The sequence below is a fragment of the Lutra lutra genome, chromosome 5 (assembly GCF_902655055.1).
Source record: "Lutra lutra chromosome 5, mLutLut1.2, whole genome shotgun sequence".
Lineage (NCBI taxonomy): Eukaryota > Metazoa > Chordata > Mammalia > Carnivora > Mustelidae > Lutra > Lutra lutra.
In genome coordinates this window covers 75,222,977-75,283,924 of record NC_062282.1, presented here as the reverse complement: position 1 = coordinate 75,283,924, position 60,948 = coordinate 75,222,977, and the positions used below count along the sequence as shown (strand labels likewise).

The window sequence follows — 60,948 nt, the reverse complement described above, 5'->3', positions numbered from 1 at the left end:
AAAGGAACTAAAGCCACCCACTGGCTGCACTTTGTAAAAGCAATAAATAATGGCACAGAAAACAAAATGAACCGCATTCTCTTCTCCTCAAAAAATGCATTTCTTCTTCTCTTAAGAGCAGAAAGGGCAAAGTAGAAAGTCAAACCAAACTAACATTTTAAATAGAAGACTGACATGGCTCCATATACTTTCAAAAGGCACCAGAAAAATAGCTTTCTCCCATAGGTACATTAGGTAATTTTTTTTTTTTAATAATGTCTCTGTTCTCATGCCATAACAAAGTGTCCATCTGACTGCTCTCTAGAAAATGAGGTTAAAAGTTCTTTACCCAAAGCCCTCCAGCATGACTGACTGAATGGGTATTTTAGAGTGTTCCTGTTTTTCCTCTCTTGAGGACTGTTCTGAGAGACTAGCATCCACAAAAGTACCAAAAAAAAAAAAAAAAAAAAAAAAAGGAAAAGAACCAGCACACATGTTAACAGAGAGAACAGTCTGCAGTCTTTCATATGTGACTATTTTAAAGTCAACTATCTCCACAACCACTGCTTATTCATTCAAGCACCAGACCAGGAGCCTCAACTCAGAGCCAGACTGAAGAGGCTCTTCTGGCTACAGTACACAGGTCCTTTCCTTGCTCAGGGCAACTGACGCCACTCAGAGCAATGGGATTAAGTGTGTGATTTTCCAACATGAGTAACACCCATAAAGCAGTAGGAAATTAAAAAGGCCCCTTAAATTGGAGCTACAGAATAACAGTCTTATAATCTAGGTTGAAAATACACCAAAAGCTAGAAAAAGTGTAACTTCCTACAACTGTCATCTATAAACTGCAGTGTTTGTTAATACAAAAGGGGTACCAAGGAAGTAAGGGTGAACATCCAAGTCCAAGTCACTTGAGCGTGTTTCACAAAAGGTTACACTAAAAACTGTCACCCATCAAAGTGCAAAATAAAAGATTAATGCATGTCAAAATTAGAGTTCTTGCAACATTGGCCAAAAGCAGCAAAGCTGAACAAGGCCGTGCGTGCACTGTCACTAGCTATAAAGTAGTACTTACGACAGATTCTGGGTAAATGACATATACTGGAGATCTGTTGTTTACAATATTTTTTTTTTAAAAGGAAATGTTTTACAAAAGATATACTGAGTGAAGTCACAACAGACTGACAAACATCTAGCTGTATTAAATGTAAATTTCATGACATCACCTAGAAAACTATCACTTTGCTTTTACCGAACACTACCTGTTAAGAGCAGTGCATAGTGTTCCTTCAAATAAAAGGGTGTTGTTGTTTTTTTATAGTTTCTTTTCAGCCCTTACCATATGCTTTTATGAAACAATGCATTACACTTTCTTCACATTGGTAGGACAAAGAAACTGGTAAAAGTAGAGCTTCCATAGGGTTAAGAGGAGGAGGGAAGACTTTTCATGGCATACCTTCTAACACTATTATAACTTGTCATCATGTGATGTATTACTTTAAAAAAAAATGAACAAATAACAAGTCATTTGGGACAAGAAGGCAAAATTATGTCCCAATTTAAGCTCAATGCCAAACTTGTGAACTGGGGTACAACACTTACTTTGCATTTCTCACAACACTTTTGGGAGTTAATCACACGAACATGACTAACAAACAAATGTAGATTCATCACAAATACAAATGTATTGGTCACAATTATGTAGGAAAAAAAATAAGCTATAATATCTGTTTTCCATGTAAGCTCACAGTATCTGTACTGAAAGTTTCCCTAAAATTAAAACAAGTCCACTAATAATATAATTGAAAAGACTACTTCTACACTATGAGACAGAAGATATGGGGTTCAGAGGGGAGCCCATCTGAGTCAGGACTTTATCCAGCCATTGAAGAGGCCCATGAAGATGAATCTCAATCCAGCATGGGGTGCTGGTAACATCCTGCCGGTGATATTCGGCGCCCCAGCCCTAAGAAAATGAAAAGATATCATAGCAAATCTCTCTTTAAACTGTCAACCAGCCTAAAACAATTTTAACATACTAACAAAGAGATACTTTAACAGCAGAGACCACAAAACCAATCTCAAAATTCACCATGGAGTTAAAAGCAACAGAGTTACAGTAGTGAAAGAGATAGGATTCCCTTAATAGAAACCCTTGGAGCCAGATATGTTTCAGAATTCTTCCTCTTTTTGAAGTTTGTAAAGTTTTGTACTTCAGAAAGTACAGTATCTCATAATTAAAACACTATTATTTCTGCAGTGAGATACATTCTCACTTAATGGGATAAATAAAACCCACAAAGAGCCTCATATAAGTTCACATCAGATTTTGCTATGAAAAAGTTTTGGGTATTCAGGTTTGGGATTTTTTTTTTTTTTTTTTTTTTAAGTATGAGGTAAGATACTATAGATCTGATCAATGCATGCAACTGTAATTAAAGTAGCTGGGATGAATTAAACTGGAACACTTTAGCTTAAAATTCTAAACAGAATTTTTTTCACATTTATGTGCCTGGATTCACCAAGCTCTCTGCTTTACAGCTTACGGTAGTGCTGGCCCAGAAAAATAAGGCTTGGGAAGGGGGAAATGGGCAAGTAGAGACTAAACATATAAAAGTTATGCTTCTGGGGCACCTGGGTGGCACACTTCGTAAGAGTCCTGGGATTGAAGCTCGTATCCCTGCCCCACTTCTTTGCATAGTCAGGCTCCCGGCTCAGTGAGAAATCTGCTTCTCATTCTCCCTCTGCTCCTCCCCAACCCTCATACTCTTTCTCTCTCTCAATCAAATAAATAAATAAATAAAATGTTTTTTTAAGAAGTTATGCTTCTATGGAGGGGGAATGCCTTTGGGGCTACTGATGCATAAAAAAGACCTATAGCAAAGCAGCAAGGCAACACTGGACTGTGGGTCTGAATGCCAAAAAGAAAAAGCCCACTCAGAGCATTTCACAGTTGTTCTTCTTTGGCTAAATCCTTAAGGACCAAGTGGATAGAGTACAAGATGCTTATATGTGTCACTAAAATTCTTCCCTAATTTTACTCACAAACCATCATCTTCAGAAGGCCAGTAAAATCAGGCCAAGAGCAAATGATAAATTTGAAAAGTTCTTTCAACTTTGCAAATCCTTAATAACAGAGGTTAAATGCAAGGAAGATAATTTTAGTCTTCTGAAGAATTTTTTAAGTCACCCCAGTGGGATCTAATAATAATTGAAACTGCTGAAGCTAAGGAACTTCAAAAGCAATTTTAATATTTCTAGCAATTCAGTCTTTAACCGTAGCTCTTTATAAACTCAGCCCCTATTCAATATCAAAATCAGTATCAGTATCATGGATTATATAATGTCCGGATTATAAAATTAAAACTTAGACCTATCGTGTGGTTTTAAAGCTTTAAATTCAAGAGTATCATTTAAAAACCTATTAAGTCAGGTCAAAAGCAAATACTTTCATTTCACAAAGGCATTTTAAAATCATAACCTAGAGAAATGTAATATACATATTTACAGTGACTCTAATTAAGCTACAGGCTACAACCCACTCACCTTGACAAAACTCATTCGAATAGTACACATTTTGGTGAGCTCATACACTGCCTCAAATCCGTGGTTGACAGACTGAGCCAGAAGCTGAGCAAACTCTTGGTTGTTAAAAATTTTGAGGCTGCAACTGCTGGGTATCTTACAGACAGTGGTAGGATGAAAGCCGTGATGAAAGTTGCAGTTCCTACTCTGAACAAATATGCTGCTGTCACTGAGGCACTCTGCATACACCTCTCCACCAACATAGTACAGGTGAACACCTTAAAAAGACGAGCATTACAAGACTCACCTTAATACAGCAGTATAATGAAACCAAAGAGGTAGTATAAGGTGCAACCAAGAATACCCACTAACCTACAGCAAATGCCCAGCAGGCTGTAGACAGAAGCTACCACTAGAGGGCCTTACACTGCCAAAGAGAATCAAGAGCTCTACAATGGTCCTTAAATAACTAGTAAGACTTAAGCCTCAGGTTTATCAGTTCTTAGGTTATTTTCTTTTTGCCAACAATCATTTAATATCTCTGTGAGAGGAAGCGAAGGCAAAAAGACCAAAAAGCACCTATGATCAGTCTTTTCAAAGGAGCACTTGGTGCTAAGTTAATTTAACTATCACGAAGAGTCAACTGGCAAGATGCTCCGCTTTCTTTTTACTAATGGGAGTACAGGAACATTAAAAAAGACCCTAAGTCGGGGCACCTGGGTGGCTCAGTGGGTTAAAGCCGCTGCCTTCAGCTCAGGTCATGGTCCCAGGGTCCTGGGATCGAGCCCCACATTGGGCTCTCTGTTCAGCAGGGAGCCACTTCCCCCTCTCTGTGTCTGCCTCTCTGCCTACTTGTGATCTCTCTCTGTCAAATAAATAAATAAAATCTTTGGAAAAAAAAAAAAGACCCTAAGTCGTACATGTAATTTCAGGTCACAGGAAAAGACTTTAAATGGCAGATTTATTTTATTTCCCTTGAAAAGACTGGTTTGGGTATTTTAAAAATATGTATGTAAGTAATATGTGAACACAGTTTCAATATTAAAACTTCATATTATACAGCTAAAGCTGAAGTTATTTCCAACTTTTCACCACTATAAACAGTGCTAAAAAGATGATCCCTGTACACTCATATCTCATACACATGTGAGTAAAAGACTTATATTAGGCTATGGTACGAAAAACTATGTTTTGGTTTTTGTTCTGAGCAAATAAAATGACCCATGGAGGAAGGGATCCTAAAACTAGATACTAGGAAAAATGGGAAAACAGATCGTAGAATTTAAGAATTCACCAGGTAGACTTCTCTAAAATCATTCTCCTGCAGTGGGAAAACCAATACATAGAAGTGAGGCATTTCACTCACAAAATCAATGTCAAGTTAGCAAGAGTCAAAAAAGAACAGAAATTTCTTTTCAACTTATTTTTGGCCATAGTATTTTGCTGAATCTCTTCTCTAAGAAATCACATCACAATTATAATTGTACCTCCTGTAGGTACAAATAAAGTTTACTGTTTGTAGGTAAAGGGTGTAAGTGTACCTTTTGTTCTATCTAACCTGGACTAAGACTTTCTCAAATCCAGGAAACAAAACAGAGCTAGTGGCAAAAACTAAACTTAAAAGACAGACAATACGCTCCACCTGGGAAAGGTTTCCTTCCTGACCACTTGATACATGAGACTCAGACATTTCACCGAGGTGGGAAAAGTTCCTTGTTTGTTGTGGCAACTGTCTTGTGGGATGAAATGGAAATAAAACCTAGTTACCTGAATTTAAAAGGTAGGAGGGGTGGTGATGAAGCCACTGGAGACTTGCTATCATTCAAACTGGACTTCTTAACTATAATCCAGCTCCTCTAACATAACACGAATTGTTACAAGGCACCTCAACTCAAAATACTGTAATTAAAAAATTCTAATCCTTCAACAGCATTCATATATTTCACAAATATTTGTCTGTACTTACTATGAGCCAGGCACTGTTCTAGCTGCTGAAAATAATGCTGTGAACAAAGCAAACTCGTGTAAAGCTTATATTCCAGTCAAGAAGACATTCAAAAAATAAATATAGGAATAGTATGATTTCAGAGACTAAGTACTATGACAATAAGGGTAAGGAAAAGAGAACTGATCAGGTCTTGACTTAATTCACTCTCTAGCACCTGACACTTCAGGGCAGAGCCCGTGCCTCAGGCTCGTGGTATAGACAACTTTACACAACTCATGGTACACAGTGAGCACAACAAATGACTGATTTCAACTGAATGCAGGGAAATGACAAAATTACCTTTTCCAATATGTCGCCTAGTGTTTTCAATTGTTGAATTACGATTAACATTTGACAACAACCCCAAGCAGAATCTACTTTTGTTATTCGAAGGGTCTGTGAATCCATCTACTAACACGCTAGTAGAAGATGCATGAAAAGCCTCCCCAACACGATTGTTTAATTCATAGTAGACAATTGAACACCAATGTTTGGGCTCTTCATAGGCAACAGGCTGAACATCTGTAAACAAACCAGACAGAAAAAATGATTAGTGAGTGAATAAGAAACCCAGGATTCTTTGTGTTTCCCTTTAAGTGAACCCAAGCACTCTATGAAAAATACTTTCACATATTTCACTTCAGTCTTGCTGTCCTCTCTGGAGGACAATCTCTTCAGTAAGTGGTGTTGGGAAAAAAGTTTGGATCTTTAAAAAAAAAAAAAAAAAAAGAAAAGAAAGAAAAATCAGTAATGCCTTGAATACAATGATTTTTAAACTTACCTAAATACAAATGTAAGGATGGATAATATCACATTTATTTTATTTTTTAAAATTTTTTTATTATTGAAGTAGAGTTGACATACCATAGCATAATGGTTTCAAGTGTACAACAATAGTGACTAGATATTCCTGTATCTTAATCAGTGCTCACCATGATAAACATAGTTGCCATCTGTCACTGAACAACACTGTACAATATTATTATATTATTATTCCCTATGCTGCACTTTCCATCTCCATAACTTACTTCATGTGTTAACTGGAATTTTGTACTTTTAATCCTCTTTTCCTATTTTGTACTCTACCCCCTCCAGTAACCACCAGTTTGTTCTATGTATTTATGAGTCTGTTTCTGATTTTTTATTTGTTCATTTGCTTGGTTTTTTAGATTCTACATATGTGTGAAATCACATGGTATTTGTCTTTCTTTGTCTGACTTCATTAAGCATAATACCCTCTAGGTCCAACCATCTTCTGCAAAATGGCAAGAGCTCATTCATTTTTATAGTTGAATAATATCCCATTGTGTATATATCTCCTTTATTTGCTTATCTATCGAGGGACACTCAGGTTACTCCCATATCTTGACTATTGTAAATGCTACAACAAAACAGGGGTACCTTTATCTTTTCAAATTAGTGTTTTCGAAAAAAAAAATTAGTGTTTCGCTTTCTTTAGGTAAGTACCTGGTAGTAGAATTACTGGATAATATGATATTTCTATTTTTAATTTTCTTAGGAATCTGATACTGTTTTCCACGGTGGCTGCACCAATATATACTCCCACAAACAGTGCACAAGGATTCTTTTCTCTCCATATCCTTGTCAACACTTAAGTCCTTTGATACTAGCCATTCAAACTGGTGTGAGGTGGCATCTTACTGCGATTTGATTTGCATTTCCCTGATGATTAGTGATGCTGAACATCTTTTCATGTGTCTGTTGGCTCTCCATACATCTTGTTCAGAAAAATGTCTATTCAGCTTCTCTGCCCATTTTTCTAATCTAATTTTTGTTTGATTTTGGTTTTGGGGTTTTTTTTTTTTTTTGAGTTGTATAAGTTATTTATTTTAGATATTACTCCTTATCAGATATATCATTTATAAATATATTCTCACATCCAGCAGACTGCATTTTCCTTTTGTTGAAGGTTTCTGTAACTGTTACAAAGCTTTTTATTTTGGTGTAGTCCTAATAGTTAACTTTTGTCTTTATTTTCCTTGCCTGAGGAGACATATCCCATAAATATGTTGCTAAGGCTGATGTCCAAGTGATCACTGCCCTGTTTTTTTAAGAAGTTTCATGGTTTCAGGTCTCACATTTAGGTCCTTAGTCTGAGTTTATTTGGTGAATGGTTTAAGAAAGTAGTCCCAGTTTCATTTTTCATATGTAGCTGCCCAGTTTTCCCAACACCACTTACTGAAGAGACTGTCTTTTCCCTATTGTATATTCTTTCCTCTTTTGTCACAGATTAACTGACCATATAAGCATGAGTTTATTTCTGGGTTCTCTATCCTATTCAAATGATCTAAAGTTGACCCTGCAACTTTACTGATTTCATTTCTTTTTTTTTTTTTTTTTTTTAAGATTTTATTTATTTATTTGAGAGAGAGAGAGAGACAGTGAGAGAGAGCATGAGCGAGGAGAAGGTCAGAGGGAGAAGCAGACTCCCCGTGGAGCTGGGAGCCCGATGCGGGACTCGATCCCAGCACTCCGGGATCATGACCTGAGCCAAAGGCAGTCGTCCAACCAACTGAGCCACCCAGGCGCCCTACTGATTTCATTTCTTAGTTCTAGTAGTTTTTTTGGTGAAGTCTTCAGGATTTTATACGCACACACCCCACATAATTTGCAAGTGACAGTTTTACTTCTTCCTTTCCAGTATGGGTGGCTTTTCTTTCTTTTTCTCGTCTGACTGCGGCAGTTAGGTCTTCCGGTACTATGCTGAATACAAGTAAGTGGCAAGAATGGACATCCCTATCTTGTTCCTCATCTTAAAACTTCCAGCTTTTCACCAATGAGAATGATGTTAGTTGTGGGTTTGTCATATATCATCTTTACTATATTGAAGCATGTTTCCTCTAAATCCACTTTGTTGCATTTCCATCATAAACAGATAATGATTTCTGTCAAATGCTTCTGCATCTACTGAGACGATTATATGGTTTTTATCCTTCATGTTACTAATGTATTATAACACATTGGTTGATTTAAAGCTTTGTTTCTTCTTTTACTAGATCTTTTAGGTGTAAGGTTAGACGGTTTATTTCAGATTTTTCTTGTTTCTTAAAGTAGGCCTGCACTACTATAAACTTCCTTCTTAGAACTGCTTATGCTGTGTCCCAAAGTTTTTCACCAGGTGTGTTTTAACATTTTAGATTGTTTTTCTAGCACAATCTAATCAAGATTTATATTTATAAAACAAGCCTCTGTCTGCATCAGCAACCTGAAAGACATATATGAGTATTTGTAAAATTACTCTAAACAAAAATATGAACTAAAAAAAAAACAAGTGAGACTCTTAGCAAGCTAGGAATAGAGGATAACTTCTACGATTTGATAAAGACCATTTACAGGAAACTTATACCTAACTTCATATTTAATGGTGAGGAACTAGAAGACTTCCTGCCAAGATCAGTAACAAGGATGTTCTTACCACTCCTTTTCCAACACTGCACTAAAAGTCCTAGTTAATACAGTAAGAGAAAGGGTAATAAAAGGTATACAAATTGGAAAGGAATAAGTAAAATCATCTTTGTTCACAGATGATATGACTGCTTACCTAGAAAACCTGGAAAAAAAAAAAAAAAAAACCCCTCCTGGAACTAATTAAGCTATTATAGCAAGATCACAAGATGTAAGGTTAATACACAAAAGTGAATCACTTTGCTATATACCAACAATGAACATGTGAAATTTGAAATTAAAAATTCATCACCACTTATATTAGCATTCAAAATAAGAAATACTTAGGTAAAAATCAAAATAGGTACAAGATCTAGATGAAGAAACTATAAAACCCCAAGACAGACATCAAAGAGGAACTAAATAAATTAAAAAGACAGCCCACATTCATGGAAAAGAAGCCTTAATATTGCCAAGAATTCAGTTCTTCCCAATATGATCTATAGATAACCAATGCAATCCCAATCAAAATCCCAGCAAATCATTTTGTGGATATCAACAAACCAATCCTAAAGTTTATTTGGGGCAGCAAAAGATCCAGAACACCCAATATGATACTGAAGAAGAACAAAATCAGAAGCCTGATGCTATTCAACTTACCATAAAGCTACAGCTATCAAGACAGTATGGTACTGGCAAAAAGAATACACAAACAGGAACAGAAGAGAGAGCCCAGACAAAGACCTATATAAATACAGTTAACTGTTTTCTGATGAAGGAACAAAAGGCAATAATGGAGAAAAGACAGTCTTTTCAACAAATACTACAACAACAGATATTCACATGCAAAAAAATTAATCTACACACAGACATCACATCCTTCACAAAAATTACCTCAAGGCTGGTCACAGACCTAAATGTACAATACAGAACTATAACAGTTCTAGAAGGTAACATAGCAGAAAATCTAGATGGCCCAGGAATATGGTAATGACAACACCAAGGCATGAACCATGTTAGAACTGCTAGGCCAGATTTTACTAAAAATTAAAACTTCTGCTCTGGAAAAGGCACTATCAACAGACTAAGAAGACAAGCCATAGACTGGGAGAAAATATGTACAAAAGACATACCTGGTAAAGGACTACTATCCAAAATATACAAAGAACTCTTAAAATTCAAGAAAATAAGTAACCCAATTTAAAAAATGGGTCAAAGACATAACCAGCCACCTCATCAAAGAAGATATATGCATAAGAAATAAGCATATAAAAACATACTCCACATCATGTGTCATCAGTAAATGTAAATTAAGATAGCAATAAAATACCATGATATACCCGTAAGAATGGCCAAAAACCAAAACAGTGACAACATCAAAAGCTGGGGAGGATGTGGAACAACAGGAATTCGCATTCACTGCTAGTGGAATATAAAATGGTATCGCCACTCTGGAAGACAGTTTGGTGGTTTCTTACAAAACTAAACATAATCTCACCATACAATCCACAAACATGCTCCTCAGAACTTACACAAAGGAGCTAAAAACTTATGTCCACATAAAAACCTACAAACAGATGTTTATAGCAGCTTTATTCATGATTGCCAAAACTTGAAAGCAACCAAGATGTCCTTTTGCAGGTGAATGGATAAACTGTGGTAATTTCCAGATGATGGAATATTACTCAGCTCTACAACGAAATGAGCTAGCAAGGCATGAAAAGGGATGAGGGAGGGGCGCCTGGGTGGCTCAGTGGGTTAAAGCCTCTGCCTTTAGCTCACGTCACGATCTGGGTCAAATTGTGATCTCTGTCAAATAAATAAATAAAATCTTTAAAAAAAAAAAAAAGAAAGAAAAGAAAAGGGATGAGGGAACTTAAAATGCATGTTACTAAGTGAAAGAAACCAATATGACAAGCTATATACTGTATGAATCTAACGAAAGGACATTCTGGAAAAGGCAAAACTATGCAGACAGTAAAAATATCAGCGGTTGCAGGTCAGGAGTGAGGAATGAACAGGCAGAGAGCACAGAGGATTGTTACAGCAATAAAACTATTCTGTATACTGTAGATATATTTCTGTATGTTACCAGTACGATAGTAGTACATTCCTCTCATTATTCATTTGTTACAATTCACAAAACATACAACAGCAAAAACGAACCCTAATGTAAACCATCAATTTTGGGTGATATGTGAAGATAGCTAAGTCTGTAAAAACGTACCATTCCAGGGGTGCCTGGGTGGCTCAGTGGGTTAAAGCCTCTGCCTTTGGCTCAGGTCGTGATCCCAACCAAGGTCCTGGGATTGAGCCCCGCATCAGGCTCTCTGCTCCGCAGGAAGCCTGCTTCCCTTCCTCTCTCTCTGCCTGCCTCTGCCTACCTGTGATCTCTGTCTGTCAAATAAATAAATAAAATCTTTAAAAAAACAAACAAGCAAAAAAATGTACCACTCCAGTATAGGGTTTTGGTAGCTGGCAAGGCTGTGCAGGTGTGGAGACAGAGGGTGTGTGGGAACTCGCTCTACTTTCCACTCTTATTTGCTGTGAACCTAAAACTCATATGAAAAATAAAGTCTGTTTTATTTTTTTTTTAAGATTTTATTTATTTATCAGATAGAGATCACAAGTAGGCAGAGAGGCAGGAAGGGGGTGGGGAGAGCAGGCTCTCTGCTGAGCAGAGAGCCCGACGTGGGACTCGATCCCAGAACCCTGGGATCATGACCTGAGCCGAAGGCAGAGGCTTTAACCCACCGAGCCACCCAGGTGCCCCATGAAGTCTGTTTTAAAAAAAACTAAAAGTGGGGCGCCTGGGTGGCTCATTGGGTTAAGCCTCTGCCTTTGGCTCAGGTCATGATCTCAGGGTCCTGGGATCGAGTCCCACATTGGGCTCTCTGCTCAGCAGGGACCCTGCTTCCTCCTCTCTCTCTGCCTGCCTCTCTGCCTACTTGTGCTCTCTCTCTCTCTGTTAAATAAAGAAATTTTTAAAAAAAATCTTAAAGAAAAAGAAAAAAACACACAACTAAGTGAGCATGAACTTTGGATAAAAGCTGGTATACAATCTAATGTTAAATGCCAGAACTGCCTATGGAGACAGATATATATACAAAATAAATTACAGCCAAACTCTTATTACTGTAGAAGTAAACAATTCATAATGGATGTAACACATGGGAGGGACACATGTAAATTTTTCACCCAGTGCTGGTGGATTATCTTTCTTGGGGCTGAAATCAGAAAGAGAAGTCAGGAACTCTCAAATTCCCTTTCAAAAAAGGCACAAATTAAAAATATCCAAAAAACTCTTAAGAGTGGCTATGTGGACTAGGTAGGCAATACAAAATAACTAGTTAACTTTTAAGACTCAGTTTTGATTACTGAATTGCAAAGAATTCAGATGAGGAGGAAGAGAAAAAAATAAACCAATATGGACCCATAAAGAGAAGTCCTAAGGGCTCAGAATATGAAGTTTATATAAAAGATAGAACAGGGAGGGGCCCACAACCAAAGACACATACAAATGAGTTGTAAGCAGTTATAAGAATAGTGTCAGGAAAGCTAGAGCCAAAAATGAACAGAAGCTTGCAAAGAAAAAATTGCTAAGCAAAACTAAAAAGACAACTTTGGTTCAGAGAAAAGAAAAAGAAGAGCTCTGCTCAAGGCAAAGGACATATTGTCAATTGGCAATTCAAGGCGCTGCAGTTTCACTCTGATGTCCCTTCTGCCACCTCTGTCAAAATAAAACAGAGAGAAAAAACACGAAATAGGACTGAAATGACAGGAAACTTTGGTGAAAAAAGACATCAACGAAGGCAAGATGACTTGAGTGCCAAGTCCCCCTAAGGGGACTCAGCTGTTTGGCTGTGACAAATGATAGTGCAAGTATTACCCAACAGACACCACCATGGAGCCACACGCTGATCTCTGGACAGCTAGGACAAAGAAGGGAAGGAAGACGGCAATGGAGGTAAATCCAGCCCGAAGTCTCAAAATAAGAATGAGAACACCATTTACTGGTCATCCCCTGATGCACTATGTTAGAGCCATTATACATAATGTCTAACCCAATCAACAACTAAGAATTCCTGTGTAAATATTCTGTTTAATGTACAAATGAGAAAGAGAAGTGGAGAGACTTTAAATGCTAACTGAGGCTAAAAAGCGAGTAAGGAGTGGTACAGGAATTCACCTCCAGAGACATTCTGTTCTATGTGAAGGTAGACTGTATAAATTATAAGAAAATTAGTATGATATAAGTCCTAGATAAATTCTACACCTTGAAAAAGCAAAGACAGTATTCACACATTAACAAGACTACTAAGGAGGGCTGAAATTTAACTGTTCTTAGAAATGTGGGGTTCCCGGAAAAACAAAGTGTGACATACACTCACTCCTTCAGTATCATCACAAACACATACAAAGCACACAAAAACATCATTCTTTTAAGAAATGTATAAAATGGCAGTACCGAACTTCTCCCAAACTTGTTATAAACTAAGAAGATTAAAGTCTCAAAACAAAGTGACTTCAGGGGTACCTGGGTGGCTCAGTTAAGCATCTGCCTTCCATGATCTTGTGGTCCTGGGACTGGCCCCAAATCCAGTTCCCTTCTCAGTGGGGAGTCTGCCTCTCCCTCTCCTTCTGTCCCCCCCACCATCCCCACATGCTCTCATGGGCATGTGCTCTCTCTCTCAAATGAATAAAATCTTTTTTAAAAAGTGACTTTAGAACAATGAGATACCAATTCACATCCATTAGGATGGCTACTGTATTAAAAAAAAGATGGAAATTAACAAGTATTGGCAAGAATGTAGAGAAAGAACTCTAAAGCACGGCTAGTGTTAATGTGTAAATGGTATAGCTGCTATGGAAAACTGTTTGGCAGTTCCTCAAAAAGTTAAACAGAATTACCATAAAATCCAGCAATTCTACTCCCAGGCAGAGGATACCAAATGGAAAAACTCCTAGCAAGACACAAATTATCAAAGCTAACTCAAGAAAAAGCAGAGACTCTGAATAGATTAATCCAACTAAGGAAATTGAATCAGTAATTAAAAATTTCCCCATAAAGAAGAGTCTAAACTCAAATAGCTTCACTGGTAAATTCTATCAAATATTTTAAAAAGAAATAATACAAATAAGCCCTTCCAAAAACACAAGGGAACACTTCCCAACTCATTCCATGAGATCATTATTACCCTGACACCAATGCTAAATAAAGACATCACAATCCCTGCCTCACGAATATACAAGCAAAAATATTCAACAAAATATCAGTAAATCTAATCTAGAAATGTATTAAAAAGAATTATACACCAAGACCACATGAGACTATCCCAGGAATAAAAGCCTGGTTTCATATCAGAAAATAAGTTCATGTAATATACATCAAATAGAAAAAAGAAAGAAACCTCATCTGATCATCTCAACAGATGCAGAAAAAGCTTCTGACAAAATCCGACATCCACTCATGGTAAAAATTCTCAGCAAACTAGGAATAGAAACTAATAGTTTATGGCTAGCCCCTCCAGAATGATGGTAAACAGAAGTAGTGAGAACAGGCATTCTTCTCTTGTTTCCAATAGTAATTCTTTTACCATTAAGGACGATGACAGCTATAGGTTTTTCATACATGCCCTCTAATAATGAGAGAGAGAGAGAAAAAAAAATTAAAGGCATCCAGATTCGATAGCAGGGAGAAAAATATGCTATTTGTCACTGACACATTCTTATATTTAGAAGATCCTACGGAATCCAAATAGATAAGCACACACACACACAAAAATCCCTACCAGAATTTATAAATGAATTCAGCAAGGTTGCAGGTTAAAAGATTAATACAAGAAAAACCAATTGGGATAGACAAAGATTTCCCAGATGCACAACAAAAACATGAACAAGGGAAGAAAGAAGTGATAAACTAGACTCCGTCAAAATTTAAAACTTTCAGCTCTTTCTGCCATCTTACAGCCTACAAAGGCCTGCTGGGAACAGAACTCCTAAACTGACAAATATGTCTGGAAGGCTATGGTCCAGAGACATTTTTGCTAGCTGTAAGTGAGGTCTTCTGAACTAGAAGGAGTGCACAACTCTTCTTAAAATTGAAAGTGTTTATGCTCAAAATGAAATTGAACTCTTACGGAGGCAAGAGATGTGCTTCTGTACAAATCAAAGAACAACACAGTGACTCCTGGTGGCAATCTGTACAAAATCAGAGTAATCTGGGGAAAAGTAACTCGTGCTCATGGAAACAGTAGCCTTGTTTGTGCCAAATTCCCAAGCAACCTTCCTGCTAAAGTCATCTGCCACAGAATCCATGTGATATTGTACCCCTCAAGGATTTCAACTTACTGAAGAGAAAATAAAATTGTGCCCAAAAAAAAAGGTTGAAAACTTTTGTGTTTCAAAAGACATTAAGAAAATGCAACAACAATCCAGAGTAAACAAAAATATCTGCAAATCATACATCTAATGAAGGACTTCTAACCAGAATATACAAAGAACTCTCACATCTCAAAAGTAAAACAAACAACCCAATTAAAACTGGGCAAGAGATTTAAATATGTCATGAAAAAAAAGATACATGAACAGCTAATAAGTACATAAAAAATGCTCATCATCATCACTGATTACAGAAATGATGGAAAATTAAATGCAAATTAAACAGAAGCACACATTAAAACCACAATGAGACACTACCTCATACCCACTAAAATGGGTACATCCAAAATACTGACAGTAACAAGAATCAAGAGCATGTGGAGATGGGGTGTCTGGGTGCTAAGTTGGTTAAGCATCTGCCTTCAGCTCAGGTCATGACTCCAGGGTCCTGGGATGGAGCACCTCATTGGACTCCTTCTCCCTCTGCTGCTCCCCCTGCTTGTGCTTTCTCTCTCTTCTCAAATAAATAAACTAATCTTTAAAAAATAATTAAGAGCATGTGGAGAAACTGGAACCCTCATATGTTAGTGGTAAGAATATAAAACAGCACTGCTATTTTGGAGAAATTTGGCAGTTTTTCTTAAATAGTTAAATTCACCATCTTGACTTAGAAATTCCAGCCTTACGTATTTTCCCAAGAAAAATAAAAACAAAACCCACACAAAAACTTATATGCAAATGTTCCTTAGAGTAGTAGTCATACTAGCCAAAAACTAGAAATAATTCAAATGTCCACCAACTGGTGAACAGCTAAAAAACTATGGTACATTCATACAATGGAAAACAGTTCAGCAATAAAAAGGAAAAAACTACCGATACATGTTTCAACATGAAAGAACCTTGAAAACATTATGCTAAGTCAAAGAAGCCAGATGCAAACAACTATACATTATGCGATTCTACTTCCATGAAATATTTTAAAAAGGTAAATCTATATACACAGACAACAGATTAGAGGCTGTCTGGAGCTGAGGACAGGAGCAAGGATAGACTGAAAATGCGTACAAGGTTATCTTTTTAAAGGATTATGAAAATGTTCTAAGACTAGATTGTGGTGATGGTACAAAACGTTATACATTTACTACAAGTCACTGAATCATATACATGGATAAATGTTATGGTTTATATACAATACTTCATAAAGTTTCAAAAAAGTGGTAAGAAGTTAAAAACAAAATAGCAGTAACAACAAATTATGATGAAAATTTCTCTTACCTCTGCTGGATATACTGGGCATAATCTGAGGAATCATATTATTGCTTGTATCCATTGGCTGGGAATTATCTTGACCCATTTGATCATCTGGTGGCATATAGGCAGGAGGAGGAGTATCAGCTAAGAAGAAGAATATGAGAAAGGTTAAAGTTCCAAAAGAATTGTTAATACCTTCATCCTGCTTAAATGTATTCTAAAAGCATTAAAAAGTTCCTAAGATTGGGGCGCCTGGATGGCTCAGTGGGTTAAGCCTCTGCCTTCTGCTTGGGTCATGATCTCAGGGTCCTGGGATCAAGTCCCTCCCGCATTTGGCTCTCTGCTCAGCAGGGAGCCTGCTTCCCCCTCTCTCTCTGCCTGCCTCTCTGCCTACTATGATCTCTGTCAAATAAATAAATAAAATCTTTAAAAAAAAATTTCCTAAGATTAATAACAGGGTTTGTCACTGAACATTATAGACAAACAAAAATGTAGGATGCTACCTGAGGCAAGAGAAAAGGAGAAAAGACAGCACACTTATTAGTTACTGAAAACCGACTAAAGGACCACATATATTCGGTTCAATCCAGGATAGTAGATCAGTGCTGAAATTCACTAATACAGAATTCAAGGTCAAGAATTTTGTCTTTATGTGCTTAGACCCATGCTGGGAGGAACCACAACAACTACAGACCAATCTGAAGGACGCAGATTCACCCAGTGTGCGTGTACCTCTACAGAGACACTTTGAAATTACCAAGATCACATACTGCATGTTGTTTGGTATTTACTCTCCACCTGTATGATCGGACTACCAACATGAACAGCAGGTAGACATTTAATTCTTTTGAATATCCTGAAATGGCTGTAATGCCTTAGTAAATGATTAGGTAATTCTTAGGACATCTGAATGTGAACTAGACAATCTGAATTCCAGCCCTCGTAGTTAAAAAATCTCTATAGAAGCTAGAGCTCTATTTCTGTCTCTTACTCCAAGGTTTGTACAAAATATATTTTGACAGAGAACTGTAATCAAACTGAATCTAGGGCAAAGTATGAAAATTAGTTCTGGCACAAAAACCCAACAGCACACTAAACAGCTGATACTTAATTCTTCTTAAAAAAATAAAAAAACACATCAACCAATGCAACAAAGAAACCAGAAACAACCTACTTACCTATGACTCCACCTGCGACAGTAGGCATTCAAATATTTCTTGACAAAGTGACATAGTGATGCGTCCATATATGACAGGCCATTAACAAAATCTGGGCACTTTATAAAATCTACTTATGAACTTTCCCCGGGCAAACCAGTTTATCAGTTATCTAATTAAAGATAACTGGGGTGCCTTTTTAACTTTCCAGTCTATAATCATATGACAACCAGTGAAGTTAAAAAAGCATATAGTTTAATTCACAGACCTGTATCCCTGAAGCGAGTAATACACTATAGTAATACACTATATGTTTACAAAAAAAAAAAAGCAAAAAGCACAGACTTGAGAGCAGAGAAACCTAGGCCGCAAAGCTCAGGCAAGATACTTAAACTCCTAAAGGGAGTATCAATTTCTTTCTCCACCTGTATGATCGGACTACTATCTCACATGGTTGCTCTGAAGATTAAATTTAATGCAGTATCTTCATCACAGTACCAGTTATACAAAAGGCACTCAATAAATGGTACTTCATATTACAAATTACATGAAAATATTTAAGTCAAACAAGGTTACTTCTTTTGGCGGGGGAGTAGAACTTTAATTTTTAATGCCTGGAAATACATAATTTGGGTGTTTGGGCCAATAAATGATCCAATGATACCTAAAATACACTTTCAGTTTTCCAGAATACCTACTCCACATAATAGTCATCAAATACAAAGTCTTTTTCTGTCTTCAGGTTTTTGATAACCTGTTAGAACACTGCTTTCACGTATATAGACCCCCTATGAAGCCTTTCAAGTTAGCACCATTTGGCTTCACTCTCAGGTTGCAGGGGTAGCCACTTTGCATAGCTAGTTATATATATATATATATATATATATATATATATATATATATATATATATATATATATATATCTGTAAATTTACCCATTCATTTCACAAATATTTATTGAAGGTCTGCTATATACCAGGCTCTGATATAGGAACTGGGGATGTAGCAATTAAAAAAAAAAAAAGGCTAAAATTCCCTTTTTCAAGGAGTTTATAGTCAAGAAAGGGAGAGGAGGAAAGGACAGAATATAAATACAGACAATCTGTTGGGTTGTAATATAGGCTATCAAGAAAAATCAAGCAGTGAGAGAAAGAAGACAGGAGGAAAGGAGAATGTGAATTTTTTTTATTGTTCTTAAAGGATCATCTCCCAAAACTCTGTTTGCTTTTTTTACAATGTTCAATTTATTTCAACTAAAAAAAAAAAAAAAAAGCAGTTCATCCATTTCTCCTACCTCTTGCCTCTGACAACTACCCAAATGTTCTCAATATCTATGATCTGGGTTTCTTGTTTTTGTTTTTTTTTAGATTCGACATATAAGAAAAATTATATGGTATTTGTCCTTTCCTGACTTACTTCATTAGCTTAATACCCTCAAGATCCAGCCATGTTGTCACTAATGACAAGATTTCATTCTTCTTTATGGCTGAATATACCACAATTTTCTTCATCCATTCATCCATCGATGGACACTTAGGTTGCTTCTGTGTCCTATTATAAATCATGCTGCAATGAACCTGGGACTGCATATGTTCTCAAGTCAGCGTTTTTGTTTCCTTCAGATAAGTAACAAAAAATGGGATTTACTGGATTACATGGCATTTCTATTTTTAATTTTCTGAGGAAATGCCATACTGTTTTCCTTTTCTTTTTAATTTAAATTCAATTAATCAACATATATTATTGGTTCCAGAGGAAGACGTCAGTGATTCATCAGTCCTATATAATATCCAGTGCTCATTACAGCATGTGCCTTCCTTAAGGTCCATCACCCCATTCCGCCACCCCCTCCCCGTCAGCAACCTGCAGTTTGGGAGATTCCATACTGTTTTTCAGTGGCTATACCAATCTGCATTCCCACCAACTGCATGAGGTTTTCCTCTTCTCCACATCCTTGCCAAGGCTTGTTATCTCTAGTCTTTCTGATAACAGCTACTCTAATAGGTATAAGGTGATAGATATATACTCATTGTGGTTTCAATTTGTACTTCCCTGATGATTCACGATGCAAAGCACCTTTTCCTGTACCTGTTGATCATGTGTGTCTTCTTGGGAAGAAGGCCTATTCGGGTCCTCTGCCCGTTTTTCAGTTGGAATGTTTGTTTTTGTGCTAGTGAGCTGTAGCAGTTACGTATTTCCCATATTATCCCCTCATCAAATATATGATTTTCAAGTATTTTCTCCCATTCAGTAGGTTGCCTTTTCATTTTATTAATGGTTTCCTTTGCAGTGCAGAAATTTTTTTGTTTCATGTAGTCCCATTCGTTTATTTTTTGCTTCTTTTGCTTTTGAGGTCAATTCAAAAAATCAGCACCAAGACCAATGTCAAGGAGCTGCCTGCCTGTTTTGTTCTAGGAGTTTTATGATTTTAGGTCTTATGTTCAAGTCTTTAATCTCTTTTGACTTAATTTTGTGAATAGTGTCAGATAGTAGTCCAGCTTCATTCTTTTGCATGTGGCTGTCCAATTTTCCCAACATCATTTACTAAAGACTCTCCTTTCCCCGCTGCATATTCTTAGCTCCCTTGTCATAAATTAACTGTCCACCTAAGTGTGGGTTTATTTCTGGGCTCTCTCTTCTGCTCCACTGACCTACAGGTCTGTTTTAATGCTAATCCCACACTGGTTTAATTATAGTACCTTTGAAACAGTAAGTTAATGATACTTCAATTTTTTAAAAATTTGTTTGAAAAATTACTATAGCTTTGTAATATAGTTTAAAATCAGGCAATGTGATGCCTCCAGCTTGATTCTTCTTTCTTAAGACTGCGCTGGCTATTCTTGAGTCTTTTATGGCTGTATATAAATTTTAAGATTGTTTTTTCTACTGCTATGAAAAATATGGCCACTTCCGTTTTTAAAAAACATACGGTACACAGCAAAATAAAATCCAAAACTCTTCTGAAATCACATAATTACCAAAGAACACAGAGTCAAAAATAGCCATCTCTTAGCATGTAACAATTCACCAGAGGACCGGCAGTATAAGAACAACCACTGATTCTCAAAGGTCATCGTTTTAATCAATAAAATAAATTCTTGGGCGCCTGGGTGGCTCAGTGGGTTAAGCTACTGCCTTCGGCTCAGGTCATGATCTCAGGGTCCTGGGATCGAGTCCCGCATCGGGCTCTCTGCTCAGCGAGAAGCCTGCTTCCCCCTCTCTCTCTCTCTCTGCCTGCCTCTCCATCTACTTGTGATCTCTCTCTGTCAAATAAATAAATAAAATCTTTAAAAAAAAAAATAAATAAAATAAAATAAAATAAATTCTTACCTGGGAGCTGAAATGGACTTCCTGGTCCAGAACTTGCTGGGGAATTGGGATATGTACTGCTAGCAGGGGAAGGGGGATAAGGGCTATTTGGAGATAAGGGGAAAGGAGTGTTGTTGGGCTGGTGGAAAGAATCTGGAAACGTTGCATTTTGTGGCATGTGCGGCTCGTTGTGGCTCAGGTTTCTAAACTGAACCAAAAGGCTGTGTTGCGGATTGAATTCATTGTGACGAGGCACTAATACTGGAGGTAAGACTGAAAGACAAAAATCAAAAGTCATCTGTCAGCAAAGACTAAAGCAAATATCCCAAACATATTAAAGGATAGATAGGATTCGGTAGAATTGTAAACCTATTAAAACAATTTACTTTCAGGAATGGCTGCTTTGTAGAACCTTGAATGTATATTTACATAATAACTAAACCAAAAGCACTCTAAGGATTTAGGCCTGCATAAAGAGCTCTGGAAAACTGAAAATCCAGGAAAGATACCACTCCTGTTATAGGAGAGAAGGCATATTTTAAAACAATCCTAACACAAAGAATTTAATGTAATGAGAGTTCAACAGAGTTGAGGACTTCCATCTAGCAATAATCAAAACGTTTTGGAAAAGATTACATCTGATCGGACATTGAAGAACAGGGGGTGCCAGGTGCAGGACAGCAGAGAAGGAGATGGGGAGACTCCAGAAGGGGGATGAGAAAGCATATTAACAGTTGGCCTAAGCACTGAACTGGAGTTGAGATTAGAGTGTGATGCTGAGGTCAGCTATTATGATGCCCCAAAAGCCTCAGTGTTTCCAATTTTGAACATCTCAACTTTCTTAGTTGGAGAGATTTCACATTTTATGTTCTTCAGTCAAGTCTTCCCTAGTGAAAATAGTAACATTTCCTAAGTAGAAGTCTTCCATTCAAAATCACTTTTCTACACATGATCATAAGGAAAACATATCCAACAAAGCCTAAATACTTTAAGAGACCTATTTTTTAAAAGCTTAACTTTATTCAAACACTCACTATCTCTGAAGACCCAAATGGCCAATCACAAAGAAATGTCTGACTACCCACCCCATAGGAAATCTAAACAAACATGATTTTTTTAAACTCCATGGTATGAGTTCATCTCTTATACAACTTTCCCATATCTGTCAAAGTAATTTTACTTCCAAAAATCTCACTTTGACTCTGACATCATTCAGCAGCAACAAAATCAATCTGTCTTTAAGTTAACTAGATCATACTTCCCTGCCTGAAGTAGGGATGTACCTGAGGAATGAGAGGCTTTGTAACTCAGTATTCACACTGTTTTTCATCTCTTTTCTTTGTACTGAATCAGTGTTGTAATTATGTGGTTAACATCTGATTACGATTGTTTCGTTCTACTGTGTATTACCAACTGCTGTTCCCTTTACAGAATGATGGGACAGCTGCCACTGGAGAGTAGGGCATTAGACAATAAGAATTTCTATGTTTAGCTGGCCAGCAAGCTGAAAGACTAAGTGAAATAACTAATGAGGAATTCAACCCAGTAAGAATTCTTTTACTTTTTTTTTTTTTCAAGACAGAGCTAAAATCATGGACTTCTCTCTTGTCTATTATCTGTACACATCACTTTTTAAAGACTATTTTCCTCCAAAATACATAGTTTTAAGAGGCAGATGCTACAAGAGATAACAAACACAGCAATTTCTAAGTCTCCTCTCATACAGCTTCCAGAGACAAATTTAAACTCTTAGCTACCTCTTCTAACATTTATTTTGTGCACTGCTAAACAATATGCTTATATTGCTATTATTAATTTGCCAAAACATCATCTGCCGGTTTGCTATTGTGGCAAATGAAGTAGCTTTCTTACATTATTCTACCCCACTCTCATTCCCCTCAATAAAGTTACATTAAAAATGCTGGCTAAATCAACACTTGGTGTTTAATATCTGTACAAATATTATTCATTCCTGAGCCAAGTATGTGGTATGATTATATTTGCTCTTGAACAGTGCTTTAAGTAAAGCTGATTATTGACTTGTTACTTCATTTGCTTAATCTTAATTACACACCACTAATATTTCCAGAAGTCTAGCAGATATGTTAAATTCCTATCAATACTATTTTCCAGATGCCACAAATATGTAATCTATTAACTCATTTTTCCCCTGGACTCTTCATCCTTCTACAATCTAGACTGCTAAATCCTTAAGTCTGGAGATCTGGAGATCTCAAGTCCTTAGACTTCCCTTCTCTTTTGTTGGAACCCATTTCCTGGACCTCATGCTCTATTAGTTTCCTAAGAAAGGTAAAAGGAAGGGGGCACTCAGATCATTAAGCATCTGCCTTTGGCTCTGGTCATGATCCCGAGGTCCTGGGATGCACCCCCATCGGCTCTCTGCTCAGTGGAGAGTCTGCTTCTCCCTCTCCATCTGCCTCTCCCCCTGCTCATTCTCTCTCTCAAATAATTAAGAATTGTTTAAAAAGGTAAAAAGAAGATAAATTTTTTGTCCTTGCATATATGAAAATGTCTTTGTCTGCAGATTCCAGAATAAACAACTTTTTCTCTCTGAATTTTAGGGGCACTGCTTCACTATCTTCTGGAATCCAGAACTGCTCTAAGAAACCCAACATTCTCACTTCCAGTCCTTTCTATATGTCCCATCTTTTCTCTCTGGGAGTTTTCAGAATCTTCTTTTTTAACCATGATATATTAAAATTTCATACATGGGTCTTTAACCCTAACAGCACTATCACTGCCATTCTTTTAGCTAGCCTCCATACCCAGTGTTATTTGCATACCAGGCTTTTATTGTCTCCATGTGAAATCCAGCATGGAAGATAGACTCGAAGATGGCCACCATAATTCCTGCCTCTCGGCAGGTACTCACCCTTGCAAAACCCTCTCCCTTTCAAGGTATTATCTCTGAATTGCTGCTCACCAACAGAACATGGCAAAGGTGATAGGATGTTATGTGTGACACAATATAATGCCCTTCTATCAAGAAAACCCTCTCTCTTCTTACTGTTTTTGAAGAAGTAAGCTGCCATGAATGCGAGCTACCCATGAAAAAGGTGGCAAACAAATGAAGGCAGCCTCTAGTCAACAACCAGCAAGAAGAGTCCAACAGCCCACAAGGAACTGAACCCCATCAATAATCACATGAGCTGGGAAGCAGATCTTTCCCTAGCTGAGCCGTACACTGAGACCCAATACCTTAAACAGAGCCTAGCAAAGGACTTAAGGTAAACCATGTCTGGACTCCTGTCCTACAGAAACTGTGAGGTAATAAATGTGTATTAAGCCACTTAATCTGTTATGCACCAAAAGATAATTAATGCACCCAACTAGTATCTCAGCTTATATAATTCATTCATTAAAAAATATATTTATTGTGTACCACCTACTAAGTGCCAGGTACTACGACCATTCTAGGCACTGGTGATGCAGTACAGAATGAAACAGAGAAAATTCCTGCTTATTATCAGCCGGTAAATAAAATAAATATCTAACACAGCATCAAGTAGTGATGGTAGTACACGAGAAAGGACTGAACAGAGGGAGAAAATGTATCATGAAAAGATCATGTTCTCTGAGAGTTAAGTAGGAGAAATAGAGAAGGGAAAAAAAGTCTAGATGCAGGAATAGGCCAAGTCCACAAAACAGAGGAAATTTGAAGAGAGGTTACATAGGGTCTTGTAGAAATCTGTTCTAAGGGACACCTGGGTGGCTCAGTGGGTTAAAGCCTCTGCCTTCGGCTCAGGTCGTGATCTCAGGGTCCTGGGATCGAGCCCCGCATCGGGCTCTCTGCTCAGTGGAGAGCCTGCTTCCTCCTCTCTCTCTCTCTCTCTCTCTGCCCTGCCTCTCTGCCTACATGTGATCTCTGTCTGTCAAATAAATAAATAAAATCTTTAAAAAAAAAAAAAAGAAATCTGTTCTAAGTGTGATAAAAGTCTTAAGTGTTTTAAGCAGGCACAGACGTGATTTGGTATTTTTTTTTTTAAAGATTTTATTTATTTATTTGACAGAGAGAGATCACAAGCAGGCAGAGAGGCTGGCAGAGAGAGAGGAGGAAGCAGGCTCCCTGCTGAGCAGAGAGCCCGATGCGGGGCTCGATCCCAGGACCCTGAGATCACGACCTGAGCCGAAGGCAGTGGCCCAACCCACTGAGCCACCCAGGCACCCCTATATATATTTTTTTTTTTAAACTGACTTTAGATATACATAGAGGGAATCTCAAGCAGACTCCCCACTGAGCATGGAGCCCAACACAGGGCTTAGTTTCACGACTCAGATCATGACCTGAGCCGAAACCAAAAGTTGGACACAACTGACTGAGCCACCCAGGTGCCCCATGATTTGCTATTTTTTAAAGATCACTTTGGCTGCTGTGCAAAAAACAGAACAGGTTGGGGGAAAGAAGAGAGGCAGAGACCAATTAGGACACTGCTTATGGTGGAAGATGATGATGGTCTGTCCTAGAGTAGTGGTGTTGAGAGATGGTGTAAAAGGGTACGTTATTAAGATATATTCTGAAGATACAGCAAATAGCATTTGTTCATAACTTAAATGAAGACTTCAAAGAAGAGGAAAAAAAATGACTTCTAGATAGCAATTACATGAATGCTGGTACCATTTACTTCAACTGGGAAAACTAGAGGTAAAAAGGACTCCGTGGGGGAAAAAATCAAAAGTCCTATTTAGACATATTAAATCTGACATGTCTAGAGACATTCAAGTGGAGATGTCAAGTGGGCAACTGAATACAGAAGCCTAAAACTCAAAGGAGAAGTTCACTCTGGAGTTCAAAACGTGAGAATGAGCTTATGGTTTTATGACACGTGACCACATGAGAGCCCACAGAGGAAAGATATGGACGTAGAAAAGGTCTAGGGACTGAGTCATGTGAAAATAGGAAAATAAACCAATAACGTGACTAAGCAAAAAGAGCCAGTGAAGTAGAACTAAAAGAGTGTCATGTTTCAGAAGCCAATAAAGAGAAAGTTGTGAGTGGGAGAGAAGGAAAGCAAGTGCCTCTATTGAGGCACTTCTCAAATGAAGCTAAAAAGGCAAGTGAGATGAGGTCTGAGAAAGACCCCTCCAACCAGAAGGCAGTCACCAGTGATCTTGACAAGTTAAATGGTAAGGAAGACAGACTAAGCAGAGGGAGTGTCCAGAAAGAATGGGAAGAAAGTAAAGTAGAGATTTAAAAAAAAAAAAAAAAAAAAAAAAGGAGACTCCTACAAAAGGACTCAAAGAAACAGTACAGGAGACTAGGGGTGAGGGGATGTGAATGAAGTTGGGACCAAAATTCTTTTTTAACTTCTGTCTAGGATGGGCATAGCATGACATGCCTATGTGCTGACAGAAATAGTATAACAGAGAAGGGAAATGTAATCCTGGGGAGAGGGGTGATAACTGTATGAACAAAGTTCTTGAGTAGACAAAAAGGAATGGGATGTAGTACACATATGGACTTGGGTTTTAGAGAAAACAGAGACATGTTGGGGTGCCTGGGTGGCTCAGTGGGTTAAGCCTCTGCCTTCAGCTTAGGTCATGATCTCAGGGTCCTGGGATCGAGCCCTGCATTGGGTTCTCTGCTTAGCGGGGAGCCTGCTTCCCCCTTTCTCTCTCTGCCTGCCTGTCTCCCTACTTGTGATCTCTGTCAAATAAATAAAATCTTAAAAAAAAAAAGAGAGACATGTCATCCACAGGAAAGGCAGGGCATGCAAATCACGGACTCCAACTGATTCATGTACATATGACCAACTGCTTACAGTGAACATGAATTAGAATTAGCTACTTGGGAGCTATTTTATCTATACACAAAAAGCTAAATTCAAAATCCACCATTTCTTCCAAGAGTAAAATCTTTAGGAAAGAAACACAAGGCTAATATGGCCTTTTAATTACTAAATCCACTGAACTATAAATCGGAAAGAGACAAGTTTTTGTAAATGTTCTCAAGGTAAAACCTACCTGGACTCTCCACTCTCTTATAGTGGTATGGGTTGATACAGACTTCTTTCTGCTTAGATCCAAAAGGAAACTCACAAATATCCAATGGCTTTAGCTCATGATGACTCTGCAAATCGGGCCAACGCCAAACACGACAATATATAACATGGGGTAAGCCTTTTCTGTGGGAAACCTGCAGGCGTCCATCTAAAGATCTGGGAATAGTAACACATTTGCTTGGCTGTCCTGGACTGCTCAAGGCTTTCTCCAGTTCTTCCATGGCACCCTTTTTCTTTTTTAGCTTTTTCACCAAAGCGTCAACTGCCTTTTCTGCCCATTTCTCCTCTTCATCACCTTGCTTCCAGCCCAACAATCGCTTTACTGCTGGACTAGTAAAGGAAAACAAGCTGGCCATTGACGTCATTTGATATAAATCTTCGGAGACCTTCCTGCAACTCAAAGTCAGTGGCTACTCAAAGAACAGCTCACAGATGAAAAATCACATAAAGGTTCTAAGCAGAAGTTCCAATTAAAAAGGGAGGAGTGACATTTATCTTCATAAGTGCCATAAGATTTTTTCATTGGTTCAAGTCCTGAAAGAGAAAGAGGGAAAAGGATAAGACCCCTAACTTAAATGCATGTAGTTAACATACACCTAAATCAATATAATTAGAAAGTATGTTATCTTTAAATATGAGCAGAAAAGCATTATTACAAAAAACCCAAGTCTAGAAAGAGAAATTTTCCCTTAAGTCCTGTGATCACTCATTTCCTTTCTTCACAACATGAAAAAATAACTCACTGTCAATGCCAAATAATAACCAAAAGCAAAACAGATTGCTCTACCTTCTCTCCTATATATTTTCCAAACAAGTAAGCTCTAGACTTTCATTTCCTTTCCTCAGGCCAATAAGCCCCCATATACCCTTTTAAGGTCTGATTCTGAAGTACTTCCCTTCACTGAAACCCATGTCATGCCATGTCAATTTTGAACACATTATGTCCTAATGTCTACAAGTCTTCAGAGAAATTTCTTTCCTAAGGTCATTATTGTTCGTGAAGTGTTTCATAGACTTATATAAGGTTTGGGCAAAAGCTATAGTCCTACTTAAGTCACATTATTAGATGGAAATTTTATCAAATTTTATATTAGATTTTTTAATAAGAGATAACAAATCCTCAGGTAAATCGTAACACACATAACTGCCAGAAAAATGCGAAGTATCTATTTTTAAAACTAAAAATGCTGAATAGATGTAAAGAGAATAAATTCAAAGTTTAACCCAGAAGAGGACAGTTTATAATTATGTGATTCCTAGTGCCTTCTGTGATATTTTAGGCATGCTAAGTTAAAGAACCTGCTCTAGGCAGACTGCCCCGCTATACCTTTACGAAGCTCTTGGAGATGATGACAAGAGGAAGTGATGTGCAGCGGCACTGCACCGATAAGAATGGGTACAATTCCCTGTGGTCACTACACAGCCAACTACAGACAATGAGTAGCTAGTGAAACAGCAGGAGTAATGTTTGGAAAAAGGATGTCAGTAACAAATTGGAAGCCAAGAGGCTCCTTTTCTTGTGCCTAAAATTGGAAATAATGCTGCAGCTCTGTCTTTGACAATATCTACCAAACTCTGGCATCAAGACCATTCTGGATTGGGACCCATCTTCCCAGAAAAGAATACATGTGTTCAGTAAAACCCAGGCAAACATAAATTAAAATAAAACTGAGTTGAATTCAACAAATAATATCTAATTGCTTGCTATGTGCCATACACTGTGAACTGCCATGATGGTGCTTAAAAAAGAAAGAAAAAGATACACCAAATTATGTTTCATCTTAAGAGCCAACTGATTCATTCATTCAGCACACACTTACTGAGATGTAGTAAGTGCCAAGATGATCAACCAGCACTGGCTATCCAGACTGCCATGAACCATGATTAGAACCTAGAACAATGAGTGCAAAGGTGCACAAAGGTAAAGTAAATACTCCTCCTGTGTGGATGGACTTCCCAACCCTACATGAGGTATTTTTTGCCGGGTAGGCAAAACTGACCATATTAAACTCAAGAAATATAAGGAAAGACGAAAAGTGTCAGTAACAGGTCACAGACTGTGAAGTGTTATGTGCTAAAACAGCTGAGCTCAGCTGTAGCTACATCAAGAATACAGGATAAAAGCCATCTGGACCAGAGAGTAAAGGTAATAGAGTAAGCCAAAGTATCATTGGCTTGTCTAAAACAAGAGAAACTTCAAAGGCATAGGGACACAAACAACAACAAAAAAATCTGTGGGCAAACATGACTAGAGCATTTCCTAAAGTAGACAATAGATAGGTCTGGCTAAATGAGATCTTAACCAGTAACACCAGAACATAATGGAGACCAGACAGGGTAGTGCATGTGTGTGGGGAGAGAATATATTAACAATGTAGAGATTAAGTTGATGAAAGGGACAAGAGGAGAAAAGCTTGAAGACCAGATAACATACTGTAGTTAACCACTAGAAGGTGCTTAATAAATTTTAACTACTAATCTTACTATCATCGTCATCATCATCATCAAATACTAACCATATTATGTATTAACCGAAGGAAAAAAAAAAGGAAAAGTTACTTCTGCGTGTACACATAGAACAAGGTCTAGAAGGCTACATACTAAATTCATCATTGCAGTTACCTTTGGGGAGAGGCATGGAATGGGGGAAGGGCAAGAGAGAGAAAGGGATCCTTGTGATTCATTTTATGTATTTCTGTATCGTTTAAAGCTTTACACAAAGGGAATCTATTAACACATTACTTGCATAATACTAAAATAAAAATAGTAAATGATCTAAAACAAATTGTTGTGAAGAAAACAGAGTTACAAGTGCCAGTGCAATGGGAGGTAAAACTAATGCACGCTTTATTAGAGGTCAGATAGGTGGTTTCCCTTTGAAAGGAAGGGTATTATCTAGAAGAAAATCTGAGTTCTGGCCATCCTGGTGAAGTTCTGGTTCTCCTATGGGTGATTATATGGGAGAGCTCAGTTTGTGAGAATCCAGCTAGTGGGATACTTAAGATGTGTATCACTTCTGTATGATTTTTAAAAATTTTCTGGACATACAAAAAAGTATAGAGTGCCAGTTTCTTTCTCATTTTTCTCCCCAACATCAATCAATTTCACTTCTCATAGGTAATCCTTTTGTATCTGTCTTTCATGCCCTTACAGAGAAACTTAACACAAACAAATATAAATATATACAGCAAATCTTTTTTTACATAGTGGTAGTCTAAAAAGAAAACAGGTACAGAGAAACATATGAACAATATATGTTCAAGATCTTCCCATTCCAATATAGAAAGTGCTTCCACATTCTTTTCTACTACACAGAATTCTAGTATAAAAGTAATCTTATAAGTATGTCAAACTATGTCATTCCTCTGCTCAAAGATTTTTCAGTGGCTTGCCATTACACTTGGTATCCAAACTCCTTAACATCACTTTATAGGGCCTACATGATCTGGCCTTTAGCCTTTCCTCCAAGTCATTTTGTACATTCTCCTACCTAACTTTGCATTTAACCATTCCTTTCCATTTCTCAAGTGCTACAAAGTTATTTCTACCTTAAGGCCTTTGCTCTTGATGTTTCCTTCCTTGGAATTCTCCCTGATCTTATTTAACATGCTTACTCTTTCAATTAATTCAGCTGTTCAAATGTCACTTCTTTGAAAAAGGACTTCCCTGGCCACTTTTTCTAAAATAGCATATATCACACTCCTACATCATTCTCTACTTCCTGACCGTGCTCACTTTTCATGGTATTTCCTAACCTAATCAACATATTAATTTTATTTACTTAGTGTATGTCATCCTTACTGAAATGTTAGTAGGCAGGTAGCTTCATCTTCCTTATCCATCATCAAATTCCCCTAGACTGAGAATAGTGCCTATTTATTAAATGAATGAGCAAGCAAGTAGTGAGTGAGTGAGCTAAAGAAAAGCAACTTGGAAAAATATACATTTCTTTACCAGAGCAACCGTGTGAAGGTTAAAACAAAACACGGTATTATGGATATGGACAGATATGGTAAGAGAAAAAAAGCATGGATAAAAATGATACACACCAGTCTCAGGACAATGAGTACAGGTTGCCACTGCTAAAAGGAAAAAAGGACAAAGAATGGAAAAGCTTCAGCTGTTTTAAAACCAGATTAAAAAACAGTTTGGCAAGTCATGAGATGTTATATTCTCTTTTCTTCTCTATGTTAAAATATTTCATAACTCAAAATATTCACAATTTTTAAATTTTTATAAAGTAGTGTGATAAAAAACAGAAAATTATCAGATTCTGTCCCTGACAAGACATAAGACCATGACCAGGTACCACTCTTTGTAATTCTACTAATTCTTCTGTAAAATGGGATGATGGTTCCTAAGTGACTGAAATGTTCAAGTAATAAAATATGTAGGGTCGCCTGCTTTCACAGCTCAGGTCATGACCTCAGGGTCATGGGATGGGGTCATGGGATGGAGACCCATGTCGGGCTCCACGCTGAGCATGGAGCCTACTTAAGATTCTCTCTCCCTCTGCCACACCAACATTGCCCACACGCACATCCTCTCTAAAATAAATAAAATCTTTTAAAAAATAATAAAATATGTGTGCACATATGTATAAACACAAACACAACAGATGCACTAAAAAGTGCCCTTCAAACATGAATTATGATCATGAGTTTTCAAAGGAAGAATCAAGACTCAAAAAAATGGCTGGATCTGGGGCACCTGGGTGGGTTAAGCATCCAACTCTTCTTTTTGGCTCAAGTCCTCATCTCAGGATTATGAAATCAAGGCCCGTGCTGGGCTCCGTGTTGGGCTCCATGCTGGGCATGGAGCCAGTTTAACATTCTCTCTTTCTCTCCCACTCCCTGACCCTCCCCACTCCCTCTCTTTTAAAAAAAAAAAAAAAAAAAAAAAAAAAAGGCTGGATCTAGTACCAACCTAATATACCCACCACTTTATACACTTTATACACCAGACCAAATTCCTATACTTTTGCCCATCTGGGTTTTCCAAGAGAAATCTCACTCACCCTTAATAATGAGTCCAGGGCCACCCCCTTTGGTGAAAAATTCCTTTACCACCCAATTCTAAAGAGGCTATTGAATATCATAAAAATTAATAGGACAGTGATAAGAACAGATCTTAACTTTCCAGATGGAATACAAAATCCTTCCAGGAGGAAGTCTTCAGCAACTGGCACTATTCCATGCATCATACCACATATTAAAGGAACATTTAATGAACGGTCATTGATTTTTCTATCAACTGTACCTTGAAATTAACGAAAACTTCAAATTTTAACCCAGGTGACTAAGATAATGATAACTCCATTAGCAGAATTAAGGACACTCAGAAAGTAGTTTAGTCAGTAGAGAAAATGGTTAACTCTACTGGGAAAGGGTCACGAGTAGACATACAGGTTTGGCAAGGAAAAGATGAGAAAGAGATTTAAGATTTTGCATTTACAAACATCTGAAACAGGGCGCCTGGGTGGCTCAGTGGGTTAAAGCCTCTGCCTTCAGCTCAGGTCGTGATCCCAGGGTCCTGGGATCGAGCCCCGCGTCGGGCTCTCTGTTCAGTGGAGAGCCTGCTTCCCTTCCTCTCTCTCTGCCTGCCTCTCTGCCTACTTGTGATCTCTGTCTGTCAAATAAATAAACAAACATCTGAAACAGTAATAAAAAACAGGTTTTCAATAGAAAGAAAAGGGCGGCATGTTAACACCTGCATATTAGAGAACACTGACTGGTAGGGAAGAGAAAAAAGTTACCAATAAAGTATCATTAAAAGGAGGAGCTTAGAATTAGATACAATGGTATTGCAGAGTATCATACACAAGGCAGAGTTTAAAAAAAAAAAAAAAAATGAGAACAAGAGGAGAAAAGCTTGAAGACCAGATAACATATTGTAGTTAACCACTAGAAGGTGCTTAATAAATTTTAACTACTAATCTTACTATCATCGTCATCACCATCATCAAATACTAACCATATTATATATTAACTGAAAGGGAAAAAAAGGAAGTTACTTCTGCGTGTACACATAGAACAAGGTCTAGAAGGTTACATACTAAATTCATCATTGCAGTTACCTTTGGGGAGAGGCATGGAATGGGGGAAGGGCAAGAGAGAGAATGACTGGTAAATGAGGATGTCATTAGCTCAACTTCAAGACCGGTTTCAGAAAAACAAATGGGTGTCAGATTCCAAAAACCTAAGACTCAATATTAGTGTTTTCTTAAAACTAGCACTGGGAAAGGAGTAGGCGCAAACCAGGTACTCAAATCTTTAAATATTAAGTGATTAAAAATTTTAGAAACGTCTCACACGGTGTTCTTTCCAAAAAGATTTTGTAACTTTGCAAACTGTGTGAGTGGTATGAGCAAGTAATCCAAGTACTCATTATCTAAGTCTCACAAAGTTAAAAAGAGGGGGCAACTGGGTGGCTCAGTGGGTCAAAGCTTCTGCCTTCTGCTCAGGTCATGATCCCAGGCTCCAGGGTCCTGGGATTGAGTCCCGCACTGGGCTCTCTGCTCAGCGAGGAGCCTGCTTCCTCCTCTCTCTGCCTGCCTCTCCGCCTACTTGTGATCTCTGTCTGTCAAATAAATAAAATCTTAAAAAAAAAAAAAAAAAGAGGAACAAAATTCATCATAAAAATTTACTGATGAATAAGCAAAAGAACTGATCAGGCATTTTATGTAAGAAAATACTACAGTGGCCATTAGACGGTAAAATAGGCCCAACATTATTAGTTATCAGAAAAAAAATTTTTTTAAGAAAAAAATTTTAAAGAAAACAGTGAGGGGCACCTGGGTGGCTCAGTGGGTTAAGCCTCTGCCTTCGGCTCAGGTCATGATCTCAGGGTTCTGGGATCGAGCCCCGCATCGAGCCCCGCATCGGGCTCTCTGCTCAGCAGGGAGCCTGCTTCCTCCTCTTTCTCTGCCTGCCTCTTTGCCTACTTGTGATCCCTATCTGTCAAATAAATAAATAAAATCTTAAAAACAAAACAAACAAAAAAAAACAGTGAAATATCACTCTATGTTACATATAAATCTCTATGACCCAGCAATTATATCCAACAAAAACAGGTGCTATTGTCATCAAAAGACAAGTACATGCTCAAAGCAACTTTATTTTTACTTTTATTTGCCCCAAATTGGAAATAACCCAAATATCCATCAACAGTGGAGTGGGACAATAAATCACAGTAATAACTTCAAGGAATAGACTACTTCGCAGCAATGTCAAAGAACAAACTAACATATGAGAAACACGGATGAATTGCACAGACATGCTATACAGAGATATAATTATACAGAAATCAGATATAAAAGATTACACAGTATTATCATTCCTTCTCAAAAACAGGCAAAACTAACCTATATCATCAAAGACAAGAAGGTTACTAAGTGGGGACAAGAGAGCCTTGTGGGGAGAAAGAACTATTCTACAACTTGATTTGGGTGATGATGACACAGATGTACACCTAAGTAAAAGTTCACTGAGCTATACACCTTAAGATTTATAAAAAAGTCTTCAAAAAACTTGTTAGCGGGGACGCCTGGGTGGCTCAGTTGGTTAAGCAGCTGCCTTCGGCTCGGGTCATGATCCCAGCGTCCTGGGATCGAGTCCCACATCAGGCTCCTTGCTCGGCAGGGAGCCTGCTTCTCCCTTTGCCTTTGCCTGCCACTCCGTCTACCTGTGCTTGCTCTCTCACTCTCGCGCTCTCTCTCTCTCTCTCTCTCTGACAAATAAATAAATAAATAAATAAAATCTTAAAAAAAAAAAAAACTTGTTAGCGAACTGATCACTTAAAAACTGGTTCCCATTCACTACCACCTCTTTCACCATAATGACTTAAAAACCAACAGTGAAAGTGCAAAGTTTGCAAAATACAGTAAGATTTCACAAAGTTTATTCAAATAGTGCCCAACAATGTAGGAGCTGGGATTTAATTTTGCCCTACCAGCCCCCCAAGAAAGTAAGTTAATTTGTTAACTGCTCTGTGGATGCTGACAAAGGCCACAAGACTCCTAAGCCAGAGACAAAGGACTTTATCACTCATGGCACAGCAAGCAGCATAAGCCTCAGATTTGCAGTTCCCTTTGCCTCCAAGAGACCCACAGGCATGGGAGAGATGAAATATGGCCAAGATGGACAGTACTCCTACAGTGAGTTTGCACTGATGAGGAACAATGAACTTGGGGAATTCAACCCTTTTACAGTTACATTAAGCAGGCCTCTCTTTGTGGAAAGAGAATACCTTCACTCTCAAAGGATTAACCTTAGTCTTTAGTAAAATCAAGGTTTATTTTTTATGGATATATTTGTAAAAAAAAATAAAAATGATCTTTATGTTAGTAGCACAAATGACAAACACAAAGGATGCCCTATCATGCTATTAAATTATTGTGAGAAAAATTACACCTATTGGGGCGCCTGGGTGGTTCAGTGAGTTCGGCTCAGGTCATGATCTCAGGGTCCTGAGATCAAGCTCCGTGTCAGCATCTGCACGGTGCGTGAAGCCTGCCTGCTTAGGACTGACTCTCTCCCTCTGTCCACCGCCCCCCTACTGCCTCCACCTCCAGTTCATGCACTCTCCTTAAAAAAAAATTTTAAAAATAAGCCTATCCATCAAACTTGATTCATTCTTTATTCATTTTAAGAATACATGTTTACAATTATAACCTAATGTTTTTCTAAAATTTTAATTTTTGAAGATAAAGTCCCAATCAGACCTGTAATTTACAATTTAGTTTAAAATACGGATCAAATTTTAAGTGGTTTCCTTTTTTAAAAGGTTTTATTTATTTATTTGAGAGAGAGAGAGGAGAGTGAGCCTATGAGAGAGAGACAGAGAGAACCAGTGGGAAGAGAGGCAGGGGGAGAGGGAGAAGCAGGCTCCACTGAACAGAGAGCCCGACGAGGGACTTGATCCCAGGATCCTGTGACCATGACCTTAGCAAAAGGCATCTGCTTACCCAAGCCACTCAAGATGCCCCTAAATGGTTTTGGGTTTTTGTGTTGTTTTTTTTTAAGATTTTATTTATTTATTTGAGAGAGAGCATGCGAGAGAAAGAGAGCACAAGCAGGGAGAGAGGCAGAGGGAGAAGGAGAAGCAGACTCCCCACCAAGCAGGGAGCCCAGGGAGCCTGATGTGGGGCTCAACCCCAGGACCCTGGGATCATGACCTGAGCCGAAGGCAGACACTTAACTGACTGAGCCACCCAGGTGCCCCATAAATGGTTTCATTTTAAATAGGCTTTTTAAGAACCAATTATTCAGGAAAACTTACATGTGGCATGAGCTGCTCTTGATGAATTAAATTACCCTTATGAACCTCTCCTCCACTGTGGTATGCTGGAACAGGGGACATGGTCTGCATTGTTACCAACTAAACAGACAAAAACCACATCAATGATCTTGAAAAGTTACTTACAGAGATAGACTTTTGGACATCCAGCTTTCTTAAAAGAATGTAGCTATTTCAATGAATCCAACAGCTTCCTTTCTAGAAAATCAGTTCCTTCAATGATGATGACGATAATGATGGTAATAGTAATAAACTACTAACATTTACTGAATACTACATCAAGCACAGTTAAGGACCTTACACTGAGAGACCAAAAATGATTAAAATCTCAAGACAGACACATCAGGTAAATTACATTATTCTCATTTTACAGATGAGAGAACAGGCAAAGGGAAATTAAATGTGACTTGCTTATTTCAATAGATAAGAAACAGAGCCAGGAACTGAACCCTGGCAGTCCAGCTCCACCCACACTCCTAAACACTGTACATACTTCCTCCTAAAAAGAAAGCCTCCCACCAAGGAATATTCTTCCCTTAAAGATCTCTTCCATTATTCTCCATATCTCTGACTTCTCCAAAGTATTCCAATCATTATATTATCACAAGATTATACAGCTTCAGAGACCAGGGATAATCCTGTTCAATATACTCATTCTCAAACTGATTTTTTTCTGCCATTTAACATATCTTATTAACTTCATCTATTTTTAACCCTCTCTTCTCTCAATTGAGCTAAGTCAAGTCAATAGGTATAAAAGCCTAAGGGTTCACTACTACTGTAAAAAAAATTTACGTTTATTATGGCAGCCTTACTCAGCTTCAAAGCTTTTTAAGTTTTCATTAGGACATTTTTGCCACACTAAACACTAGAACACAGTATGTGTGTGTGTGTGTGTGTGTGTGTGTGTACATGTATGTATACACCATTACACACGATTTTAACCAGCCCAACTCTATTTCACGCATCCACTTCCTTAATATTTAACATTTAGATTTCTAAATAAAATTGTTATATTGGGATTAAAACTGCTTTATTGTACCCATAGGACAGACAGATCAATTTTCTCCTGTAAACTTTGCTGTAAAATGTATCAGATTCAAAATCACACCTTGATCCACATTGAAATGAAAGCATCAGAGTGCTTGGGATACAGCAATAGATTCATTTCACTATCTTCACTTTAGTCCTTGTATGGAAGAATTTCTCATCACATACACAAAAAAACAGAGTAAGATACTATACTTTTTCCCATTCGCATATATTAGTTTATGTTCTGTGAATTCAGAGAAAACAGTGACCGAAGGTTTCATTTTGAATCTCTTATCAAAAAGTTGGTTCAATTTTTCATACCCCTTTTGCCTTTCGCTATATAAAATGAATACCCATTCTCAGTTCAGTCAGCTGTGTACATAACCATTCATGTGATTCTTTCCATAGTATCTGTGAACTTATCCTAGTAATAAAGAAAAGTCCCAAAAGGCTATATTTAGTAACTTCAGTCTTTAGAGGTTACATATCTCTGGGCAGTTAAATGCGGTCCTCCTCTGTGCTCCCTTTCTACAATGCTTTCAGAGTCTACTGAGGCACATATATAACCAGTGTTAAACTTCATCTTGGACTCAGAGTCATACAACACACATTTACTGGCTGCACCCAAAAAAGGGTAAACCACTAAGCCAGAAGCTAAAAGGTTAAAAAAAAAAAAAATCAATCAGGTCCAGACCCAAACTTAAAAGAATTACAAATTGATAATTAAAACATGCCATTTGCATTTACAATACACAGTGGAGAATGGCAGATGCCCTAAGGGTGTATATGTGCTAAAAGAAATTCAGGGGATGGCTCTTTGGGGAAGGGAGGAGGGGGAAAGACAAGATGGATGAAGTAGCTTTATCACAGGCATAAAAGCTAAGGTGGATAAAGACACAAAATCTGAGTTTTTAATCTACCAGAATGAGAAAATACTAAATTCAGTTTGCTAAAACATAGGCAGTAGAATTAAAGAACTGTCTAGAAACATACAATAAGGCTAATCTATACAGGGATAATAATATATGCATTGTAACATATAAAAACACCAGATTTGAAGTCTAATCACATTTTGCATCTAACATTTACACCTAAACCTCTATTTTTTTCTATTTTATATAATAAATATCAGTTCTGGGGCGCCTGGGTGGCTCAGTGGGTTAAGCCGCTGCCTTCGGCTCAGGTCATGATCTCAGGGTCCTGGGATCGAGTCCCGCATCGGGCTCTCTGCTTAGCAGGGAGCCTGCTTCCCTCTCTCTCTCTCTCTCTCTCTGCCTGCCTCTCCGTCTACTTGTGTTCTCTCTCTGTCAAATAAATAAATAAATAATCTTTATAAAAAATATATATATATATCAGTTCTGAAAATTAAATGAGATAAACGCTTAACTCAGTGCCTGGCATGGTGTGGTTACTATTGTTGTAATAATCATGAACATCTTGCTGTTAGGCCAAGGATTTTAAAAATACAGCTGAGCTACTTTGTTTCAACAAACACACAAAGCCATCTATTCAAATGGTATTCTACTCTAATAACCTTGAAGGAAGAACAAGCTGCAAATCATACTATCACACAGTGCTTTCCCATCACTTAAAATTTTTCTTCACGTTATCATCCTTCTGGCCTCAAGACCGTAGTTCTGAAGAGTGCTCCAATATTACTCCAGGACTGTCACTCAAGGAAGACACCCATCCTGCAAGTTCTGATACTGGTGTTTGCTTCACCTTCCCAAAGGTTGTAAACGGAAGAAATGACAACAACATAAAGAGAAAGGCAGAGTTCATGCCCGAGCAATGACAACTACATCACAACAATCACCTGGCCAAAACCAAAAAAATACCACCAAACGTAAGACACATCCCAATTTCAGAGATGTTACAAGGTGAAAAAAATGTAACTACACCTTAGAAGAAATAAGGAAATAATGCACCTTTTTCTTTTGTCCTCTCCCCAAGTCCCTTCTCACATTCCCCATCACTTCTGTTGCCCTCTTTTCTCTTTTGTTCTCATTCCTTTGACTCTTCTTTCCTGCCTCCTCTTTCTTCATTCCTCATAGCTTCTCCCACATTCTTCACTGCTTCCCTCCGTGCTCTCCTCTAAGTAGAAAGGACAATGCATTTGATAGTCCATGTATGCGAGACAGTGCTCTCCATGAAAACCTGGCTTCTGAGCAGACTCCATCTGTGCATCTGCCATCTTCATCCTGGGCCATCTAACACACTAAAGCTATCCTAAAGTACACCACTGGGAATAATACATATTTGTTATTTTTTAAAGGTGATATATTTAATTCCTAAGAAAATAAGGGCGCTTCAAGGAACTTAAGAAATTATTTTCTTTTGCAATAAACATCCTAAAAAGCTATTTCAAATTTGTAACATGTAACATTTATTTAACATGTTTAACTATTAATATTTACTTACAAATAGTGAAGCCTTATTTCAATAGCATAATCAGGGACAGAAGATAAAGTCTGTTTTCTCTTTTTTTGCTCTTACTGAGGCCATACTAAACCAATCTTTTACAATTCTAAGTGTCAAAGTGAGCCTTTTCCTTAAAAGTCATGCTTTGTTACAGTAACACAGAGTGGGCTAACCAAGTTTTTTTTTTTTTTTTTAAGATTTTATTTATTTGACAGAGATCACAAGTAGGCAGAGAGAGAGAGAGAGAGAGAGGAGGAGGAAGCAGGCTCCCTGCTAAGCATAGAGCCTGACGCGGGGCTCAATCCCAGGACCCTGGGATCATGACCTGAGCCGAAGGCAGAGGCTTTAACCCACTGAGCCACCTAGGCGCCCCTAACCAAGTTAATAAAACAAAAAATACAAACTAAACTGAACAGGCCCAAGATAACTTCCAGGGAATTTCTATTTCTAGCTTGAAAACCAGAGAATCCCCCAAAATCTAAAATCCCATTAGGAAATATACAAGACAACCTGTGTAAGGTGAACCAGTTAATTTTCATCAATATTACAGTTTGAGTGAATATAATTAAATCTAGTGATCAAACACTTTCAAACAGATTTAGGGGATCATAAATAGAAAAGAAGAGGAATTATCCCAAAGTAACTGGAAAACAGGGAGTAAAAGGGGAAAGGTGAGAAAATTACATACTTGTGAATAAGACTGCTGAAGAAAAAAATAACTGGGCTGTAAAAGGGTAGAGACAGACAAAGTGGAAGGCTTAGCCAGTGTACCAAAAAACAGAGCTTGGCCTAGCTCACAGTTCCTCCCCCGCAACCACAGGCATTGCACTAAGGTAAAGAAAAGGCTTAAGGATGAGGTGTGGATAACTGCTCATCATTTTAGCACAAACTTTGGGAACAATTATCACAAGCTCAAAATAGGAATTTAACAATTTATAATTCGCAATACAGTTGTAATATAGGGCAAGAATAAGGAAAAGCAAGGATCATTAAGCCAAATGAGACAAGAAGACACTTAGCCAGTTTGTGAAACTAAAGGGAGAGGCGCCACCACAGAATGGATGCCGAACAAGGAAGAATGAACATGAGGCTACAGTCAGGCTGCTAGAAGAAACGCTATGTGCAGTGCAGACTTCTAAACAGAAAGACATGTTCCAAGAGGAATTTCAAAAAGTCAGAAATAACCAAGGAAGAGACTTAACTCAGGGGGCAGAGAAGGTAGAGGGAAAATACAGTAGAAATCCAACTATGATGGGAAGACACACTAGCTGAGGGGTATGAAGACCATGACACCGATGGCAGGAGAGACAAAAAGTGAAGTGCTGTGATGGGCATTACAAATAATCAACAGGACTTGGTGACCACCTACATGAGAAACAAGGGCAACCAAGAAAGGTCAAAGTTTAAAAGCTAAAAAGTAAAGACATCACTTACCTAAAAAGGGCAATTCTAGTTATAGCCAAGACAAGGCAAGAAAGGGCTGGTGAAGGGCTGGCTTTAAGGGAGTAAAAGCACTGACACACTGCCAAGGAGATGTGAAATTAAAGCTCAAGAGAGACAGAATATGTAGATTTGGAGGATCATATGAATAGAAGTGAGGTGAATCTTGACAGTAGATGTTTCATTTATTCACAATTTACTGGGTCTTTTCAGACCAGGAACTCAGGCTGAGAAAACACTATCTGTAATCTCAAAGATCTTAAAGAATAATGGGAAAAGAGAAGGCGCTACAAAGAACTTCATATGCTACTTAGCATACCACTTAATTTAGATCTGTTTCCATATGATAACCAACAAAGATGGGGCGTTAAAATAGAGTGGGGAAAAAAAGGGGTGCCTGGGTGGCTCAGTAGGTTAAGTGTCCAACTCCTGATTTCGGCTCAGGTCATGATCTCAGAGTCGTGAGATCGAACCCCGTGTTGGGCTCCATGCTGGAATCTGCTTCAGATTCTCTCTCCCTTTGCGCCCCACCCCCCACTAGCTCATGCGTGCTCTCTCTCAAAATAAAAAATAAAATAATTAATTTAAATAGAGTACAATATATATACAGCAAGCACGGAAGGCCAGTAATTGAGCAGGCAGAAATGTGGGCTACTTCTTATGTCAGAACCTGGAGGTACTTAAGGATATAACTACGAACCTATTATCTGCTATCCCCTTGGCCTTTTATAGTCTACCTCTGGCTTATGAAGACATGACTATATAACCCTCTCAATTAAAGTATTTTGTCATTTCTCAGGGAAATGACCTCAGAGCTAGAAAGAAAACCAGGATAACAATAAGACCAAGAAATTCTTGTGTGTTAAATTCCCTGAAATTCTTCCAAGAGACTGCAAACTATCAGACAATAATGCAGAGTACCTAATAAATACAAAGAAAAGCAGCAGTATTAAAACAGTGTAAAACTAAGAAACATCATTACAAAATACACACACACACATTAATTCTATTTCAGCTCAAGTGTCCCTTCTTCAGGGAAGCCTTCCTAGACACTGCTGTGTAGATAAAATCCCCCCATTATATACTCTTAATGCATGCATCACATACCTCTACTTTGCAGCACTTAACACACCTGTATTTTTACATCTAACTGTCCAATTCTGAAAGAGTACAAATTCTGCAAGACTATAAATGAGAGGAACCATACCTATTTTCACTTACCACCGTAAGTCCTGTGATATATATGTTCAAGAAATACTTATTTTAATGAATAAAAGAGAATGTGCTAAAAAGCTTTTGAAAGGACCTTAGCTGAAGGGTTGGGGTATTTCTCACTTTCTGCTTCATACAATTCTGTACTCCTTTTTTTAAGATTTTATTTATTTGACAGACAGAGATCACAAGTAGGCAGAGAGGCAGGCATAGAGAGAGGAGGAAGCAGGCTCCGTGCTGAGCAGAGAGCCCGATGTGGGACTTGATCCCAGGACCCTGAGATCATGACCTGAGCTGAAGGCAGAGGCTTTAACCCAATGAGCCACCCAGCCGCCCCAACTCTGTACTTCTTAAAGTAAATGTACTTCTTGTACAGTCAGGGGGAAAAATGAATTTCAAACCAAAGTCCAGCTGTACTTCAGTCATATTAAAATTCTTACTAAAAAGGGGATTTACAGGGGCACCTGGGTGGCTCAGTGGGTTAAAGCCTCTGCCTTCGGCTCAGGTCATGATCCCAGGGTTCTGGGATCAAGTCCCACATCGGGCTCTCTGCTCAGCACGGAGCCTGCTTCCTCCCCTCTCTATGCCTGCCTCTCTGCCTACTTGTGATCTCTGTCTGTTAAATAAATAAATAAAATCTTAAAAAAAAAAAAAAAGAGGGGATTTACATTTCAAGAGACATTCGTATTTCAAAAGGATTCTCTACACTGTATCTAGAATTATGCAAATTTGGAGGCTGAAATTTAAGAAAAATCAATGAGAAACTAGGGCAAACAACTTCTGCTCCCAACTCATCTTTCAAAAGCACTTATCTTCCTATACCGGTTTATGTCTTTTGTACCTCAGAAATTTTACAAATGCCATTCTCTGCCTGAACTGCTTTCCTCAAGCCTCAGTCACTAATTTCCAAGCTCTCTCTTCATTCAGGCTTCAGCTTCAGCTGTCATCCCATAGACCTTCCCCTGATATCACCCCCATAATCCTATATAAAGTCAGTTCCCCCAATCCCAATACAGTGTTCATTTCCTTCACTCTATGAACCAATATGTAATTATTTGTTGACTTACCTGATTTTCTTCCTCTCCCACTAGAATGTAATCTTTAGGAAACAATACTAAGCATATTCAGAGAACTTGTTAAATGTATTCAAGTAATTCATTCAAAAGTATATCTTGGGGCGCCTGGGTGGCTCAGTGGGTTAAAGCCTCTGCCTTCGGCTCAGGTCATGGTCTCAGGGTCCTGGGATCGAGCCCCCACATCGGGCTTTCTGCTTGGCAGGGAGCCTGCTTCCTCCTCTCTCTCCGCCTGCCTCTCTGCCTACTTATGATCTCTCTCCCTCTGTCAAATAAATAAATAAAATCTTAAAAAAAAAAAAAAAGTATCTTTTGAGGTAGCATTCTAGGAGCTGGGAATACACATGTGAATAAAGGGGACCAAAACCTCTGTCCTCATGTAGTGTTACACTCTAGTGGAGGGAGACACACAAAAGACAGTAAACAAGTGATTATTATAGTTTGTTAGGTGAAAAGTGCCATGGAGAAAAATAATGCAGAGGAAGGTAAATGGGAAATGGCGTATGGGAGAGATATGATTTTAAATAGGATGGCTGAGCTGGGCCTCACTTGAGTGGGCAACAACAGAGTCAAAACTTGAAGGAAATGGGAATAAGCCAGGCAGGTATTTGTGGAAAATCACTTCAGGCAAAGGCAGCAGGCAATGTAAAAGTTCCAAGGCGGAAGCATGTCTGGCAGGCTCTGGGAACTGCAAGACCAGTGCAGCCTGAGAATAAAGTGAACAAGGAGGGGGAAATAAGAAATTGGGTTAAATAGGTAAGAGACTTGCATTTAAAGGCACTGGTTGTAAGTCAAATGAGAACACATTTGCGAGCACTCTGATGGAGACATGACAGTTTTTGACCAACATTATTAAAGAGTTACTCTGGCTGATGTGTTGAGAATAAATAGCAGGGGTAAAAGCTGGAGACCAGCTCGGAGTTGCAGTCAGCTATGTGAGAGATGATAATGGCTTAGACCGGAGTGATGGCAGTTGGGTGGTGAGAAGTAGATAACTTCACATACATTTTAGGGAATAGTAAGTTTCCTGATGGAAGAGATACTGGGAATGTGAGAACAGAAGAGTCAACAATGATTCCAAGGTGTCAGTACTGACTACTGGAAGAACAGGATTTGCAATCAACTGATCTGGGGGAAGGCTGATAGAGCTAAAGGAAGATCAGGAGTTACATTTTACATACATTAAATGTATGAATGAAATGTTATTAAGCTTTACCAGGCTTCCATTTCCAATGAAATCATACTAACATCAAACACCCAAAGATCCTGTTCTTATCTCAAGCTACTTGAGCGGGACCTCTTAACCAACTCCCATAAAGATATATACAAACCACCTTCCACACTCATCCCCAGACACACATGCACACACAGGGCTCATGCTCAGACTTGACAAAACAATTCATAGAAAGAGCTCCCTCATTTTCTGCTCCAACACCTAACTGCTTCAATCCAAAATAAAAGGCAAGCAACCAATCCAAAAATTTCACCCAACACTGTTAGCCAAAACAGAAACCTGCTGAGCACATCAACCCAAACAAATAAATGCCCACATGGGTCACAACCTGCCATAATCTCAGCCAAACCTGTAGAAAAGAATTACAAATGGGGATTCTAAAGAAAGAAATTTCTCATAACCATTCCACAAAATTCAGATTCATGAGGTCTGAGATTAGGGGCCTACCTCCCACTATTTTAACAAGAGTCCCAGATATGCAGGAGGTTTGAGAACCAAGGCCCTCAGGATCATCTGTGACAGAAGAAAGTCCCTTTCTTCCAAAGGTAACTTTTTTGTGGCTGGTGGAGGTAAAGTTTAAAAAATATCCTTCTCTATGGTTCTAATACCAATAGCAGTCACCAAGTATCAGCACCACTAGCATCAAACCAAGCCCAGATCCAGTCACTCAATTACTAAAAGATGTAAGCCACATCCATGGCAGCAAGCAGAGAAGAAAAACCAAGAGCAAGCTTGCCTACAAGCTTTCCTAGATTCAGAAATCCCATTCTTTATGGGAACATCTATAAGAAAGTGGGGCTACAATCACATGGGCACTGAAATAACTTTTGGTAGAGAAACACTTCAATCTCCACTTTTCCCAATCGTGACTCTCAATTTCCAAGATATCGAAGTTCTCATAGTGGATTTCAAGGCCATTCAGGAGCTGAACTCATGTTCCCTGATACTTCTCACAGAATAATCTTACATAGTCTCTCTTTGTGCCCACACAAGTCTCTATTTCTTTTTATCTCCCACATCCAGACTTTTGTTTCCCAGTTTTTAATCACTCTTTAAACTTCACCTGCTCCTCTAAGTCCTCTAATTAAGCAGAGCCTGATCTAGATGTATACTCAGCCCCACAGAGCCTGCAAGATTTCCTATATTACTACCAGATGTGTTGGAGTATACTTGTACAGGCTTGTAGACACAGGAATAGACACAGAGCTGGTCAATCATTATAGTGCTTTCCTTTAAATTATAAAATCGTCAAAGGCAGACACCAAATCATTACACTCTAAAATTTGTCTCGGGAGCACAAAGCACCTGTATACACAATGCTTTAGGAAGATGTTCTCCAGATACCTCATGTGCACCCCAGAGTTCAAGTCACATAGAAGAAAAGGGAGCAAATATGGCTCTGGGTACCTTTTCGGCTCCTGTCATCATTCATTTAATTTACACTTCCACCTCCAAAGAGTGGAAATGGTCAGTGAGTTAAGCAGGCACTCGCTTAAGTGGGCACAGAGATGTAAATAAAGGGAAAGAAAAACAGAAGACTAGCTTTGAAGTATCTCTGCAGTACCCCCTTTCCTAGGAACATACAAACCAGAATAACGAGATCTGAAGTTATATAGCCTACCAGATAGGAGGCAAGACAGATCCTAACACATCATGAAAACAGAACTGAACAAAACAAAACTTGCCTTGAAAGCACCAGCTGTATTGAGATCACAGTTAAATTTGAAAAGTGTAAGACACTTCTCAGAACTCCAGGTGCTATGCTCAGAGAAAGGAGGGATGGTGACACCACTTTCTTTCTTACTGTTATTTTCAGGAATAACAAAACATACACAGAAGTCAAAAGGAAAAATCTAGTTAGACTCTCACAACACATCAAACCATTGCCAAATTTTCAGAGTATACTAGTCTGTAAATTGTATATACCTTATAGACAGAGACTGGTACACCACAGAACTCAAGAGCAAAACCTGTTTACAAAATGTACTTTAACACCAGCTTCCAAAGTCAATTATAATTATAGTACTATCCATACAGAATGGTTTAATAAAGAATTCTTTTTTCTAAAATATTATCACAACCAAGTTTGGGAATACTACAATAAAAGCAGGAAGAAAACTCACTGAAACCACCTCTCTACTATGATAGGGCCAAAATTTTCTCCACCTAGCTGCCCAAAGCAAAACAAAAGCAAAAAACAAAATACAAACAAACAAAAAAAAACACCAAAACTAAAAAGCTAGGAACTAGATGACTATTTCTGAAAAACCTACTATGTAATTATCCCATCTTTTCAAACTTTTTTTTTTTTTAAAGATTTATTTATTTATTTATTTCACAGAGAGAGAGATCACAAGTAGGCAGAGAGGCAGGCAGAGAGAGAGATAGAGGAGGAAGCAGGCTCTCCGCCGAGCGGAGAGCCCGAAGCGGGACTCGATCCCAGGACCCTGAGATCATGACCTGAGCCAAAGGCAGAGGCTTAACCCACTGAGCCACCCAGGTGCCCCTCAAACTTTTAAAACAATAAAATTTTAGAATATGAAAGTGACATATGAAAATGGGAGATGTTGTCCTAACAACAATCTAAATTTTAACAATTCTTCCAAAAGAACTGTTTATCTTCAACTTCCAACTAGTAAACAAACCTCTCAAATTCACAGTTCTAGACAATGGCAATAAACTGGATAATATAGCACTAAAAATTCCAATTCTATTATTCTGTTAGCTTCGGAAGTACACAAACAAGGTGAAAGAAACATGGTCAGCCTTCCTGGGGTTGTGCATCACCTTTTTTGGTGGGAAAGCACCCTACCTCTGTGCAGCCTTCTTGCGTCCTATTCTTCCAGATAACTCTCTTGTCCAGAATATTCAGACTGGTAGAGACAAAAATCATCTCTCAGGCTGCGACTGTCCTTTATAAGAAGAAATTTTCTTCAACATCTTTGACTTTATGAGTAGACAGACAAACCTACTGGATGGAAGGCAGTGGTAACATCTAAAGAAATAAACTATTTTGGCTTCTTCTTTGTGGTTAGTATGAAACACACACACATACACACACACAAGACAGGGGAACACTGACGGTCCTGAAGAAAACACTGAAGAATGATAAACCAAAGGAATAAAGGTGGCTATATCTTAAAATATACTCAAGGAGGCTGTTAAATTCACCCAAATGCGTGGCTCAGTGCCTAAACCAACATATACATCTGGTAATAATAAACACTGATAAGTCATAAACAAAAAGGGCTTTCTTAATTCAAAAACTCTAGAAGCTACTGGTAATATTAAAATCTACATAAAATACTATCAAACAGTATGTGTGAAACTGATTTTTTTAAGATAGTATTAGTACTTCAATTTAAATTACTAAGATGAAAAAATGGTATTTTACTGCCGAGTCTTCAAAACACTGAGAAGCCAGTATCTTTGATTTGACCAAGTTACAAATCTGTTTTCAGTAAACAGAGAAAACATACTGCCTCTGTTTAATGCAAAGGACAAAAAAGATCATCACTGCAAATCATAATGTTTGGGTTCATGATGAAAACAGGAAACAGACAGGCTGCCCAGGTATAATTATGGTTATAGTGTAATGTGCCTTCAGGTTCAGCCAAGAATTAAAACCCAGTGAAGAGTAAGCAGAATTTACTTGCCTCTACCTTGCTGCAGAAGGAAACTTTTAATAATACTTCCAGCAACATGTTACATAATCAACAGTAAACAACAATCTGATTCAAACCTCATTAGTAACAACATTCTGCCACTGTCTCCCACTGAAATTAATAGCTGATTTGCCAGAAGGGAAAGAAATGCAACACATATCAATCTACCCATTTCTGTGGTGCCTACCTATGTGAACCAGACAAGTAGGAAATACCACCAAATCTGCATAGAATCTACAAAAATATTTTATTCTTCTCTTTTCCTGCAGTTCACCACTGGCTTTCCTCCTTTTTATTAGACTGTATCATATGGATGCATATAAAATCTAAGAGGAAGTGAGCTGAGGAGGTTCACCTAACTTTTCCTGCCTATTTGAGCTCTTTCAGGTCTCAAAAATGGAAGGATAAATGAGTAAATCTTTGTAACAAAGAGACACAGAAACATTTATGCAATAAAAACAGCTATGTGAAAAAGAAATGCACACTGACTGAGGGATCCGCAATATAGACGGAAAGAAAGGAGGATGTAATCATGCAAACAATCAAAACAAAAATTAAATTTTAAAAACCTAAAACGTATTATGTACCACCTTTGTGAAGGTAACTTTCGTTCAACTGTCTGAGTTGTTCTGTATTCTTGTAATCTCAGGGTTCACCGCAGAGGGAAAGAAATAGCTACCAAAGAAGGAGTAAAAGGGAAAGGAAAAAAAAAAAAGGAATTTGTACAAATGTGTAAATAATCCATTACTTACTAAATTTGGAACACACTAATTTCCTAACAGTATTCTGATCAATACATGTGAAACTGTCACATTATGTTTAAGTACTGTTTTCCTTAAAACACCCACTATGGCATTTACATCTAGCAGAAATTTTACCCTACGTGCAATGTCACTAAATCTACTGGGACTAGGGTTTTTGAGCCTTTCAGATTTCAAATTAAATCTGAAAACTCACTCTGGGCAATTTGGGTACTCTATGGAAATTCAAGTACTCTAGTTTTTGATAACTTAAATCTATTTTTTTTTCTTTTAAACAGCAACTCAAGAACACTTTCCTCTCAACTTCTGTGAAGCCGAGCCACAACCTCCACCTATCCAGCCTTTGTTGCTAGATAAGAACACTTTTGGGAGTGCTAGGCAACACGCATGATGTGACAAACTCAACCAGACTTCAAAACTTTTTCCACAGAAAGATAAGGTAAACAAGATATACTTAGCACCACACCCATTTAAACGCACAAGCAGCCAGGAATGTTTCCCCCAACCCCCCTTCTAGACCTCCAGCTGGTCAGGAAACAATGTCTCTGCAATCAAGATAGTGATCTGGCCCAGGGTGTTCAGGCATTCCTCACCTCCAGGATGGCCTACAGCTCCATTCTCCAATGCCATCAAAAAACCAGAATTGGAACATTTTGTTAGAAATCGGGCACACGTCCAAATACCCGGGCTATCCTCACCCCAGTTCTTTTTGCAACCAAAATCTGTTTTGGGCTACTGAGCATGCTCCAACTTAAGACAGGCGCCACATGGGAGTTTTCAAAGCTTAGGCTCCAAACTCCACGTAATAACAGCAGCTGAAAGGGGAAGAGAGGGGAAAAGGAGGGGGAGGGGGAGAGGCCAGAGTATGAATTTGACTACTGATAACTAAAGTGAAAGACCCGGCAGAGACCGAATATGATGAAGGTAAACAGGCAGCCCGGCTGGGCATTCTCCTTGCACCAATGCAGAAGTTTACAAGAAAGGACAAGAAGTCTTTGCAGTACTGAAAATGGGCACGGCAAGTGGCAGAAACCAGGTCTAACTACCAGCTGAGTGCAGTAGCAGGTCACAAGTGCCCAGAGTGTAATTCCCACCGATAAGCGTGGATCCTTATCTCTGAAACACAAAGCGACGGCGGCACAGATTCATCAAGCCACTGGACAGCTTTGCAGGGTAGCAGATCAGACGGCTCGACCGAGCTCGGCGATCCTACCAGGGGTGTGACTGAGGGTGGTGCTCAGAAGAGGTACAACAAACCGCTCCTCGGGACTCAAGCGGGGCCTGGGATCCCCCCCCTGGGTGGTCCGGAGCGCCTCGCTCCACAGTCCTGGAGGCAACGGCGACGCAGGGACCAAGGCCAGCCTACCAGCCTAGGGACGCCCCCGGCCGCAGGAAGGCCTCCGCAGTCTGACGGGCCTCCCCATCCTCGGCCGCTCGAACCTCTGCAGGCCGGGACTCGGCCTACCTCCCGCCCCACAGGCCCGGGCGGCTTCCGTTCCGCCAGCGGCCCAACGCCCCCGCCTCGGCCAGACTCCAGCCCTGAGGGCGAGCGGCGTTCGGGAAGAAGCTGCAGTCCCCGGCCCCGCTCGCCCGCCCGCCCCGGGGCCCCGCACTCACTCACCCGCCGGCTGGACGCACTCCCCCGACGCCGTCGCCGCGCTTCCCCTCAGTGCAACTTTATTAGCAGCTCGGCCGCGGGACACGCGCACGGCGCCCGCTCGCCCAGGACCCGGATGAGGGAGGGAAGGAGCCGGGGAGGACGCCGCTGGGGTCTGCGCATGCGCGCGAGAGCCCGAGTAACCGCTGCGAGGCCGGAGAGAAGCAAGCCTCTGCGCTTGGCTCCGTGCGGCCAAGCCTGGCTTCAGATCCGCCCGAGGCTCTTGTGGCTATGGCCAGACCCAGGCGTGGGAGTCGGTGAGCTCCCACCGCCACAATGGCCGCTAGTAGTCTCCATTAACCAAAGCAACCCACACTGTAAGAAAATAAAACTATTGCTCTGGATAGGGACAGTTGCAGATTTTCTCAGTCACATAAAAACTGTAGAAAAATCTTAAGACACAAGTTTGCTACTTTTATTGACTTTTTAAAGTAACTATATAAATCTAAGTGAAGCGAATCCTCTTTCTATGAAAACTAGCTTCAAAATAAACTGAGCAGCAGCCCTAGAACCCCTCCCATAAATCCTGGAGCCTCTGCTGTCCCCCAACCCCTCTAGCAGGGCCTGAACTTGGGAGTTCCCCAAATTAGGACTGTCCACGTATTGGGAGATCAACCCCAATAGTTCAAGATACACACACTCTTCTGGACAGGTGAGGCCACTGAGGTGCCCAAAGGTCACCTGTAGGCTAGCATCCCTCCACTCGGCCTCCTGGGGCAAGAACCTTAGTAATTGCGCTCTTTTCCTTGCTCTTTTCCTCAAAATTCCGCCAAAGCGTCAGCCTTTCCTAGAATATGATAGTGGCACCACCTAGGGTGTCCAGTTTGAAGAGTACTAGTGAAGGAAAACTTTTAAATAATTTTGTTCTCATTTTAAAAGTTCAATCCGGGTTTTCCAGTACTCCGCCGTAGGTTTCCTTTTTCAGTCAATTAATCTAAGTAAAAATCAAAATTGGAGTCATTTCCAAATCTCCTCCCGCATAGCCTAATTCTATCCATCATGAAATCTTATCAATTCTACCTTCAAAATATATGCCAAATCTGATTTCTCACTGCTTTCTATTATCACCTCCATGGCCTGAGCCAGCGCCCTCTTGCACAAATGGGCAGCTGCTATTTTGACCAGGGCTTCCACAGTTTGTTCCCATGGTGAAAAGACTAAGTAAATGTTGCAAAAGTCTCTGCAAGAGAAGTGGCCATCTTGAATGGGACAGGGGCCTGGTGAGGAAGTGCAGTGGGCCAGGGTGGGGGGACCCAACAGTGCACATTCTGATCAAAGAGGCAGCTGCTGCTCCAGTCCAGCCAACTGCCACCATGGGGAAATTGAATAAGGGCCCGTGTTGGCAGATCTTCTGATTTTTCAAAAACAGCTGGAAATCTGGATGTTAATGCAAAAAAATCTCACTTTTATATGCTTAGCGACTTCTTTCATTCTTTCTCGCTTTTTCTCCCTTTCTCAGACATTCAGGAGGCTGATCCTCTACAAGCCAAGCCAGAAAAAGCCATGGTCCCAATTTAGCCTACTGACCATTGGTGTGCAGTCTCAGGTCTACGTCTTAAACCTCTTTACTACGTCATAAATTTGGTGAAAGTAAAGTCTGTGTACTTTAACTCTTTGTCAGGCTCACTGATTATTTGTTGGTAATTCAGAAGTTTCCAGTCCTTGGAAGGCACATATTTCTGGAGCCTGCATGAGTTTACAGCTCCCAGAAGTGCCCATAACCCTGCCTTGGAGGGTGCCTTTTATTTTTTTTTTTCCTTCCAGAACTAATGTTTGCAGAGTGTTTTGTTGAACGTTGTAAGACATAACAATTTGGTTTAAATATTTTGTGTACTAGAGCCATTCCACACTTCAAACAGCCAATAAAATCCTCCCCAAAACCATTTGCTGTCTCGCAGTCACCGCATATTATGCGAGGAACAATTTGTGATTGCAGGATTCCTATGAACGCTCACATCGGTAATCTCAAAGCCAACAGTTTTGTTTCCTGCACTATGTGTTCACGTACTGATCACAGCAAGAGACTCCAACCTCTCCAAGTGGCTATGTGGGCTCAACTTAGGTCTGGAGTTGGAAGAGATAACATAGAAGGAGAAATAGAAACTTTAAGAGCCCAAAAAATGCCTCCCCAAGAATGAAAAAATTACCCAGACTCATAGGATATAGAAAATCAGATCACTAAAGGTCTAGATAGTCAAAAAGATTATCAAACAGTCAATGAGATGGCATGCTGAAGCCCTAGGAATGGAGTAAGGAAGTTCCTATTTTTAACAATCGAATGGATTCTAAAAACAAATGTAGAATGGGCTAATCTGAGCAAGTAGATATAGTCTCTGTGGGACATCAAAATAGATAAACTGATTTTTCAGTTTTGCATTCTCCCATGAGGATCAGATAAAAGGAGCTTCAATCCTCAATCTTACTTTATTTGTAAAGAAATCCATTTGTGGATAATATAGGCCAGTGCTTCTCAACCAGGGGTGACTGTGCCCTCCTCCCCAGGGGAATATTTGGCAATGTTTGAAAACAATCATGACTGTGGCATCTAGGAGGGTGGTGCTAATAGCCTTTACTGGGTAGAGGTCCAAGAAGCTGCTAAGTCCTGCACAATATACAGGACAGCCCCGTTCTACCAAGAGTTATCTACCCAAAATGTCAGTCGTGCTGAGGTTGAGAAACCCTGTTTGAAGTCCCAAATAGGTTTTTTTAATTGAATTGATGTTTAGGGAAAAAATGAGCCTTTTCTTTTTATTTCTAAAAATAAATAAAAATAATTGTTTTAGCTGTTCATTGGGTGGAACAAATCAGCCTTAATGTTTAGCCCATGACCTACTCCCACCTTGAATTTTCCAGAACCAAAAAGAAGGTAATTTTCAGGAAAGATGAAACCATCTATGGAACACAAAGAATTGGAATAGTTAACTCAGTCTTTCCACATTCTTAACTTTTAATTTAAGATTTAGTGTAATTGAGGCAAATTGGTTTTGGTTTCAGTATCCTTAATAAATATGACAATTTTATCCTTTGCTCTAGCTCTGAAAATTCTCCCTTAACAACCAGTGCACACCCAGTAAAATTGGAAGAATGCGATGATGTCTGGAGAAGTCACCCAGTATAGATGCATCGGTGACCACAGAGATCTATAAAGATCTATAAATCCTACCTAGTAGCCACCTCAAAGACTCCCACTTCCTGAAACAGTCAAGGCAAGTGGACAGGAGAGGAAGAAATGTCTGAGTTGGAGTGACTCCTCTGGACAGTGTCCTGGAAACAAAAAAGGTAACTTCCCAAGTTCTAAACATTCTGTATATGTTCTTAAACTTGACAGACTAGCCCCGCCTCCAATCTTAATATTAGAAACAGTGCAGGAGGCAGAGCTAAATGCAGAAAAGTGTGAGAAGAGTGAGCTTCCAAAGAAATGGTATACAAAAAAATCCGAGAGAGGGGCACCTGGGTGACTCAATCCATTAAGCATCCATTTTTTCTTTCAGCTCAGGTCATGATCTAATGGGTTGTGGGATTGAGCCCCGCGTCAGGCTCCTCACCCAGAGTGGAGTGTCCTTATCCCTTTCCTCCTGCCCCTCCCCTGCTCATGCTCCTTCTCTCTCTCAAATAAATAAAATCTTTTTTAAAAAAAAGTCTGAGAGAAAAAAAATCATTATGTTAAAATTCTCCAAAGAAACTTCACGTTACTGTTTAACAGAACAAGCCACGGGGTTCTGTGCAAACCAGAGAGTACACTAAACTGATTTTATGCAACATTTGAAAGGTTATCCACCACCACCCCACCACCACCACCCCCCCCCCCCGGTAAAATCTGAGTGTTCTGGTACGAAATTATCCCTTAATAGTCCACAGACCCTTTATTTTCATAACTCAGATGTCAAGAATCTTAATGTATTCAAAAAGAAAGAAAGAAAGAAACATAAGAAAAAAGAATGACAGCGGCCTCTCCTGGAGGCTCAGGACTATCCAGGCCATGGACCCCTTGAAGCTCCAGGGAGAGATATGAGAGACCTTGTGACGCCCTCATCCCCTGGAATGAATATGCACATTTTTGTGTATATATCTATGTACACACTTTCTGCAAAAAAAAAAAAAAAAAAAATCCAAACTTTTCATCAGCTGCTCAAAGGTTTGCCTGACCCCCCAAATGTTTGCAGATGCTTAAAGCAGTGGTAACTTTCCGTGTGGTGTAAATTTAATGTGTCCATTTTAAGTCCTCTTCTCTTCTCTCTTTCAGAGCAACATAATTGGGAGATTCCTCTCAAGGGAGGGCTGCTGGATGCAGAATTCAGGAACCTGGCTTGCCTGTCTGCAGCCATCTGCTACTTTAAAGAAGGCCTCCTATGGCTGGAATCCAAAACACAAAATTAAAAGGGTCGCTTGCACCCAGAGTCATAAAACAAAGAGGCTTTCTAAAGCAGGGCTTGGAGTGAACGCTCGTTTCTTCCTGACTTAAACAGCATCTGTTCCTCCTGACAGCAAACACCCTTGGAGTTAATTCAGCTGAGCTCCCCAGTTCTACATTCTCACTTTTCATCCTCAGAGATGTGGTCTCGGATGAGCCAGACCACATGTGCCCCCTGCCCCAAATCCAGAGCAGCAGGTAAAAATCTGGGAATGCTATAGAATTGGGGAGAGGGGAAGGAGACAGAAGTTCACGTTCTCTAGAATCCCTTTTAAGTGCCTAAAATCTTGGTCACCTGAACTCTGAAGCCAGACTTCCTGGTTTGAATACCGACTGTCTCCTTTACTCCCTGTGTGACCTTGCACAAGTTCCATAGCCAATCTGTCCCTTAGTTTCCTCATCTGCAAAATGGGGATAAGAGTAGGATCCAATTAACAGAACTGTTACAAGGATTAAATGAATAGAAACTTGATAGACACTTAGAACCAAACCTGGCACACAGTAAGCACAATAGAAGCACCGCTATACCAGCAACCTCTACAACACTCTTAGCAAACTCATTTGTTGCATAAAATCCACGTGCATTTTATCCAACAGTAGACCCTCTTCCCTTCTTACTTGAATAGGTGATTTCATTCCCCCACAAGCCTACAGTACTATCTATTGAGGACAATTCCCAAATTTCCATTTCCGTCTTGCACTTGGCTAATGAACCCCAGGTCCTTGAACTCCCCTCTAATGTCTCTGCTGGACTATACTAATTGTGGATTTTGGCTGCCTGCCATACTCTCAAAACCCTTTTCTCCTGTTTCCTTTGTGGTACCATTCCTCTTTGGTATTAAGCATGGTCCCAGACACCTGACCCCAGAGATGGGCACATGACCCAGGAAAGTTATCATAGTTCCCCCCTTTCCAGGCCACCATGATTGGTTCATAGACAGTCATATAATCCAAGGAAATAACATGTATTATCCCTTAGACTGATGTATGGATGTTGAGAGAGGGAAATCCTTTACCATACTGTTGCTGCTAAGCTAGGGGTGGGTCTGAGGCTGCCAGATGCCATCAGCCACCATGTAGAGGGAGTCTGCTTGGCAATGAAGCCAAGAGAGTGAAGCAGAGCTGAGACACAGAGGGGAAGCCATGACAAAATTCCATCAATAGGGCTGTGCCTAGGGCTCTAAAGATCTTCCTTAGATGTCCCAATGACACGAGCCTATACATTCTGCTTTTATTTAAGCTAGTTATGCTTCCATTACTTGTAACCTCTGCCCTTGGTAGTCTTGCTGGATTTATCAGGCGCAAATGTGAACTCCTGATACTTGTCATTCTTCCTTCCCAGACAGGTCCCCTTCTAATCTCCCCCACATTAATACATGGCAGCTTCATCTACATAGTTGCCCATTCCAGGCAGTCATCTGTGGTAGATTAGATTATTGTCCTAAATTTTTTTTTCCTTCCCTTTTGTGGAATTATACATCTGCACCCTTTGCCATGTGACTTTGCACTAACATTCTCTAGAGAAGGTGGGATATACTTCTTTGTCCCTTTGATGTTGGCTTTGGCCAGTAGATATGACATGGACATCATCTTAGGACGTGTTTGGTAGTGACTTGCTGTTCTGTGTTTTTGCCATCTGTCATTGAAAAAATAGACCCCAGGTGGCCATTGGTCCAAGGGGGATGAAAATAGAGACAGAGCAGGGCTGATCCCAACCCACAGCCTTGAGCCTAGCTCGGTGGGCCTGCAGCCTGATGTGTAACCACCCAAGCAGATTCACAGACCCATGAATGAAAAATTAATGTTTGCTCTTTTATACCACTGAGATCCTGGCATTGTTTGTTATGCAGCAATAGCCAGCTGAAACATTCTTCACTTACCCCTACTTCTCACCCTCATTTATTTATTCATTTATTCACTGCCTCATTCAATAATGTGACAAATATTTATGGAGCACCAACTACATATCAAGCATATTTCGGCACTAGGAAAAGGCATTAAAAAAAAAACAGGCAAAAATCCCAGCTTTAATACAATATTAAAGGAATTTTTTTAAATAGGAAAAGTAAAATATGGTATGTCACCTTATAATAACTACCTGGTAAAAAAATAAAATAAAATCATAAATGGGGGACGGAGAGGGTGCCAGGAGGAGGAGGGGCGATGATTGCTATGTTGATATTCAGGGTTAAATGGATAGGGCTACACTTCCACTTCCAATCCAGTCTAAAGTCTTACCATTTCTACCTTCAAACTGTCTCCAAAATCTCCCCACTTCTCTCCACGTCTAGTATCTACAGACTGTCAGATCCAGTCACTACCATCTCTCCCCAAACTCTCTTCTGCTTCCAACAGCCTTGCTCCAGCCCCTTGACCACCCAACAGGTATTACACGGTAAAAATGCAAATCAGGTTCTGGTCACTCTTGAACTTAAGCTCTTCAAGGTCTTCAAAGCATCCCCGTGGCATTTAGCACAAAATTCAAACTCTCTACCACGGCCCTGCCCTGACCAACACAGTCCCTGCCATCACCAACATTCTCACACATGCCTTGCATACACTGGCCTCCTTTCTGTTCCTCACATGTCACAAGTTCTTCCTAACTTCTGGTTTTATACATGTAGGTTTATTTTCAGTCTTCACCTTGGACAGATCTGAAACGCTTGCCTACTGCTCCCCATCTGTCTCACTCCTTCTCATCAACCTTGGGTCTCAGCTTGAAGGTCAATTTCTTACAAAAGCCTTCCCTGGCCACCTCTGCTCCACTGAACCCCACTACCCAATCTAGATTGGTTTCCCCCATTATACACCCAGCATCCAGCTCTCGCCCTCTTCTCATATATCATGATTTCAAATTCTATCTACCCCCTGGGGTGACACTCCCCTTCACAACAGAATCCTCAACACTTACATCAGTGCCTGAACTGCTGTAGACCCTCAACAGAGGGTAACTGAATTTTCTGCTTCCATTTTGGTTTTATGCGTGCTTCTAATGCAAGCACTTTGTTTCCACTTAATTTTTTTGAAGTTCTTAATGAAACATTATTGTGTAATAGGGTGTCACCCCCCTTGTCTCCCAAACAGAAACTTAGCCCTTAGATTTAACATTTGTTCATTCGCTTATACATTCAACTTAAATATTTATATAGTACCTACTATGTGCCTGACAGTAGGCCCGCTACTGGGCTTCAGAGATGACTGCCCTGTTGAAGCCCACAGTCTTCTGTGGAATGTTTGCTTCTTTTCTGTCTCCAAAGTCCTTGAACACTTGATAGAAGAGTCAGGAACTAGAAAATCAAAATCTGTCATTTCAAAGATGTAAGCCCAGGTATTCTCAGGAAAGGTCACTCTTTTGACCCTGGAAGAGCCCCTCATTTTATAAAAATCTCCCACATGTAATAGGCCAATTATGCCAATGTCAAACAAAGATTATGTTCTGAACAGGAGTACTTAGCATTAAAGTTTAAACGACTCGGTACTCTCGTTGGAAAGCTTATTACAGGAAGAGCTACATCCCTTTAAACTGTATTTCCTGAGATGTTTCATTCCTAAGTATGATTTTTTAAAAAATAGCTTACAGTTTTAAAAAATAATGCATATGTATTGGCAAAATTCAAATTATAGAGAAAAGGCAAAAAAAGGTAAAAATTACTTGAAATCACACCTTTAACATCTTGCCAGATATCTTTCCATGTGTATAACAATAGCTATTATTGGTCAAGGATATACTTTGTGCTAAGTACAATGTGCTTTACGTATTTTATTAAATACCACACAAACTATATAATGGAGTTCCTATTGCTAACTGGATGATGCTCTTTTTTGTAAATGAAGAAACTAAAGGTGGAAGCATGTCTTTCTACAGCCTTCTTGGGCTTATGACACCCAGAAATGTCTCTAACCTTGGAGGACACCTTTTTTTTTTTTTTTTTTTTTTTTTAAGAACTGGTGTTTGTCACTGCTTTGCTGGTCATAGAAGGATATCACAGAACATGGTTAAAATATTGTGTACACTAAGCTCATTCCTCATTTCATGTATTCCGTGAAATCTCACATTCTCTGCTTTCCACAACCCAGTCTCCTCCATCTTCTCCCACCACCCCCTCTTCCCCATTCCTCGGTCAGTGAACTAGCCTCTTTGCTGTCCCCCGTCCTCCCAATCTGCCATCACACTCCCATCAACACACCTCTGCTTTCAATGAACCTCTGTACGAGTGTACCTTCCTGCAGCCAGTCTGGACCTAGAGGATCGTTCCTAGAGCATGGCATCATGGGAGGGGCTAAGAAGGAAAAGAGATACACCATGTACAGGTGGTGAGGGATGAGGGGCCTCAAGGGGAATTTGGCAGATAAGGAAGGAGACGCTCAAAAGAAGTGAAATCATTTCCAGAGTGTATACAGACAGTCAGTGTGGAACTAGAATTCAAACCCAGTGAGTCTGACGCCCAAACTCCCGCTCTAACCACTATGCACACTGCCTGCTCTCTCAAGACCATTCACTGAGTCGTCTAACCTCCTGTGCCCCAACCAAACGGTTCTTACGAATCCTCTGCTAACAGTCAAGGAACCGCAGCTCCGTGAACGAGCTGGAAAAACAATAGATTACTGAGCAAGAGAAGGGATGAGGGAATGGGCTTGTTAAAGCACACAAATGCAATTTCTAAAACGAATGTGAATTCAGTGGTGATGGTGAAGTCACCCAGAGCAAGCACGCTGTAAAACTTGGTATTTATTCTAACAGTCAGGTAAGGACCCTGAGCAAGCTCCAAAGGCCCAGGATGAATGGAGGTACTGTTCCAACATGTTTATCTTGAAGTGTAGTGAAACCTATTGGTTCTATTTGTGTAATGACTAATGCCTCTATGGCTGTATCATTTACAATACGATGGCATCACTAATGCGCCACATTAAAGGTGATTTGAACTGATGAATCAAATCCGTTAAGTTCCTCTAAGTCAACGTGGGCTCCCCAAGTCACGTGTTGTAATGTTCCGATTGCAGAGACCATCCGGCCTGCTGCTCTCATCACTGTTAACTTCCACAAACCTGATTTTCCAAGAGCAGGATCACACAATGCACCAAAACCTAGCATTCAAACATCTCAAAAACGAAGTAAAAAGTCAACACAGAGTCGCCTGCCCTGAACGTGTCACAGATGGGGAAGGAGGAGCCCCCTGTCAGATCGTGCTGCCAGAAATGAGAATTTATATGGGGTCTGAGCTCCAGTGTTCTGGCTGTGATGTCTCAGAGGTCTTAGCAAAAACCATCTGGGGACTGCTACTGGTTTTCAGGACCACAGGAAAGAAACTCATATTCTTTTACTTGCCTAGGATTGCTGGATGAGTTTCTCTTATCAGCCAGGCACATAATGATAAGGAAACTTTATTTATTCATTCTTATTTTGCATTCCTCTATTTTCTCTATTTACTCAAAGACACATATGTCCGTGGACAAAAGCACCCACCTCTTTCCTTGAACCTCTCTCCCGGTCTCTTCCTGAAGTCTAGTCTCTCTTCCGATCTCCGGTTTTGTGACTGAAATCTGACTCATTTATTCACTCAGCCAAAATTTGTTGAGTGCTTGCTCTGCATCCTTACTTGAGCTCCACACGGGGAATGCCTACGAATCCAAAAGCAGGCAGGACCCCTGCTCACAGGAAATACAGTCAAGTCAGGAAGACAGACATGAATCCTCCATCTAGAATCTGCATGTTTACGATGTTCCCCAA

General features: G+C 39.3%; 1 protein-coding gene across 1 annotated transcript; it reads right to left on the bottom strand.

The window, feature by feature from the left end:
• Positions 1 to 251: 251 nt before the first annotated feature.
• On the bottom strand, positions 252 to 50,921 carry SMAD5 (SMAD family member 5). Its single transcript, XM_047729922.1, has 7 exons — positions 50,774 to 50,921; positions 26,980 to 27,551; positions 21,019 to 21,270; positions 16,556 to 16,675; positions 5,795 to 6,016; positions 3,529 to 3,785; positions 252 to 1,948 (listed from the first exon to the last, which is right to left on the bottom strand). The coding sequence occupies exons 2-7, from the start codon at positions 27,380 to 27,382 to the stop codon at positions 1,805 to 1,807; spliced, it is 1,398 nt and encodes a 465-aa protein (XP_047585878.1). The 5' UTR covers positions 27,383 to 27,551; positions 50,774 to 50,921; the 3' UTR covers positions 252 to 1,804.
• Positions 50,922 to 60,948: the final 10,027 nt, after the last annotated feature.

Coding starts and splice junctions, on each gene's coding strand:
- SMAD5 (XM_047729922.1), bottom strand. CDS start 27,382: ATGACGTCAATGGCCAGCTTGTTTTCCTTTACTAGTCCAGCAGTAAAG. Junction 21,271..26,979: donor TAAGAGAGTGGAGAGTCCAG/GTAGGTTTTACC, acceptor TTTGTCTTTCAG/TCTTACCTCCAGTATTAGTG. Junction 6,017..16,555: donor GCCCAGTATATCCAGCAGAG/GTAAGAGAAATT, acceptor GTTTGTTTACAG/ATGTTCAGCCTGTTGCCTAT.